The sequence below is a fragment of the Sitophilus oryzae genome, unplaced genomic scaffold (genome assembly GCF_002938485.1).
Source record: "Sitophilus oryzae breed Bouriz unplaced genomic scaffold, Soryzae_2.0 scaffold_1931_pilon_pilon, whole genome shotgun sequence".
In the NCBI taxonomy this organism is placed as follows: Eukaryota; Metazoa; Arthropoda; class Insecta; order Coleoptera; family Curculionidae; genus Sitophilus; species Sitophilus oryzae.
In genome coordinates this window covers 807,071-879,159 of record NW_022146648.1, presented here as the reverse complement: position 1 = coordinate 879,159, position 72,089 = coordinate 807,071, and the positions used below count along the sequence as shown (strand labels likewise).

Sequence of the window (72,089 nt, the reverse complement as noted above, 5' to 3'; positions counted from 1 at the left end):
TCCTGACGACAAGTATGGCCGCCTAGACAAGGACAGCAATGTTTCTCTCTAACTATTGTCTAACTTCACAGTTTAGAATTGACAGATTTCAGAGACAACTTCAGATTTGTTCTAGAACAAATTTCGACGCCATTTTAATTCTCTCCGTTTAGTTTTGTTTTGTAAATTCAATTTGATATTTCGGCAGAAACTTATAAAAATAAAGGTAATAAAGCATATAAAATATATATTACATGAAAAATCCTGGAGAAAAAGACGTTTCTGCAGTACTAGGTATGTCCCATGTATATTAAAAATAGGTAGTAAATTTCTGTATTTTTTAGATGCAAGAAAATTTTGTTATGTTTATGATCGGCGATTTTTTTGAAAATGGAAACAATTTACAGCAAGGTAAGATCATTTTTAACTATAGCCAACATTAGTTATCTCCAGTATGTGCGATTTATTGTCAATAATGCAATAAATCTGACTGATACAATCCGATTGTTATCCGACTAAAATTCTCTTTTTGCTTCTTTTTGATTTATAAACCAGGTCTCTTTGGGAATAATGGACGCTTTTTTTAAACAGTATATTTGTATTTTATACCTACTGATATTTTTATTTGTTAATTTTAATATAAAAAAATTTGTTTTTCTGTTTTCAGGTTTTTGTATAAGGCTCCCGTTTTCATGTTCCTGCCCCCGTTTTCTGTCCCTGAAGGCTCTGAATACGTGTATTTATTTACAAATTACTGTAAGTCATGCTTATACCTTACTAATTTACGTTAAATTGCATATAATTAAGTAATTGCTGTTGAAATCATTCAATTCTTTATTTTTTATATATATTTAGTCACGTTGTCTCATATTTCAAATAAATATGTTTGAATAAAATTTTGTTTTGTTTTATTTATGATAAGAAAGAGTACAAAATACATTTAAACTGAAAGAGGGCCCGCCATTGAATAACCGGAAACGGAAATAAATACGAAGCCATCATGTCAACCTGTCAATTGGAAAATTAGTTCTCCAGACGACAACGAAGGCTTTCGGTGGCGTATCGTGTTTCCACGATTTAACACAGAGTTGACACTTCTTTCTAGTTAATTATTTTATGGCGCAAAATATTAAAACTGTCAATATTAACAATGCAAATGTCAATATCTGGCAATAATAAAATTTGATTTTTAACTGTCACTCAGAGACGCTTTTGTTGTGATTTTACGGTTTGATTTCGTTTTGATTTGTCGAATTATTGTAAAATTAAATTCCTTTAGATTTTTTGCCAGTATTCTGTTTTAGACAATGTTTTTTAAAAATGGTGGGACAATTTGTGTTTTGTAATAACTCTTAATTATTTTTTCATGGAGTTTAATTGTTGTACACCTGGTTTCCGAAGGATACAATGGTAAGTAAATTAAACATATCTACTTAACAGTTATAGATTTTTTAAATTAGTACTGCTAATAAATGCTACTTGCAGAGCAGTTATTTAATTTTTTTACGGTGCATGTAAGGAATTAAAGACGCGCGTTTTATATTAGCATGATCAGCAGATGATTACATCTAATTTAATTTGTTTTTATTATTTCAGGTCCCTAACGGAAACAAACTGGGAATCTTGCCTACACCAAAATTATATAGCCGTTTCCAATACACTTCAAAGGGAGGAAAATTATGTAAAACTGCCTGCTATTTGCTGAAAACCGCCAAAGATTAAATTATAACTGTAACAACTTAATATATACTATTTCTAGTCTTTTTAATATATTTTTTAATTAATATCCGACATATAAGAACACTTCGTATGCTTTTAATTCAGTTGATTTATCGTTTATAATATGTTCGACCTAATTAAATGCACACAAAGTGTTCTTACATGTATGTCTAAATTTATTTTAAATTAACTAAAACAACCCCCCTTCCCCGCACCCCTCTCTTCCATTAGTATTTCTTCCTCCGTCTACCAGAGGCGCCCTTGTATAATAAAATTGAAATGTATTATAAGTTGCCTATCTATTTAATAGTTAAGTCTTTTATCTATGATTCTGACTTTGACAAGAAAAAATTATTTCTGTTTTTATTTGCCGTTGTCCTTAGCGACCGCTATAGCAGCGCCAGATCGCGTATAACGGTCGCGACCCAAAATTTTTACGGACTTTCCAATTTAAACTTGTTGCATTTATCTATGGTTCCAACCCCAAGTATTAGAACGGTTAGGAGATTTGGAAAAGTATAAACGGGATTAACCATTTTAGAACAAGCAAAAATATTTATCATTTAAAGTATCACATTTTTCGATAACTTATCGCCCTTTCCGTTGTATTGAACTAAATACATTTTGTGCTTCTTTGACATTTTAAAACAGCAAAAAAATATGTCTTTAATGAAAATTCTATCAATAACAATCTATCAAAGGATGAAAACGAAGTATATTATCATAGAAACGCGTTTTGATTCTTAGGGCTTCAATAGAATATAAAATTCAATAATATTTTCATGTTTGTCCAAATTTCCATAGCACCGTTTTTCTCTAAAACGGTATGGAAATTTGAAAAAGTATAAACGGGATTAACCATTTTAGAACAAGCAAAATTTTTTGCAAAGAATGCATTTTTCTCGAAATATTAAAAATAAAAAGTGTTTCCTCTTGTATAGGCAATCCGGGGACATACTGTAAATGCTAGCTCGATGAGAGGACCTAGGTAGGTAGGAATATTGCTACCCTTAAAAATAAAAATGGTTATAAGCCCTTAGGTTGCGCCCTAAACTATTATTTATAAGATAGTTGAACCCTATGGTAAGAAATATAAAAACTATACAGTCTATTGAGCCTATACCTGTAAGGGAGCGAAAGGGCCAAAGTCATAAAACAGCCGAAGAATAAATGTTGTCCTCTTTGCCTTGGATTCGTACTTTCTACATTGGTAGATATTCATAATTAAAATAGTCCCATAATATACCCACATAAATAAAAACTACGTTGCCAAGAGCTGAGGTATATTTTCTATTTAGACTATTAACATGATATATTTTAGGTATTCTTTCTTTACGAAATAATATGAACACTTACCCTATATATAATTTTGTTTTATTCAGCCAATTTAGGTAGTTCTACAGTATGTCTCCGGATTGTCTTTACAAGAGGAAAAACTTTTTGTGTGTTCTAAAATGGTTAATCCCGTTTATATTTTTCCAAATTTCCATACCGTTTTAGAGAAAATTAAAAAAACGTGAAAATATTATTGAATTTCCTAAAAATCAAAAGGCGTTTCTGTGGTAATATAATTTCGGTTTCATTCTTTGATAGATGGTGATTATTAATTTTGATTAATGTCATATTTTTTGCTGTTGTTAAAGTATCACATATTCCGATAACTATTATCTCTGCGCTATTATCATAAGGCTATTATCACCCTTTTCGTAGCATTGGACTAAATAAATTTTGTGCTTCATTAACATTTTGAAACCAGCAAAAATATTACGTTAATTAAAATTCTATCATTGACAATCTATTAAAGAATCAAATCGAAATGATATTACCATAGAAACACCTTTTGATTTTAGGACTATGTGTTTTAGGAAAAAATCAATAATATTTATTTACAACCATATAGGTAATGTTGACATTTCCGACTTTTTGAAGGTTGGAAAATGTCAGTTTCCTAACTTTTACTTCCCACCCGGGGGCGGGAAGTAAATACAGATTTATTTACAACCACATAATATGTAATACTGACATTACTGACTTTTAAAAAATTTGAAAGTGTCAAATTATCTACATTTCTTCCCTCTTCCATTTCCCTCACCCATTTCCCTCACTGGGTTTTTCTTATTTCTCGCGTCATTTAATTAATAAAAATATTCTTGTAATATCTTTATTAAATACTTATCTAACATCAACAAAAATAAACAAGAAAATTAACAATAATAATTGAAGATTTTACTACATTTATTTGTTGAAGGTAAAAATGCTAGACTTCTTTGGCTTAAAACCTCCATTCTGGCGTTTTAAAAAAGCGTCGAGTTTGAGATATTTTGATATGTATCAGTCTTTTCGCTTAATTCTAGCATTGTCCGTATCATGCTGTACGTAGCCCAAGGAGTAGATGGCTTTTTCTGCCTTGCCATGTCGCTAAAATATGTCATCAAGACTGTCTCCAAAGCAATATTCTTAGCATTTCTTGCGGCACACCATTATTTTTTCGTATATATACTTTCAATGCTATTTCATACCGCCCCCTACTTTTCTCTGGAAGTAAACTGGCTTCTGCTCTTTTTGTAGCTTCTGTAACTTCTGGTGGAGTACCAATATTAAACTAGTCTTCATTATCAGAACTTTCCGACAACATTCTGGCTTTCTATGTTATATAAATTCGAAAAATCGAACGAGAAATTCAAAACTGTCACTTGTTTGTTGTAACTATAGATATGGGAATGCCAAAACAGAAAACGACAAATTTTCGCATATTTATTTTTTTTCAAAAAAAATACTGTCCCTATTTTTTAATTAATGATGTGGTTGTAAATAAAATAGTATACAAACCTCGGAAAAAAGTGTTCGTTATGATCTCGAGATTTAGTTAATCTCTCGACAGTAATGAAACACTTCCCTCCTAGGTATGTAATATATTATTTCATGTTTTTTTTTAATTTTCTCTAAAACGGTATAGAAATTTGGAAAAGTATAAACGACATTAACCTTTTTAGAAACAAGCAAAATTTTTCATGAAGAATACATTTGTCTCAAAATTTCAATAATGAAAGTTTTTCCTCTTGTAAAGACAATCATATAAAAAAGTACAGACAGAATATATTTTTGTCTTTATTTAGAGGTTGCTTATAGAAATCACATGCATATAGTGACCGATATGAGAATGCACATTACAAGAACCTCGCAAAAAAGAAGAGGTACAAAGATATTGTTAAAAGTTGCGCCATGTGGAATGCTATAGCGTCACGTTTTGAAATCTAAAAAAATCGATTACTTTCAAAGATGTTTGGGAAAAACGATTTTTTCCAATTTCGTTTATATGCAACTTTTATTTTGTTTTTTTAAAAGTATATGACCTATTTAAAAAATGCTGTTATACAGGGTGGTCGAAATTATATTCCGGAAATTTCGGTAGCATATTCTGCATATAAAAATAAGTAAAAAAGTTCGTATAAAGTTATGTCTTAAAATGCTTTGTTTCGGAGATACAGGGTGTAGAAGTTTCATTTTATTTAGATTTTTTCCAAATAATTTCTTAGCTAATGGCTTATATTATTTGGATAAAAATTGGTATCTGGGTGTTTTTTGACATGAGAATTCGATTTTGATGTCAGTATGACTCCCACTTTTAGGGGGCGCCACTTACATATTGTTTATATGCTTTGAAGAGTAATAACTTTTCATTGCAGGTACGGCAAATATACATTTTCGTCATTTTCTACGTAAAAAAGGTCTCTTGGTAAAAATATCTCAGATTAATGGTTTTCAAGATATTTGGAATCGAAAAGCCATATTAACATCGAAATCAAATTTCTCATGTTAAAAAAAACAGATAATAATTTTTATCCAATTAAGTATAAGTAATTTGTATCATACATTAGAATAATTATTTACTGTGTATACAAATATTTTTCTTGAAATTTTAGAATTATTGGAAATGCGTGGCAGCAGCGCTTTTAAATTACTTCTCAAATCCCGGATCCGAAAGGATCCAACACTTGCCGATCGTAGCGTTCGGCCCAGTCTATTTCTGTCTTTCTCCGTTGCTTCAACTGTCTCTCTCTCGTCAACATGGCTGATATATCCAAGGAAGATCTTCGCAAGGAAATTGCCGGTAAGTAGTGTTTTTTTCTCAATATAATATCCTAGGACCAGCGAAAAATACAAAACTAGACTTGTAATTTTTTTCTATTCAATTTTTGTTAATGGATTTTTGCCGGTTATCGATTGAAATCGGGCACTTTACTCTTGTACAATATATGTTATGCGGTCGGTCCGTATACAATGGCTGAACGACGCTATGGCAGTAATGAGAAATTTTTGCGTACTTTGAATCGAAAATTTCGTTGAAAGTACACGACGTAGACGAAAATGCCTGGAACAAAATCGGTGTATAAAATTATTTCTGATTTTCGTAGGTGTTTATCTCCCCGGTTTTCATATTATTTTTCAAAGTTTTCTTGAAAATGATATCACAACTTGAATAAAGAAGCCTGTACCAGACATTTTGTTTGGCATGGCTAGGGTTGATAAATTTAGGTTTTCCTGGTATTTGGTGCATCGACACTGAAAATATTTGTATAAGAACTTAGAAATAAATGTCTAACATGTTATTTGCGTATACATATGAGACTGAATAATTCTGTATAAGCTTGTTGTTAAGCGATAAAAGTTGGTGTCTGGCACGACAATTTACACATCGGCTTTTTGATTTGTGTTGTCGTTTCGCGCGCACTGGTTTGGTTGGATGCGTTTACAAAACCAGAGTTAATAATTTAAGCTCTTGCTCTTTCGATCTCCTTGATTTTTTGTATAGATTTTTATAAAACCGTTTTATTTGAAATGAATCGTATGGAAGGTACCTTTTTACCTTTTATGGTAAGTTAGGCAACCACATAAAAATGGATTGCTCGGATAGCGGGTTGTTACCGCCAACTATTCTAACAATTTTTATAATACTTAATTATAATTTTGTAGATTTTCCATATTTGATGCTTCTCAGATATAGCCATCGAATTTGGTACTTCTTTTGTTTCTAATAGTTCTATATAATTGGTGGTGTATTCAAGTTTATAATTGTTTTCCCATAGCTATCCTTAAGGATGCAGATCTGGCGTCTACATCGGCGAAAAAAGTTCGCCAAGAACTGGAAGAAAAGTTGGATGTAAAACTGCAAGCTAGAAAGAAGGAAATTGATGATCTTGTTATGGAGTTTGTAAGCTCAAAGAAAGAAGACAAGAAGAAAAAGAAGAACGATTCTGAAGATGATGGTGGGGAAGATGAGGAAGAAGAAGAGGAGGAGGAAGAGGTAAAAATACGTAAAAAATAATTTTTACACTTAAAATTCAAATTGCATTATTAATAGATATTCATTATGTCAAACATATTTAAGTAGTCACACATCATGCCTTTATCGAATGGTTTATCAAATTTTTACTTATTTTTCAATCTTAAAATATAAAAAATCCTCTGGAAAATAATATACACTCAGATGCAAAAAAAAACGCTCACTTTTTTCGTCATGTTTAAAGTGTTATTATTTTTTTACTTTTAGTCCTATTTTCATGCATTTTTTAGCAAACTGTATATAAATCTATAATATCTAAAGGGCTAGAAATAAAAAATATAAACATTTTAAACTAGGCCAAAAAAATTTCTGTTGCTTTTTTTTGCATCTGGGTGTATTTTACAAATACTTTAATGCTGACTTAATAAGTGAAACTGTAGCATGTTATTTTTCACCTTAAAGTAAGTCTGGTTTTATTTGTGTTTCAGCACTACTTTTGTAAATACATTTATGAAATGATTTTATACCAATAGTTTACTGACATGATGCGTCCTAAAATCAAAAAGTTTTATGATCAAGCATGCTTTGTCTTTTACTGCGACAGTTAAAAAAGTTCTAACACAATTTCTTATAAGAATTGTTTAGTCAAAATCATAACACACCCGAGCATAAACTTTTTAGCATTGTACCGTAGATCGAAAAAAACAGCGTCCAGTTGGCTGGGAAATTACGATCGATGACATTTTCCATACAAAATGACAGCGATCTTCATTTCATAGCCATCGCTGACGCCATTTTTTTCGATCATACGGTAACTTCCTACTGCTAAGTTTGCTAGCTTATCTTTATACCGGGTGCGTCTCAAAAGTGGCTCACCCCTACAACTTTTTTATTTTTTCAGGTAAAAAAACGATATTTCGTGTTAATATATGACATAAATTAGGATTGATTAACGTATTCAATTGTTTTTGGTCACTTCCTGGTTCACCGGAAATGACTACAACTTTTGATTTTTAAATAGCACCCTCGATACTTTATTTTTTATTCGATAGAAAATGACATTCTCGCTTAAAACAAAATTGAATTTTAAAATTCAATCTAGAGTGCCATGGTTATGTTAAAAACGCTAATTCTTATCCAAGGAGCCTTGGAAAAACAGATTTGATTGTCTAATGTTTTTAATGTCTTGTCCTGGCCAGTTAGAAAATGCTCAAATCGTATTTTTAATCATACCTCAATTTTTTCAAATGGAACGAGGGTGGCTCGTTAGCATATTTGGAAAAAGCATTTTTTGCAAATAATTTGGTACCACACTCTTGGTATTTCGAGTCAAATTTTCGTTACGAACTGCAAGTTATAATTTCAAATAAACCATATGCAAAAGTGTCAAAAGTTATGAGTCATTCTATTCAGAATGTCATTTTCTATTGAATAAATTAAAAAGTACTGATGGTGCCATTTAAAAATCAAAAGTTGTAGTCATTTCCGGTGAAACAGGAAGTGACCGAAAACAATTGAATACATCAATCAATCCTAATTATGTCATATACTAACATACCAAATCTCGTTTTTTAACTGTAAAAATAAAAAAGTTACACGGGTGAGCCACTTTTGAGACGCACCCGGTATTTAAAAAAAAAGAGAAATGTCAAAATTGAGGGTTTACTTTTGTCTATTTAGGAGGAGGATTCTGAAAGTGATAAGAAAAAGAAACGTGGATCGACCAGCAAAAAGCCACCAGCAAAGAAAACCAAGAAAGACAGCGAGGAAGAATCAGGAAGTGAGCAAAGCGAGGGGGATTCAGAAGAGGAGTATTCTCCCAAAAAAGCGGCCAAACCAGCTAAAACTAGGAAACTTCCTCCTAAGAAGAAGAAGGGTTCAGAATCAGACTCTGATGAAGACTGGGGAAAGAAAAAAGGAGGCAAAAAAGGAGTAAGTTCTTTTATATAAACGGTAAAGGGAAAATATGTTTATTTTATCGAAATCTACCAGCCCTGAAAATATTTGCACTTATTTAAGACTCAGAAGAGGTTTAGATAGAAACAGAAACCAGAAGTTTTAGACATATATGATCATGATATAACGTCGAGAAGCTTTTTTATTTTTGTTTTGATTTTTTAAATAATATATACATAGGCTTGAATTTAAAATAACAATGATTTGGGCGATTCTACAACAAGCAGAAATATGTTTTTGATCCTGTTTAAATAATAATGCCTTTATTGTCAAAAATTTTTACAATTTGTAGACAAAGGTAAAGTAAACAAACAAACAAAAGAGAATACAAAACAAGTATACAAATTACATTGTCAGTCTTATTGTATGTCAAAGAATAAAACAATAAAAATAAGATTCAAAAATATTTAGTAAGTTTATAGTAAATATAGTAATGGAAAATATTAGACCAGTGTTTAGAAGATCAAATTCGATTATCAAAATATAAGTCATTTACGGCGTAGAAAGCCTTGTCTAGTAAATAAGATTTCAATGCTTTGCGAAATGAAGAAAATGATGTTATTGATTTGATTTCAAATGGCAGGTGATTGTGCATTTTTTTCGAGTTGTATAATATTGAACTTTTAACTAACTCTGAGCGTGTGGTAGGTAGATAAAGATCTTGCTCCGCGTATATTTTTAATATCCGTATGTTTGATTTAGACAGGTCGAATATGTCGACTTTCCTTAACCTGTAAAACAAATTTCAGCTTTCAATATGCTGAATTTATGATTTAACCAACGCTTTATTCAAGATCATGTTTTTGTCAACTTTACACACGTTTTATTTTTTATCTTGAAAACTGTTAGAGATAGGTAGAGGTTAATAAAATAGAAAAATGATGAGATATGAAAGTATTTTCGAAAAATGTAATACACCATTTAAAGTAAAATAGATGCTACCACTTTTAGTATGAATTACGGCAACACTAATGCTGGAAATAATTTAGACAGATGGAGCAGGTGCCTTTATACAAAAATTCAATTTTTTAAAAAAAATCTCGTGTTCTCCATAAACGTCTAACCTGCCGTCGCATCGCCGCGAATCACTCTGTATAACTACGAAATTTTAATACATATTTATCATTATTGAAAAAAAACACTTTACAAATTGGTAATATTACCATTTGATGAAAAACAGAGGTATCAAAATATAACAAAAAATGTTTTTAGATTAAGCAACATTTCTATGATGACGTTTGTCGTGATCGTAAACAACTAGTACTTACAAATAGTAGGGTTCAAATAGCGAGAATACGAAAAATGTATTTAGTTATTCTAAAAGCGTTAGGAAGTACCTATAATTTGTGAAAATTCTAAAAATAAAAATAAAAAAGTAAATATTTTGTTATCTTCAGAAGGTCTAACTTGTATTATAATTTATTATTCCAGTTAAAAAAAATTTAGATGAGTTCAACTACGGTAGCGAGCATAGATTTAATTACCGGTTTTGCTAGTGAGGCATAATTGGGGCTACTTCGGCTATAACGAAAATTTTTAAATGTACATAATAATTATAATTTTAGAAGATTCATAAAACATTATTTAATCACTAATAGTTGATTAAAAAAGTATAGGATTAATATTGCAAATTATATTTTATCCTCTCATAGTATATGTCTATTTAGTTTTTTTGATTATGTAACGAGCACTTTGTTTACTCACTTGTTTCGTCGAACTGCTTCAATCCATTTTTGCTTTTGACCAAATCGGTGTGAGAAGCTGTGAAGCTATAAAATGTTGTTTCGGGAGAGTTGAATATCCAGGAATGGTTGAATTATTGAATGTTATTGCACCCAACAACGCCCTAATTACGCTCTCCTTTACGCGTTAACATTTTTTCGGCAATTTTATTAACATTTGAAATTGTCACAACACAACACGATGCGCGACGTCCTAGTCCGAATTCTTTTTCGCTTATTTTTTACTACCAGAAACAGCGTTACATCACACAAACCTCGTACCTGAGTGTTTTATAGTCTCAATAACTGCACTAGCAAAAAACTAAAATATTTGAATATTATGACAAAACCACGATTTCAATATTATTTTAATACGATCCACATGACGGCAGCGTGAAATAGGTACTGATAATTTCTGATTTTAGCCGTTGAAGCGCTGCGGTCGGAATTTGTTGAAATGGACTGAAATGCACCAAGCCTATTAAGCAGCGTCAGAAGTGACGATCGATGGCTTTCTGTAAAATTCTAGTCAACTTGGCACTAAATTTGTTTTCAATCAGGAGGAATTTTGACACTCAGAAAAAAATAATAAGATTTTTTTATACTAATTCCCGATTTCTTTCAGGGTGGCGGAGCCAAGAAAGGTAGCGGTTACACCAAACAGTTACAACTTTCACCCGAACTGGCTGCTTTGGTAGGAGCAGAGGCGATGGCTCGGCACGAAGTTGTTAAGAAGATGTGGTCCATAATAAAGGAGAAAAATCTTTACGACCCAAAGAATAAGCAGTACGCCATATGCGACGATGCATTGCTGAAAGTAATCGGTACCAAACGTTTCCGAACGTTCGGTATGATGAAATATTTGAAAAATCATTTTATCAGTTAAGTTATTTTACCTATTAGTAGGAGTAAGTTTTAAATTAGCTCTTTGGCACAAGCAGTACCGTGTTCTTAATCTTGGAGTAATTTGAAACCTATACAGTTGTGTGAAAAAATAAACTCTTTGGCATTTTAAAATATACAGGTTTCAAATTTGCCATTCACTTTACTCCTACTTCTTTGTCCTGGGATTTTTTAAATGTTTATGTTTTACATTTTATATATTTTCTTTATACTAATTATCATTAATAAAACATTAGCCAATAGAAAACGTTGCCTGATAGAGAGATGTTAGACCACGCAAAATATCAGTTTTGCATGTTTTTTATGATAAAAGAAAATTATTAATTATATTTCTTGATAAATTCTAGTCTCAAAAATTTTACATTTTTCTGAAAATGCTTGTGCACAAAATAATTAGAACTACAGGATACAACTAGCTTCTACGTCCCACTAGTCAACTCGCATACCAAACAATGTTGCCGTTTGCTGTCGCTTTATTTTATGAATGGTTTACATATACAAGACATATACTGTATGATCTTGGAAATGAACATCGATGACATTCCCCATACAATTTATTTGGTTAATAGGTGAAATGAATACCAGTATTTCTAATAGCAGTATTTGCTGCGAATGTAATCGCAGTTTTGTGTGCTTCGGAAACACGTTAAAAAATTTCATCAAAATCAGAGGAATTATTACCGCCTTTAAAAACTAAAGTATATACATTTACCTGCGAATTTTGTTTGATTTAAAAAATTAGTGAAATATTACGTAATTTAACCCGACATTTGTGTGAAAAATGTCTATTTGGAAATAAAACAGGGTTTAAAATACGCGCCAAATAAAGCACTTCTATCTCCGCCATATTGGAAAAGGTTGAATAGCCTTAAGTGGAGGGGGTGGTGGTTTAGCTGACAATAAAAAAAGTCATGAAATTAAGGGACAACAAACGGCAACATTGTTGGGTATGCGAGTTGACTAGTGGGACGTAAAAGCTAGTCATGAAAGCAGTATAGAGGTCCAAAATCTCTCTATAGGCAGAATAGTTTTTATATGTTCATTAGTGTAACTTAAGTTTTTTGTGACTGATTATAACTATAGAGAGTTGATGTAGAAATCTTAATTGGAATTCAATTACCAATTTGAAATTTGCTCTTATCTATTTAAGACAGTACATGTCTTATTTTAAATTCATGTATAACTGCTACATATTCTTGTGTAATGAAAAATAAAGTATGTATGTAAAAAGAATATTTTTTTTATTAAGTAATTAAAGCAGCTATTTACTGTAGAATCTACTGGAATCTGCTGACTGCTGCTCTATGTGGATATGACATTATGACAACCTAGTCTGTACCCCTTGGTTCTTAGTTTCTACTCCTAACATAAAATAATGAATGGGTAGACTTAAATCCTGCAGAATAAATGCAATGCTTATTTACAACACTTGCATACAAAATGCATTTATTTGGTTACTTTGCCAATATATATCATAAAACATTCCCCTTTAGAACTTTTTCTTTAATGGCCATAAACGGGAGAACCAACCGCCCGAACAAACACTAGAGGCGCCACCGGTCATCAAATGGTGTAAAAATTGCGAAAATTTAATCATCTAATTTTGACACAAGGGGTCGCGCTTAACTTTTTCAATTTTAATTCAATATTCATTGTTTTCAAACTATATTATTAGACTTAATTGTTGTATTTTGTGAATGTATAAATGTTTTCTTAGTATAAAGTTGCATTAGTAATTTAAATTATATTACATACATATTGTTACGGATTCCGTGGGTCCACTAATTTAAACTCACGATAAAATACTTAACGAATTTATTTTCTCACTTTATACACAATTACTAACTTATAACCCACAACAAACTAACTATTTATAAGATTCCTTCACCAAATTGTCCGATTTTCAATTTCCACGCGGTATATTCAAATTTCAAAAACTGTTTTATATTTTAGTATTAAAATTTCTGTTCAATTGAATATTGCTTTGAACTACGAGGCATTAAAGGTGTGCCAGCTGCCAGTCAGATAAGGATGAGGCAACTGCCCCACCCAGGGCCTATTTTACCATAAGGCCCGGGCTTTGGGCCCTGTGGTCTGGGGGCCCGTTAAAGGTTGTAAAATATGCATAATTTCTTGAATTTTTGAATTTTAATGGAAAAGAGGGCCCATTTTTTGCTTGGGCCTTAGGGCCCGACCAGATGAAAATAGGCCCTGGCTCCACCCCGGCTACTACTCCCATGCACATGCCCCCTGCGTCCTTTTACGTTTGTTCTTCTCTGTTTAAAACCAGTCGCCACTGAAAGTATTAATTCTATGCGATTTATAATATTCTCAGTCTATTAGTGTACAGGGTGTCCCATTTCCGTATGTTTTACAGGATTTCCTGTTTATGAGTAGAGAAAACGTGTGGAAACGATACAAAGAAAGAGAAGTCTGTGTAGAAACTCTTCTAAAGAATATACATTTTATTATTTTTAATTTCATATTATTCTTTTTTGTATTCGTATGGTTTCATTGACACTAAAATCCAGTGTTAAAAGGTTGACGTTTCATGTAGTTTTTAAAATAAATATATACAAGGCGTACCAAAAAATTCACAACAATGGGGATCATTTGTTATTCACTCGGTTATTCTGTTATTGAAAAAAGTTTTTGCGGATTTTGTACTGCATGTCTAATAACAAAAAAAAAACATTTTGATATAATGACGATATAATAATTGCAAAAATCTCTACCTATTAGATTTGCAAAATGCAAAAAGTAAGGTTAGGTGACAAAGTATCAAAAAAAGCCAAAGAAAAAACTTGGGCAAAATACGTGTCTTTCAAGTTTGATAAATGTACAGGAACTTCAAAACACATTTTCAAATTTTTGAAAAAAAATGTAACAAAATTTTGAGGTTTGAGGTATACAAATTTTGACAATATGTGTCCTTTTATATGGTGAGAATTAGAGATGGGCAAAAGTAACCGGTTTTTTGAATAACCGGTATTTTCCTCTAAAATAACCTGTTATTTAAAGGTAGTTTTTTTTTCACCAGTTAACCTAATACCCTTGCATTAAGTTCAATAACCTATAGCCGGTTATTTTTTAAAAAATCGTACTTGTTTAAAACAAGTAACAATTAAATATTAGCTGTTTGAATCGTAAATTTCGAAGGAGCGAACGGCACGGATCTTCCAGATATTACGACGATAACGGGAGATCCCGCTCCCGCTCCCAAAACGAAAATATATGACATCAAACATCAAATGTCAAAATTAAATCAGGCATCAGGCGAACCCTGATGATAATAATCAAAACAACGGCCAAATGGCCCTGACAGGTCAGGCCGTAAAACAAAGTACTAATGGCATAGACTACTACTAGCCACCAGCTAGCCAAGTGATACGAACCTAACTTCAAATAGATTCTCTAAATTCTATATTTAAATTTTAACCGACTTTAACGGATTTTCAACGGTTCTTCAAAAGTTTTCCATGGTTTCGCCCAGTTTCACCCACGTTTCACCGTAAATATATTTTATTTGTAGTTTGAAGTCTCTCTTGAAGCTTAGACTAAGAATACAAAATTGAAGTTCAAGTAATGAATGAAGATAATCTTTCATTATTTATTCATTTTAATCTCTTTATTTTTCTTTGGTATTTGATTAAAATAAATTGGTTGTAGATTGTAGAACTTGTGAGTTGTGTGGTTTATTTGAACGTTAAGTAATTACTAGTTTTAATATCATATCCATGTCTAGTCAAAAAAGTGAGGTTAGCATTTTTATTTAAACTCATTTTGTACATATACATACTTACATTGCTACAATCTCTATTTAATCATGCGATTTAACTAAGTTTATTATCTAAATTTGAAGTAGACCTATGGTGTGTAGAGGTAAGTAAACCTATAGGAAAACTAAATATTTAGTTTTGCTAGGTTAGGTTATTTGAATAACCGGTTAATTTGTGTCGGTTAATTTTGTCAAGTTATTATTTTTGAAAGATAATTCCGGTTAACCTATAACCGGTTTTTTACCAATAACCGCCCATCTCTAGTGAGAATACAATATTATACCATCTTCTATCTCCTGTAATAGTTGTAATTCGTAAAGCTTTAGGAATCGCTCCTTACTTTATGAAAGGAGATATTTGCAAATTTTCTTCAGTGATAAGCTTACCTGTTTTAGAATTCTGTTAGAGTATTTTTGAATTATACCATCCATATTCTATTATTATTCTTTGCCGCAGAATACATTTCTGCCATTTCTGCTTTTAATGAGAACGGACCATCCTATATGGAAAAGCAAAACCGACACTCTAGGGTGAAGCTTAACCCATTTTAGGGACACAACATATTTGAAGCAGATGTCTACAATTCATAGGCAATTTTCTACACAGAATACCAAGATTGAAAATTCAAGAATTAGCAACAACTTATTAAGAACACCACAATGCTCACTAATCAAATCCACTAAATGAAGCAAGTTGGACGCCCGGTTTTTACCGAGATTTATAGCACAGTGTTGCCAGGTCCACAGCTTTATTACCCAAAATGAGAAAAAATATTTTTGTAAGTAGGATTTTACTAATTTTTCTTTAAAATGTCTATCAAAACGAAATATTGTATATTCTTTTCAATAATATAGAGTTAATTTATAGATACTGTGATATCGTCATTGCACCGACGGCAAATCATAAAACATAAACTCCTGCTAGTATAAGCTAAAAACAATTAAGGCCCGACCGGGATCTCGGTCTCGGTTACAACCATTCTCGAAAATCAGGCCGAGTTCTTGTCTTGTTCTCGGTATAAAAATGTCGAGACTATATTATATTTATTATAATTCTTTCCAAGTACTTTTAGTGATTGAAATTTGAAACTTGAGGGTAAAATAAGCTATTATAAGTGCTACATATTTTAATGCTAAAAAGTGTCGATCCATTTATCAGAGACGTGCGTATGGCCGGGTTATCACTGGAATAATTTTCAAAAAAAGCATGTGCCCTACTGATTTACTTTCTACCTTGTAGTCAAAATTTATATTTAATAAACTGTAAAATATATATATTCTTATGTTTTATTAAAGTTACTCTGATATATTAATATATCAGTGTAACTTTAAAACTAAATCCTTTGAAATCAAATATAAACATAAAAAATATTTACAGCAGAAAAGGCAAAGGCGCTGGGTTAAACGTAGTCTCTACTAAGAACACGGAGGGGCACTTTGACCCAAAATTTTACTATTAAGTTTCATATCTATCTTAATAGAAGATTATTTTCTTTTATCTATGACGGACACTGCTTGTCAGAAGAACGTCAACGGTTTCTTGTAGACGTATTTTGGACGTATTTGTTTTAAAAAATAAAGTGTTCTCGAATAAATGAATTTAAATATTTTAAATAGTTTTTTTCTTTATTCTTTGTAGTTTTTTTGCTTCCGACGACGGAAAGATAAACTTTCCGAAACGTTAAGCATTTTTTTCTTTGTTAGGCAAATTTGTATAACTGTAAACATAACTTCTGACGAGCAGTGTCTGTTTAGGTTTAACGCAGAAGTGTTTACAAAAAATAACTATTTTATTTTGTAGATTTTCTTGCAGTGCAGTGGCGAAATACCCATAAAGGATTTTTTTGGAGAGATGAATCCGCCACATAGGTATAGACATTTTTTATATCTAATATTCTCTTTACCTAAACTCAATAACTATATGCCCAATTCCACTCAATCTTAATATTATCCTATTGTATCGATAATGATAGTCATAAAAATTATTTTATATTTTAGTATTAAAATTTCTGTTCAATTGAATATTGCTTTGAACTACGAGACATTAAAGGTGTGCCAGCTGCCAGTCAGATAAGGATGAGGCAACTGCCCCACCCAGGGCCTATTTTACCATAAGGCCCGGGCCTTGGGCCCGGTGGTCTGGGGGGCCCGTTAAAGGTTGTAAAATATGCATAATTTCTTGAATTTTTGAATTTTAATGGAAAAGAGGGCCCAAATTTTTGCTTGGGCCTTAGGGCCCGACCAGATGAAAAGTAGGCCCTGGCTCCACCCTGGCTACTCCCATGCACATGCCCCTGCGTCCTTTTACGTTTGTTCTTCTCTGTTTAAAACCAGTCGCCACTGAAAGTATTAATTCTATGCGATTTATAATATTCTCACTCTATTAGTGTACAGGGTGTCCCATTTCCGTATGTTTTACAGGATTTCCTGTTTATGAGTAGAGAAAACGTGTGGAAACGATACAAAGAAGGAGAAGTCTGTGTAGAAACTCTTCTAAAGAATATACATTTTATTATTTTTAATTTCACATTATTCTTTTTTGTATTCGTATGGTTTTATTGACACTAAAATCCAGTGTTAAACGGTTGACGTTTCATGTAGTTTTTAAAATAAATATATACAAGGCGTACCAAAAAATTCACAACAATGGGGATCATTTGTTATTCACTCGGTTATTCTGTTATTGAAAAAAGTTTTTGCGGATTTTGTACTGCATGTCTAATAACAAAAAAAAACATTTTGATATAATGACGATATAATAATTGCAAAAATCTATACCTATTAGATTTGCAAAAATGCAAAAAGTAAGGTTAGGTGACAAAGTATCAAAAAAAGCCAAAAAAAAACTTGGGCAAAAATACGTGTCTTTCAAGTTTGATAAATGTACAGGAACTTCAAAACACATTTTCAAATTTTTGAAAAAAAAATGTCACAAAATTTTGAGGTTTGAGGTATACAACTTTTGACAATATGTGGCCTTTTATATGGTGAGAATACAATATTATACCATCTTCTATCTCCTGTAATAGTTGTAATTCGTAAAGCTTTAGGAATAGCTCCTTACTTTATGAAAGGAGATATTTGCAAATTTTCTTCAGTGATAAGCTTACCTGTTTTAGAATTCTGTTAGAGTATTTTTTGAATTATACCATCCATATTCTATTATTATTCTTTTTGCCGCAGAATACAGTTCTGCCATTTCTGCTTTAATGAGAACGGACCATCCTATATGGAAAAGCAAAAACCGACACTCTAGGTGAAGCTTAACCCATTTTAGGGACACAACATATTTGAAGCAGATGTCTACACCATAGGCAATTTTCTACACAGAATAACACTAAGACACTGAAAATTCAAGAATTAGCAACAACTTATTAAGAACACCACAATGCTTCACTAATCAAATCCACTAAATGAAGCAAGTTGGACGCCCGGTTTTTTACCGAGATTTATAGCACAGTGTTGCCAGGTCCACAGCTTTATTACCCAAAATGAGAAAATATTTTTGTAAGTAGGATTACTAATTTTTCTTTTTAAAATGTCTATCAAAAACGAAATATTTGTATACTTTTCAATAATATAGAGTTAATTTATAGATACTGTGATATCGTCATTGCACCGACGGCAAATCATAAAAATATAAACTCCTGCTAGTGTAAGCTAAAACAATTAAGGCCCGACCGGGATCTCGGTCTCGGTTACAACCATTCTCGGCGAAAAATCAGGCCGAGTTCTCAGTCTTGTTCTCGGCATAAAAATGTCGAGACTATATTATATTTATTATAATTTTCTTCCAAGTACTTTTAGTGATTAGAATGAAACTTTGAGGGTAAAATAAGTTATTATAAGTGCTACATATTTTAATGCTAAAAATGTGTCGATCCATTTATCAGAGACGTGCGTATGGGCAAGTATGGGTTATCACTGGAATAATTTTCAAAAAAAAACATGTGCCCTACTGACTTTTTTTCTTTTGATATCAAAATTGTGAAGGCCGTTTAATGTCTATTAAAAGTTATCTCTTGATATTTTGTCGAATTTTGCCTCCTTGATGAGATAAACGCATTTTTATTAATCACAATTAATAAAATTAAAATAAAATTAACAAATTGTATATTTTACCTAATTTGTAATTAAATATTATTACTATTAGAAGGCTATTAGTTATTATTACTATTAGTCCAACCTACAGAGCACTTTCAAATAAAAAATGGCATTTAAGATAATTACAAAAACTCTGATTTTAAAAAGTTTAACATCCTGTAACTCATATGACTAACTATGTTTATAGGATTTTTTTTTTCATATTTTTGATGAGGAATCAATGAGTACTTATTTAAAACTTTCGCAAGTTAATGATATTAAAATTTTTTAAAGGTTGCTATTATTAGACTTGGATCAAGGCAAATTAATAAAATTGCGTTCATCTCATCAATAAGGAGGCTGAAATCGACAAATATCAAGAGACAACTTATAATCGGCATTAATAAATTGCTTATACTATTTCGCTAACATGAGAAAAAAGTCATTGGCGTACATGCTTTATTTTTAGAAAGATGTTCATCAGTGATAACCCATATGTACGTCCCTGGTGAATATGTCAACACTTTTTTATCTTTAAAATATGTCGTATTTATAGTAACTTTTACCCTCAAAATGTCATTCGAAACGCTAAAAGTACTTGGAAGAAAATTATAATAAATCGAAAAAATATTAGAGATATATTAATTATAAAAAAGAAATAAATAGTGAGGGAAATGTAAAAAAAAGGAGAAAAAAGATTAAACGGCTCAGCCCTCAACAACTCGTAACCGTATACACCAGTGTACACCAGTGCAGACACGCACACTCACACTCACACAACCACACCTACACTGGTGCACACTGATGTAACTGCCTTCAGGCTTCATCAGTACGGTAAGGAATCAGGAAGCGAAGAAACCGATCCCAAAACACAAAAAAAACAGGAAACAAACGATGCAACGAGGCACCGTGTGCAACCCAGGAGATGGAAAAACAAAATTGATGAAGAAACGAAAATAAAAGATGGAAAATAAAAGGAGCAAACGGGAGCCTAAAGCCCCAATTTGCAGCCAAGAACCAGAGTCATCCAGGATTGTGGGCTTCGTCCCGAATAGCCGCGGAGGTAGCCAACAGCAACCCGCCGCAATACCCTTAGCCGTGGTACCAATATGAAAAAGAAATAAATAGTGAGGGAAATGTAAAAAAAAGGAGAAAAAAGATTAAACGGCTCAGCCCTCAACAACTCGTAACCGTATACACCAGTGTACACCAGTGCAGACACGCACACTCACACTCACACAACCACACCTACTCTGGTGCACACTGATATAAATCTATAATTATAGAAATAAATCTCATTTTTACGTGAGAAATCTCCCCACGAGAGATGGCACATGTTATTTCAAACTGTATAATCTATGGAGTGTAGAGGTAAGGAGAAATAAATATCTTCGTGCATTAAAAAATGGTCATAAAAAGGGAAGACTTAAGATGGCGCTGTTATAGCAAAAACATAAAATTTAAAATATGCGCCAAAATGTTTACAACAGGAAATTATCATATATAGAAATTATTCAAAAGAGATAAATATTTGCCGTGAAGGCGCGGGTTTCAAAAAAATACAAATTTTATTTTCATGTCACATGAAATAAATTATCCATTTTTACTCGGCAGCAATAGACTGGGCCTATAGCTAATATATAAAAATAATTGTTTTATATTCTAAAAAATAAAACCAAAGCTTTTTTTGGGTAATGTTTGGTTATGTTACTTTTATTCTCTTATCTATGGTTACTTTTAATTTTTTAGATTTATGCGTTATTAGCGCTACTGTGGTTACTTGGTGAATCCTTATTCTTCCCATTTTTGGTGGCCACCGTGGCCACTTTTTCAAATAAAGTCCCATAAGAGATATTTCTCCTCATCTCTACACTCTACACTCTAATATAATCTAATCGAACTCGAATCACGAAGGGGATTTCCCGGGCGTATAAAGCATCGCCTTCGTATTTCAATGCGTAGTGTCGTTAGTGTCTTATTATTTTAATAAAATTGTGATTTTATATGAATTACTCATATAACCTACTAATAAGTGAAACTATTTTGTGTGTAATTATTCATCTCCATCACGGTAGCAGGTAGATACCTCTCTGCAGTCCCAGTGGGGAGTAGATCTACTTCAGGGCCTTAGCAACCCTGCCGATGCGAGCTCTTAATTTTCTCTTACTTCCCATTTCCTTGAGAGAAATCATGACCCATCCCATCGTCCTATCCATCCTCCTATTATATCCTACCTATATCCTTTTCATGCAGTAGGGCAGGGGAATCCACTGCATTATCTTCCCATGACAGTCAGTATGATGTGTAATGAAGCAAGACGATAGGCCTCGGACAACGTCATGCAATCCGATTGACAACCGGCGCTACCTTGATTCCGGGTCAAGTAGTGGTAAATCAGCTACCGGCCGCAAGAATATCAAAGGCCAGGATTCTTGCGGACATAAGGAAGCTACTGGCCTTACAAACAACAAACTATATATACAAATGAGGAATACCCTGAGCGTGGCTACGTGGAATGTACAAGGACTTAAAACTCATACCGGGAAACTAGCAATTATAGAAAAGGAACTGTCCAGATATAAAATCGATATTGCAGGATTATCGGAGACACATTGGATAGGTCAAGGATTCTTCAAAACTAGTCTTAATAACTATGTCTACTTTTCAAGCGCCGATCAACAAAATTATACTGGTGTTGCAGTCATTGTATCCGAAAAATTACAGAAATATGTTTTGGACTTTAAAGCTATAAGCGACAGAATCATGGCCTTAAAATTAAACGCCAGGCCAAACCCAATAAATATTGTTCAGGTGTATGCTCCGACTGCTGCTTCGAGCGATGTCGACATCGACCATTTCTACCATGACGTAAGAAGTTCTCTCCAAAACATTCTGAACAAAGAGCTAACCATAGTAACCGGCGACTTCAATGCTAAAATTGGAGATACAACTGATAACGAACATATTAAAACTATTGTTGGCAAATATGGTATCGGTGTAAGAAATGAACGGGGTGAACGCTTACTTGACTTTGCAATCGAAAACAATCTAACTATAATGAACACAACATTTCAATATCATATCCGAAGGCTCTACACATGGAATAGTCCAGGGGCGCTATTCTGTACAATCGTCGGAATCGGTGAGTTACCGATAGCTATCGGTACGTATTTGCATATAGTAAATATGTGTTAATTGTTGTTGTCATAGTTACCGATCGGCCCTATGACAGATGTCGTAAATTTGTACCGACGACTCTCGGTATCTCTACCGTGAGGTTGACAAGGGCACGGTAGAGATACCGATTTTCGTCGGTACAAATTTGCGATATCTGCCATAGGACCGATCGGTAACTATGGCAACAACAATTAACACATTTTTACTATATACAAATACGTATCGAGAGCTGTCGTAACTTACCGATACCCACGATTTTACAGAATAGCGCCCCTGGGGCGCTATTCTGTACAATCATCGGTATCGGCAAGTTACCGACAGCTATCGGTACGTACGGCCAATGAGTGTCGTGTTGATTGTTGTTGTCATAGTTTTAGCTGTCATTAATAGGACATATAGCAAATTTGTACCGACGACTCTCTGTATCTCTACCGTGAGGTTAACAAGGGCACGGTAGAGATACCGATGTTCGTCGGTACAAATTTGCGATATCTGTCATAGGACCGATCGGTAACTATGACAACAACAATTAACACATTTTTACTGTATACAAATATGTATCGAGAGCTGTCGGTAACTTACTGATACCGACGATTGTACAGAATAGCGCCCCAGGAGACAGAGTACGCAACCAGATAGATTATATTCTCTCTAACTCGAGATGGAGAACCTCGTTCAGGACAGTACGGACTTACCCCGGAGCAATATGTGGCTCGGATCATAAGTTACTGGCAGCAAAGATTCGTATAAAGTTAAAAAATGTTGTAAGAAAACCAAGATCAAATCAGATGGAGATCCCCGACGTAACACATTTCCATCAAGAACTACTGAAAACATCGTGGAACATTAACGAGAACACCCAACCCCAACAGATTTGGATAGACTTTAAAAATTGTCTGAGTAATGCCACTTCTCGACAACTAAACAAAAGACAAAAAAACAAAAAAAATTGAACAAAGACGAACATTAGTGCAAAGTGGTATAAAAACACAAGATGAAAAAGATAAATATAGAAAAATAAATACAGAGATCAAACACAATTGCACCATCGACAAGAACAACTACTATGAAAAAATATGCCAGGAAATAGAATTTCACGCTTTCACAAATCAACCAGGGGACCTATTTAAAAAGATAAAATACCTCACAAGAGAATTCAAGCCAAAAACATGGGCAATAGAAGACGATCGAGGACAACTTAAAACCGAAATTAACGAAATAGTGGAACGATGGCGAACATACTGCGGAACACTGTATAAAGAAAAAGATCCTCAGCCTAGTTCCTCTTTCCACAGTGATATAATTAATGAAGAACCAGACATACTGAGATCGGAAATTGAAGCAGCAATAAAAAACCTAAAACATCATAAAGCCCCGGGACCAGATTACATCACGGCCGAAATGCTCCAAGCGTCGGGAGATTTTGGTGTGGACATCTTGCACAAGTTATGTAATATGATATGGCATACTCACCACTGGCCATCAGATTGGACCGATTGTTCCATAATAACCATCCACAAAAAGGGATCTCCAGCCAAATGCGACAACTTTCGTACCATTGCGCTAATTTCACATGCCAGTAAGATTCTTCTTCATATCATTAACGAAAGGTTAAAACCGTATATTCAACCATAAATCCCTCCAGAGCAAGCAGGATTCACAAGAGGTCGAGGAACACGTGAACAAATTTTGAGTATCCGTCAGATTATCGAAAAGGCCCGAGAATTTAACAATCCGCTCTATATTTCTTTCATAGACTATCGAAAAGCTTTTGACCAAGTCAGATGGTCAAAACTATGGATGGTTCTAAAGAAATGGGTGTGCCTCTTCATTTGATTTCATTGATCCAGAATCTCTATGTAAATACCAAAAGTAGAATTACCATCAATGGCGTTACTTCGGAAGACTTCCAGCCTACCTGTGGTGTCAGGCAGGGGTGCATACTATCTCCTCAGTTATTCAATATATATACTGAATATATCATGAGAAGGGCATTGGAACATTGGCAAGGGGGGATAAAACAATTAATTGTCACAAAATTACCAACCTCAGATTTGCAGACGATACGGTCCTTCTAGCGGGAAACGAGGAAGAGTTACTAAGACGAAAGCGAGAAACTTGGACTTGAAATTAATCCCTCTAAAACAAAAATTATGATTATCGACAGGCAAAACAACAACAAACCTGATGTAGTGAGCATTGGTCGTTTTGAGGTTTAAGTCAATATATATATATATATATATATATATATATATATATATATATATATATATATATATATATATATATATATATATATATATATATATATATATATATGTATATATATATATATATATATATATATATATATATATATATATATATATATATATATATATATATATATATATCTTGGGTCACTTATAAACAACACGGGATCGTTAGAAGGCGAAATAAGAAGATGTGAAATGACAAGAGTGGCAGTGCGAAAACTCTCAAAGATATGGCGAGACAAAAACATATCTAAACACTTAAAAAAAGGCTTGTTCACTGCCTAATATTTCCTATATTAATGTATGGCTCCGAGTCCTGGACGATGAGACAGTCAGAAATGAAAAAAATTGACGCAACTGAGATGTACTGTTGGCGACGAATGCTCAGAATTCCCTGGACTGCCCGGCGAACCAATGAATCCATAATCCAAGAACTGAACATCACAGAACGCCTCTCAACTTCTATACAGTCACGTATACTTAAATATTTCGGTCACGTTATGAGGAGGGATGCTGACTGTATGGAAAAACTCATTATACAGGGCAAGATTCCGGGAAGAAGACCAAGAGGCCGCTCGCCCGCTGGTGAGTATGCCATATCATATTACATAACTTGTGCAAGATGTCCACACCAAAATCTCCCGACGCTTGGAGCATTTCGGCCGTGATATGATCTGGATCCGGGGCTTTATGATGTTTTAGGTTTTTTATTGCTGCTTCAATTTCCGATTTCAGTATGTCTGTTCCCGAATAGTTGCCTTTAAATATTTTAAATATTTTTTTTTCTTTATTCTTTGTATTTTTTTGGGGTTCCGACGACGGAAAGAGATAAACTTTCCGAAACGTTATGTATTTTTTTGTTCGTTAGGTAAATTTGCTTATCAGTAAACCTAACTGCTGACAAGTAGTTTCCGTTGGTTTAACGCAGAAGTGTTTACAAAAAAACTATTTTATTTTGTAGATTTTCTTGCAGTGGCGAAATACCCATATAGCATTCCTTGGAGGTCTGGATATTTGTTCGCTTTTGCTCAGTTATTCTCGTCATTCTCGTTAATTCTCGGAGAATGTTCTTCGAAAATAAGTTCTAGTCTTTAGAACACTAGTGATGGCATCACATCACCACGAATCATAAGAACTTTGCCTTTAATCTTCTGTTGATGTTAATATCTGTAAAAAAATGTCTATACCTATGTGGCAGATTCATCTCTCTAAAAAATCCTTTATGGGTATTTCGCCACTGCACTGCAAGAAAAATCTACATAATAAAACAGTTATTTTTTGTAAACACTTCTGCGTTAAACCTAAACGGACACTGCTTGTCAGAAGTAATGTTTATAGTAATAAAAATTTGCCTAACAAAGAAAAAATGCTTAACGTTTCCGTCGTCAAAAACAAAAAAATACAAAGAATAAAGAAAAAAAAACTATTTAAAATATTTAAATTCAACTATTCGAGAACACTTTACTTTTTTTAAAACAGATACGTCTACAAGAAACCGTTGACGTTCTGTTAAAATGACGTCATTAATCTGTTTTAAAAAAAGTATAGTGTTCTCAAATAGCTGAATTTAAATATTTTAAATAATTTTTTTTTTCTTTATTCTTTGTATTTTTTTGCTTCCGACGACGGAAAGAGATAAACTTTCCGAAACTTTAAGCATTTTTTTCTTTGTTAGGCAAATTTTTATTACTATAAACATAACTTCTGACAAGCAGTGTCTGTTTAGGTTTAACGCAGAAGTGTTTACAAAAAATAATTATTTTATTTTGTAGATTTTTCTTGCAGTGCAGTGGCGAAATACCCATAAAGGATTTTTATGTTAATATCTGTATTGAGTCGTGGTGCTGTAGAAGATAAAATATAGACTAATTTCAGCCTTTGGCGTGTAATTTTGAAACTATAGTTATAATTCGTGGTTTACATAATAAAAATATACTTATGAATTGTCTATAGGTAATGTTAAGTCAGCAATAAATTGTTGGTCATCTTTTCTGCCTCTCAGTCCATAAATATAATTGGATGGCGTAGGTACATTGGTATGTTCATCTTTCATCGTACTCATACCTCTTCCTATTTTGAAATAAGTCTGATTCCTCACGGATAGTTTACTTATTACTTTATCAGTTTGAGCTGTTACGGTTTTACAACTTAATAGATTTGCCTAGAAGTACAATTGAGGCTATTAATATGGTCCAAGAAAATACGCCTTCATTCGAATATTTGGGAAGAATTTGAAATGTTGATATAAGTTACTTTGACAGATCTAAAAACAAACTGTAAAAGATTTTTTAAAACTCACCCCTGAGAAGGGGTGAATTAACATAAATAATAAATTATTTTTTCGCAATTTCGGAGAAACGGTAAGGACTAGTAGTCCAATCAGTGGGGGGCTATTATAAGCCTCTGCCATACAAAAGGTGGTGTAGTAAACTCTATTTTTTTTCTCAGGTAAGATTTCGACAGACGATGACAGAAGAAAAGCAGATGACGTCCCATACCAATCTATTTATTTCACTAAAAAAAGTTTCTAATAATTTTTAAGTTAACTATGGATGGGTTTAAATATAAATTCGTCATTTGTCGTTTTTAACCAATTTTATTGGTTTATTTCAAAAATGACAGATCGTATTTCAATTTTATTGGTTTGACGGAACGATGAACGAAAAACGGACGCCGATGCGTATGAACTCGCCTTTAGATTTTTGACGTTTGTCAAACTCTTGCCAAATTATAGGTTATAATTTTGTGACAACTTTTGACAAATACCCTGCGTTTTGGAAGATGATGCATTTTGATTCGTGTTATTACGTGTGTTTTGTGTCTTTTGAAGTCAAGTGGAGGAAAAATCGAGGGAAAATTAACTGTAGAACCCCGAGCACTGTTTATGGTTAATACTCGCTGCCCAGGCAGAAAGTCTTATACAGATACACCAATAAAGTTACTATCAATAAAGTTCGTATACAATCTCGTAGATAAGTGCATCTCGAATATGGTAGAAGAACCATACTAAAAACTAAAGTAGCTGTAAAATATCGACATCACACGATAGGTAAATAATGGATTTTAGTACTACAGAAAAATAATGTCAAAAGGTACTGGTTTAAAAAAATTACGATTAAAGTTAATTAATCAACCTGTGAGGTATAAAATTTGGTAAGTGTTATTATTAATAAAATAGTTTGTTTTATTTATGTTGTTTTATTTATTCTTGCGGAATATTACAAATTTGTATTTGTACATAAGTTATATTGATAAATATAATGATAAATGCGGGAAGTTTCATAAAGCTTGAAAGTAAGAAATAGTTCTTTTTATTTATTTTTTGGTATGTGGTGTCTTGTTTTTGTTTGTTTTATATTAAGACATACCGTTTTTTATTAAATAAAATAACTCGATTACATTTTTTCAGTTTTATACAGTTTTTTCACAATATTTTGAAGTTACTTGTCAGTCAAATTTTAAATACATATATTAATTTCCTGCTATGCGTTCCAGTTGTACCAACTTTTTTCTTTGTAAATTGTACAAAGTGTACATTGAAATTAAAATGACAGACACATCTATCACTGTCAAGGATATTCTCGTTGGACAGACTATAGTAATTTTTTAATAGGTTGTTAAGGTTTAGGTCTTGATGAAAAATCCAAGTTTTCGACCTTGGGGTGCGACCGCTCGAGCCGCCATCTTGAATTAAAGATACAAAAAACTGTATTTTTCAAAATATATCCGCAGCGGTTAATCTTACGTTCAAAATGTTGGAATAAAATTAGATATCGATATTTTTTCGATGTATCAAGTATAACGGGACATCGTAAAAAGGGCGGAACAATTTGGGTGGAGTAATAATTTGGGCGGAGGCAAAAAGGGCGAAGAATATTTTTCAGATAACGAAATTTCCGCCCAAATTTTTCCATCGCAGATGCTGGAGCATGCTTTCTCGTTGCTTTGTATGGTGGCAACTTGAAAGAAGACACCTTAGAAGAAATCCGATACCAACGTTTTGCTAGATCAACCACAAAAGTAAATCCAATCTTGCTTCATTGCCACCAACGAAGGTTGCTGCGCGGTATCATTCTTTCACGACATATCATCAAGTCCAGAAATGGTATGTAATCGAGAAAAAACCTGAAGACTGGGGCTGGAAACTGGACAACAATGGGCTTGTTCCACTCACCATGACAAAACAAGCAGCACCCGACAATTGAAATTCATTTCATGCACTTGTAGAAAAGGATGCGGCGCAGCATGTGGTTGCAGGAAAGCTGGGTTGAAGTGTTCCGTTTTATGTGGCTTCTGCAGTGGTCAGTCATGCGAAAATGTCCCAGAGGTTCACATCGAAGACGAGATGAAGATGACCAAGATTTAACAATTTAAGAGCAATATATTCCCATAAGACCGAAGACAATACCTTTATTTCTGTTTTTGTTTGCGGTTGTTCTTAGCAACCGCTATAGGCTTGGTGCATTTCAGTTGATTTCAATAAATTCCGACCGCAGCGCACTCTACGGCAGAAATCAGAAATTATCAATATATAGTTCACGCCGCCGCACTATGGTTTCTAGAAGCTACTTTTTTGACCAAAATTAAACAACTTACATTTAATGGAAAATATTGACTGTAAATTTGTATTTTTAATAAAATAATAAAAGGCTAATAATATATGAAGTTATTTTTAATCTTCTCGTTCAACGTGTGATTAACTTTTACCTATGAAGCATCTTCTGTATCTAGTTCCAAAAAAGAAAGTTGATCAATAATCGAATTACTGCTGTCCAAAAAACAATCTTCTTCTTCTTCCTTGCTCTTCCTCCTCGTATTCCTCTTCTTTTCCATGCTTCTCTTCAAATTGTTCTTCATTTAACTTCTGTTCGATAAAGTCAGGCACACGAAGTAGGTTAAGTACATCGGCAGGATAACTAAATTTACAAAGCAGCCTGCACAAGTAAAGTATTCTGCAGCCTGCACAAGTAAAGCCCAATCCTGCTTATGTTCCTCGGAAACTTTTGAGGTCGTTCTTCTCTGGGTTTTAGAAGATTGCTCCGAAAAAGGTGATCGTGGGCGGCCTGCAGATGATGTGGATGGAAGGGGTTCATTTAACTCAAGGATAAAATCCTCCTTTAACCAGTCTTCATTTTGTTTTAAAAATAAATCTTTAAGCCGCCTGCCATCTTCTTTCAAAATTTATACAAAGGCGATTTATCTTTTTTCCTATTGTGCCTGATAGTTCTTGTTCATTATTCTGAAATTTCTGTCTTACAAAATTTGAAACATACCCGTTTTTTCTCACTTGTAGCCATTTTTCCAAAATTTTTTTTTTAATCGATACATAGCTGAAAAAAAATTCTCTTAAAAAAAGTTGCAGCTAGTAGCAGCCAATTTTTTCTTTGATATGTTCAGAAAGGATTGTTTCAAATTTTACAATAACATCTAGCATGGAGAAACATGGAGAATTTTTAAACGAGAAGTCAAACTAAACTTTTAACTTTTTATTTATGTTCTGTCTTAAACTCATTATTTTTAATTAATTAAAAAATAATGGACGCTGATTCTTATGTGCAATTGTTAGTGATTTCTTAAAAAAACATACCATAAAGTGTAAAAATAACATTAATCCGTTTTTATATCCCACTGAAATATATCACTTAATATTCACCAAAACTCTTCTGAAAATCGACAACAACTGAATAGGCACAAATACTTCACTAGAACGTCTGAATATAAATGCTGATAAGGAATAAAAATGAAAACTAAACAAAAATATATGCATGTGGTCTTCTTCATTTGTATATCTGCTTGCATTCCACTTACAAAAAAAGGATATACAGTGAGTCTAAAATAGGTATTTTGGCCAAAAATTAGCTTCTAGAATCCATAGTGCGCCGTCATGTCGATCGCATTAAAATAATATTGAAATCGGGGTTTTGTCATTATATTTAAGTATTTTAGTTTTTTGCTAGTGCAGTTATTGAGACTATAAAACACTCAGGTACGAGATTTGTGTGATGTAACGCTGTTTCAGGTAGTAAAAAATAAGTGAAAAAGAATTCGAACTAGGCGTCTTGTGTTGTGACCAAAGATATTTAAACTCAAGAGATACAATTGTTTACCTTTTTCCTTCATCGGCCATTATTCTATCCTTATTTTCGCATCTCTCTTACACCGAAAACCTTTGCCAGATTTACCTGTATATTGGTTATTAGTATTCGATTAAATACCACAACCAATTATTAAGTAATAAATAATTTTGTTATATTTCTATAATATATCAAGTACATTAATTTGCTAACGGCAATTTTTTCATTTAATGCTTAACTGCTTAACTATTTAAATTTTATAATGGAATAAAAATATCATGATCGTGTTTCTTTTAATAATAAAAAGCAGTTTGGCAACGTCAGTTTTAGAAATATGCCGGCGTAGTACAACGGATTTCGAGGATGAATGAAAATTCCTAGATTCTCCTGTTGCGATGTTGCTATGCCGCCGAGTTTAAATATCTTTGGTTGTGACAATTTCAAATGTTAATAAAATTGCCTAAAAAATGTTAACGCGTAAAGGAGAGCGTAATTAGGGCGTTGTTGGGTGCAATAACATTCAATAACTCAATAAGAATCTGAATTGAAGTATATAATTTTCGAGCAAATTGAAGAAATATCTGAATTTTTTAGCAACTTATGATTTATTTTTTAAATATCATCCCCTAGCTTCTAGCCACCCTATCTCGGTTAATTTTGAGTTGATCAAGAAAGTATAGATATTTTCTGAACAACTTTTATTTGAACTTTTTCGTGCTAATCCTGGTTACTTTCCCAAAATTAAAAAAAAACACTAAAATTTTTCACCTCTTCCCGGGAATGAATTTAAAAGAATCTGAATCGAAGTTTATAATGCTCGAGCAAATTGAAAGAAAATTATAAATATCTGAATTTTTCAACAACTTATGATTTTTTTAAATTTCTACTATCATCCCCTAGCTTCTAGCCACCCTATCTCGGTTAATTTTGAGTTAAAAAATGTATAGACATTTTTTCTCAACAACTTTTATTTCAACCGAGGGGTCATTTGTCATCATTTGGGTAAAAAATGTACGTGTACTGCCAAAATATTATTTTATTGCCAAGCGACTGCCAATGACTGCGAAGAAGACTGCCTATGACCGCCGTGTAATTATTATTAACGACTGCCACAAGACTTCCAATGACTGCCAGCGACTGCCAAAGAAATGTACATGTAATTCCAATAGTGAGACACCCCTCGATTTGAACATTTTCTTGCTAATCCTGGTTACTTTCCCAAAATTTGAAAAAAAGCACTTTATAATTTTTCACCCTTTCCCGGGTTTTAATAGTTTATAATTTGAAAGAAAATGTTAAATATATGAATTTTCAGCGGTGTGCAGTCAAATTACATAACATCATCTTCTAAAATGTAATCTAATTTTTGAAATATGGAACAATTAATTTGGTTTATATTAAAAATGCTAAAACATTATCTTAATTATGAAGCCCATAACAAATCCGGTCTTGACTCCGACCGAGCAACAGTAGGAAATCCTATAGAATCTAGCCAGGCGCTAGCTTCTCTGCAGCAGTGTCTGCAGCCTATAATACTGTTCTATACTAGTTTTTTCCAATTTAAACAATTTCCATAAAGCTGTAAAAAGGTCACATTTGCAGGCAGTCATAAAAAAAGTCTTTGGCAAAACCAGAATTGAAAAGGCCCTTAATAAGCAGCTGGAAATTAGTCACCGCCAACACAATGAACTAGTCGTTAAAAATAGGCAAATATTAAACAGAATTATCGATGTCGTTTGTTTGTTGACTTTGTTTTTGACAGATATTCAGCAACAAATAAACTGTAAATTTAACGGTTTAAATGATTTTAAATTCCTCGAGCTCTGCAATTTTGATGCATATAAAGGAAAAACCTTTCCAGAAGATCCGTTTAAATCTATTCTTTTTCATTATATGGCCAGTTCTTCAACCGAGTGTTACTGCGATCTGAACTAAAAGTGATTTACGAAACTGATGACATTATCGCAAAAATAACGCTAGAGAACTAATGCAATTTTTAAAAGACAAGGAGCTAGAAGGTGCCTAGGGTCAAGTTTCGTTTAGCCGAAATCTGTTAAAAAAGAAAAAGACTTTTTTTTGCCATTTAGGTACCTCAGGGAGTATATTACTGAAAAAATTTTGCCGCCGAAATGCGTCACCATTTTTTGAATGCGGTTTAAAAGTAATGAAATGACATACATGAAAAATTAATATTATTTCATATTTTAGACGTCTTTGTAAATACTAATACGAAAATAAAATTCCGCGGAAATGCTCTGTTGCCTTTTTTTTGAATACGGTTTAGAAGTAACGAAATGAGATAAATAAAAAAATTATATTATTTTATATTGTAGACTTATTTTTAAGCACCGATACAAAAATGAAAATCCGCGGAAATACCTTGTTTCGCCACTATGCAGTGTTCATCTTCCCGACCTTTGACACAGGTCAATGAATAATATCTATTCTTATCAACTTAATATCGCTATGGTCAATAAATGCAAAAATTAAACAAAAAATTGTCAATAAAGCATAAAAACGACAACTAAACCAAACCAAACCCTAAAAAACAACCAAATCAAACCAAAACAAATAAACCCACTACAACAAAACCAACTACAACCAAACAAAACCAAACCGAAAGTATGCAAAAAAATTGAGAATACTATGAAAAACTTCATGAGAATACTATAGAATACTATGGAAAATATTAAAGATTTTCTATTACACCGCCCTTATGATAAATTTCCGCGGAAATAGTTATATAGAAAAGTTATAGCAAATTATTAATCAAACAAAAATATGTAATTTTTAACTTCCTATCACATTTAGGCACTTCTAAACCCGGAAAAATCAATGAAAATTATTGTGATAAAAATATATTTTCGAATAAAAATTAGTTCACGTCTTTATATTAAATGTTTTTACGTCATTCTATAATGAAAAAAACTATTAAAAGCACCGTAAAGTTTTAAATTTTGGTTAATAATAGAAAAATAAAAAATTCGAGTTTTCTCAAAAACAAAGAATTTCCGCGGCAAAAATCAAATTATGTAGTGCTAGTTTTCTTGTATAGAATCATCCTATAAACCGATATTCTATGTAACTGATTTCGGCTAAACGAAACTTGAGCCGGTGCCTACACCAAAGTGTCGAAATTGTGTAAATTAGTATTGACAATACCTGCCACAAGTTCATCAGTAGAAGGCAATTTTTCAACACTTAAACGTATAAATAATTTCGTGAGAAATTTAGCCGGTTAGGACTTTCCACGTTTTTATGATAACGTAATTGACGAATTTGCAAAAAGTGATCGAAGAATAGAATTATATAGGTAAGTTTCTAAAAATTGCTTCCTTAACTTAAAATTTCACCGCATGCGCCTGAATTTTTCAGCAACTTATAATTTTTATTAAATTTCTACCATAGTATAAGAAAACTAGTAGCTTTACTCCTTGTCAAATCCTTTGTTCTTTTTCTGCCACTTTATATGACCTTGTTCTCGCCTCCCGTGACCACTGACGTAGCTGTATAGTCGTGGCACTCGCCATAGTTTCACAGATATGTATTTAGGAAAATATGAGTTCACAATAAAATAAAAAAAATTGATCATCGAGTAAAAACTTGTTTGAAAACAGAATATTTTCACATTTCGTGTAGGTAACAATTCTTCTGTATCTGAAACTCTTCTGATGGGAAGAAATGCGGAAAAAATTATATAATGACATATTTTTATATTCTATTTCAGAGATTTTCTACAATTTTTTTTTATATAAAACAAGTTTAATTTTCTGTAGATAATTATATTATAAAATTCGGCATAAAATTCTGCATATAGTACACTGGCCTTTATTTAAAGCACACTGCGGTGTTGCCATTCTATTTTTTATTTACTAAAACTTTGGTTAAAAATATTATACAGGGTGTCCCAGAAATAAGTGCAAATATTTTAAGGGGTGGTAGATCTCGATAAAAGAAACATATTTTCTCTTTATCGTTTTTCAAGTCCAAAATTAGGGAGTTATTTTACTTTGAAAATTTCCAAAAAAAAATATTATTTGCTAAAATTTTGAGAACCACTGGATCTTTTCTGGATTTTCTTACTTGCAAATTTAATCTAATATCTATATTTGCACATGAGAAACATGTATCAAGAAATTATGTTTTTTAACTAAAAACTCTAAAAAAATTTCCAAAAAATTTCGAATTTTCAAAATTTCGCAAAAAAAAACCTCATAGGCGTGTTTCTGGGGTTGAACTATACTACCAGTTAAAATATTTGCACTTATTTCTGGGACACCCTGTATACGAAAAGTGGTAAAAAACTAGAGTGAATATAACTTTATTAATACTTAGCTATGTTTTCTTAAACATGAAGGATACCAGAATAAATTCGTGTAGAAAAATTTACTTTATCCTATACAGGGTATTTTTTTTGGCGTCACCAAAATCGTAATATTTAAAATGTTGTATCTCATTTTTTTTAAATGCAACACCTTGTATATTATTTTTCCTTCAGATGTAGAATTATTAAAAGGTGAACATTTTTTGTATTTAAAGTGTTAGCTTAAATTTTGAGCCGTTTTGCAAATATTTTCTGTATTTTATTACATATGGGATTTTCAACCATAAAATATCAGACAAAGATCATATTAGGGTGGCTTTGATAAAAATTTACTGTTGAAAGAGCCGTAATATGTAATATAATACAGCCAATATCTGCGAAACCGTTAAAAATTTAGAAACACTTTAAATAAAAAAATGTTCACTTTTTAATTCTGCATCTGGCAGAAAAATAATATGTATACAGAATGTTGCATTTAAAAAAATTGAGATATACCATTTTAAATATTCCGATTTTGGTGACGCCATAAAAAATACCCTATATGGAATAATGTATATAGAATGATGTAAAATAATTAAAAAAAATAAAACTAACTTTACCATAACTTTTTTGTGACACCCTCTATATAACCAAAAATATATTAGGAGACGCTCCTTTATAAACCTTGAAACATATGAATAAAACTTTTTTCACATCTTCGACAACAACGACGATATTGGACTTCCTCGCACTAATGGGCAACCCTGTATATTTACGGTGTTTTAAAGCTAGGTGTGGCACTTTTCTTCCCTCAAATGTAAACTCAATATTTTGTCTATAATATTTTGAATATAGTTATATTACGACAACTTATAATAAAAAATAAATAAAATAAAAAAAAACAAAAAAAACAGTCCACTAAATTTATAAGAGATTATGCTATTACAAAATTCTTTCAATTAAAAAATATGAATAATTTGCGGAGACTTTAGATGTACAAAATATTTACTCTAAAATTGTTTCAAAAACCAATCTATATAAATTATATCTCGTAAGTTATTAAAACGGAAGGAAAATTTTATGGCAAATCCCCTGACCAAAAAATATTTTCATGCGCATATTTGAGGATACAACCTGTATATCTAAAAAACTATTTTTAAAATCTACCCACATGCTAAAAAAATAATAACATTTAATTAATTACATAATATCTCAGCTTCTAAAATAAACAAATATAATAAAATGTTTATTGATAATTACTATCAGCTTGCCGATTTACATCCGAAGGAAATCTAAAAAAAACTCAAAGAACAATTTATTGAATTATTACTACAATTAATAGCAGCACACAGAGTAAGGCACTCATTTTTTGTCAATCCGTCTCTGTGCTGGGACACAACGCTCGAACCTCGCAGCTCGACGGACGGAATTCAACTGAAACGCTTTGCAATCTGCCGATATTCGACAGATTGCAAAAACTGGCAGAAAATATTTGCGAGAGTGCAACTACTCTATTCCTTAAACTATGTTTCTACTATCATCCCCTAGTTAATAGCAATATATAATAATAGTTCTAGCACCCCTTTCTCGGTTAATTTTGATTTGAGCAAAAAAAGTATATAGACCATTTTTATGTAAAATTTGACGCTCTACAACTTTTATTTTGACTTTTTTTTCTAGTCCTTGTCGTTTCTCCGAAATTGCGAAAAAATACTTTATTTACGTATTTCACCCTTTCTCGGGGGTGAATTTAAAAAAATATTTTTTGCGAAAGCGTTTCGAAATTGGCAGTTTTTGATATTTATTTTCTGTTCAGGTAAATCATTGTGCGGAGCATCGAATATTTACTCCACAGAGTTGACGGCTTTAAGGTAGTGGATTACTTCTAATCTAAGGAGCTGGCTACATAAAAAACTTTATCACCGTTACATGGCTAATTTTTTGTGTGAAGTATCCTTTTGTGTAGCCATTATGAAATAGTCATGTCTGCCAGCGCGATCCCGGGGCTTAAAGCGGGGGCGGCCAATCGAAAGGGTGAAATTTTGACACTAAAAATATTATAAGGTACACAAGTTATAATTGCGAAAATAGCTTTTATTTATTATTAAGAAACGTAAAAAATCCTTGGCAGACATTTTTCTGGCCGTTAAAATGCCGACAGACAACGCGAGGGGGCATGAAATTTTAAAAATAATCTCGAAAATTATTAAAAAATGAAATTTTAAGAATGAAAAAAAATTATGGCATACATGCATGCCGATTGGTGGAATGTCAGATTTATTTATTGCAAAAACCGTATTCAAAAGGGCAGACAAAAAGATCGTTGCTGAATCAGCTGCAGACAGTTACCAAAAGCGCGATATTACTCTGGCGCTTTCAGGGAACGCTCGCCGCCTCATCCATTTAAGTATAGATAAATCATGTATACGATTATATTATAAATATATTTTTTTATTATTTCAAAACAGATATCATACATTTACTATTCTGTCTCACTATTTGTATCTGACTCATCGTACTGTAGATCCCCGCTCTCGCAAACGAGTCTTCCTCTAAGTCGATATCTGCACCATAAAATTTTTGTAGACTTACAGGTATTATGTTTCGATTGGTAACGCGGCCAGCGTTTCCTAAAAACGCTTATACAGGGTGAGTGTTAAATAAGTGAAAATACTTTTTGGAAAAAAAAGATGTAAAAAATCGTGCATTTTTTTTAAATTTTCCTGTATATTTTAGAAAACTTTTTAGAACTGCCTGTTCACCGCAAATTTACCAACGGTATAATTATTTCTTAACCTACCATATGCTTACAGCTCTATGACTACGACACTAAAATAATGGATGCAAGTACGTGTCTCACAAAATTATTTAAAAAAAATCAATTTCTTTTTAAATTTAAAAAAATCAATTTCTTTTTAAATCAAACTTGAATAACTCGGTTATTTTGTACTTATTTGGAAAACCGCAATAAGAAAATATGTTTCTTTTATCAAGATCTACCAGCTCAGAAAATATTTGCACTTATTCAAGATTCACCCTGTAGTGTAATATCGCGTTTTTTATAACTGTCTACCGTCGATTGAGCCACGATTTTTTTGTCTGTCCTTTTGTATACGGTTTTTTAAATAAATCAATATGACATTCCACCAATTGACATGCATGTAGGCGATGATTTTTTGTCAAATTCCATGCCTCTTTCGGGTTGTCTGCCGGCATCTTAACCACGAGAAAAATGTGTCAACAGTTTTACACGTTTCTTAATAATAAATAAAAGCTATTTTCGCAATTATAACACGTGTACCTTATAATATTTTTAGTGTCAAAATTTCACCCTTTCGATTGGCCGCCCCCGCTTTAAGCCCCGGGATCGCGCTGGCAGACATGACTCTTTCATAATGGCTACACAAAAGGATAGTTCACACAAAAAATTAGCCATGTAACGATGATAAGGTTTTCCATGTAGCCAGCCCTCTCGGTCTATTCAAGAAATAGGCTAGCAATACCTTTTCTGCGAAATTCTCAACATGTTTTTCTTTGACTCAGGTTTCAAAGTTGTTGTAGGTGGTCTCGTATAAGTTTTTCGACTTCTCGGGCACTAACGTGGATAGTGCAGTTTCAGCAGCTTGTTGAATATCCAAAGACTCGTCATTATCACTCATTTTTTCACAAAACTTTGTAGGAAATACGGCGATGTTTGAACCTGGCAGAACTTTGTCATTAAACAATGCATAAACAATGCCTTAGGAACCGATTACCAGAACATTTTAAAAAATGTTTAAAAATAAATAATAATAATAATGGCATGAAAATCTCAAATTATCCGCTTTCTCAAAAAATCTTGTATGAAATTCGTTGCGAAAAAAATGTTTTAAGCACTCGACGCATTGTGGCAATTTGGCGTCCCGTGCTTAAAACACATTCATTTCGCAACTTGTTACTTAAATAGCATAATACAAAGAATACAAGCTGATACAAGGTATGATATTGCGCAGGTCGCAGGTTGATCACTACGCCACAGGTGATAAACGGCACCATTGGTCGGCAAGCTCCGCGCGTCAATTTCAAATTGTCAAACATATGACACAATAAATGTGAAAATAATTTTTCAAATGTCAAGCTAGATGATTTGACATAACTTTTGGGGTTATGTCCTAATTCTTCCCTATTTTAGGCTTTTTTTTAGTGGCAATTCTTCTATTACAGTTCGTTTTTAGATCTGTCGAATAACTCAAATCAAAAATTTAAGTTTTTCCCAAACATTCGTATTTGAAGGCCTATTTTCTTGAACTAATACTTTAAAATGAATTTGCAAACATACCAATCTAAGCACTTCTCTTTTATAATCCCAAATGTTCCATTTATATGAAGGATCTATATATTTCTCGAGTTGCTCTTCGGTCTCTACAGCTTTATCTTCGCACATTCTTAGATTAGTTTTACTTTGAACTAGACTAAAATACATCATAATGAGATTAATGATGATAAGATAAAAAGATAATTCTTACTGGTCAATTGAGTACACCCTTTCCAATTCTTCTTTGAGCTGTAAAAAGTCGATCAACTCAGGTTTTTCTCTAGCTAAATCCAAGACATAGTTTATGTACCTGGAATAAAAGTTATTAGTTCAAAACAACAACTTCTTTGAGAATACTTACAATTGAGGATCTTTACAAAATTCCTCCGATGCTTCTATCGTAGAAAAGACAAAATTCTTTCCTTTGTATCTAGCAATGCCCATACTTGGATTTCCCGGTATCAAAGCTCCTTTTGTTTTAATTAGTTTCCAGCAACAAAATCCCAAATACTGGAAATAGAACAAAAGTGAATATTTGCATAAAACATCCATACAAGTAGAGATAAGTAATTTCGATTTTTCTCATATGGTACTCTAGTTCTATAATTGCCTCTAGTTTGAGACGTGTTTGATTAATTTTAAATGATTAACATCTATAGAGCAACACAAGATTTATCTGCCCTATACTATATTTTATTTGAATCATATGTTCTTTAAATCTGCACTCACCGGCACGATAAACGGGCACCTTAAAATTTTCATTGGTTTTAAAGTTTAATATACAATAGTGTTCTAGTGGACCGATTTTTACGATATTTTTAAGCAATTTGTAGCTAAATTATTTGACTTTTTAGTGCCTCTAAATTAAAAACGATAGTTGCCATCTGTCAATTATACGAGGGAAAACACAATGCTGTAAGGTATTTTGGTGAAAGTTTGAGATACCTGGTGGGGTAGGTTAATAAAGCAAGAAATTTAAAAATCATTTTATAGTCTAGTTGTATCTTTTCTTGAGTTTATTTTTTTAGTTTGTTTTTTGGTTCATCTCAATAGTTTTATTTTTTTTGGAGATATTCGCTTTTGAACAAGACACTAACATTTTTTCGTATTTTTTATATTAAACCCATGATATAAGGAGGGTTAGATAAAATATTACGCATCTAATGGGTGGAGCTTAACAGAAAATTACTATCCGGGTGACGTCATGCGCGCGGAGAACCGATTTGCCACCGCCAGGGATCTTTTGAGAGAAGATCTTGCGCATGTAGTTGGCGGAGCTTAACAGAAAATTACTACCCTAGTGACGTCATGCGCGCGGAGAACAGATTTGCGACCGCGAAGGATCTTATCTAACAATCTAACCTTCTTGTATCATGCATTAAACCCTTACCTCTTAATAGAAGATTATTTTCTTTTATCTATGACCCTTACCTTTGCTTTTGGTCCTAGTCAACAGACCTATAAAATAGTATTTATGATTTTGTAGCGTTTTTTTAGAACTACCACTGCGAAGAGCGGCTTTTCATCGGAGAGCAGTCGTGGGTAAGGTATTTCACTAGAGAGAAAACTAATCAATAACAATAAACAAAAAAATACAGATATTGGGCGCCAGGCATGTGAGAAAGAAAACACAGTTGTATATTACTTAAAACTAATGACTATATTTATTCATGATGTTCGTTGCTGATACATGACATTGTAGAGTTCTAGTGAATATGTAGTGGTTATATGTCAAAAAAAGTGGTGGTAAGAGTTGTACTAAATATCTATGAAAACAACTATGATAAAATACAAGACATGTAAAGTTTAAGAGAATATATGAAATGTAGCATTACTTTAATTAATTTGATATATTTTATATGATGTTAGTGCAATAATAATATCTATAAAAAAGTAATACTATTACAAGACATAATGCAATGAAACCTAAGATCTAAATTATATTTTAACTACTAAATCGACATGAATGTTCTTAACAATCTAACCACTCAACATAGTCTATACCATATTATTTAAGATGTACGTTATTGTTTAAGACTGTAAATGTTTTGAATGTTAAATGCAAAACTATAACTTAAATCTACACTTAGCTGTTCTTTATGCAATCCTGCTTTAAACAGTAACAGCGTGAGGTGGTCTCGCATCTCTGTACTCAGCCATCCAACACAACCAAAGGGGCCAGAATGAGGACACCATGAATTTATACAGCCATAACTAACTAGCTTATAGCTGGGAACGAAGCAGCATGGGACTCAAGCTACATCCACGCTGTGGCACTTATATGTAAGAAAAAATCATTCTTACTGGGGACACTCGTCCACAGGACATCCGTACATAAGATAATGTCCGTACATAAGACACTACCCGTACCTTGGACACAGTCCGTTACCTTGGACACAGTCCGTACCTTAGACCCTAAAAATATGAAACTCTTGTTTAAAACCAAACAAGGTCTAATAAACAAAATAAACCTACCTCGAAATACTTCCGAGGGCTCAATAAATAATAAACAACCTGTCCTTTCTTCCATGTGACATTCTGGAGGACAAAAGAAAAGGGACGCCAATGTGCCAGCAAAATACAAATACAAGTTGGGACATCCGTAACTCTACCCTAAAAATATTCAATAATAATATCGAATCTATAAAAGGTAATAACTCATCTTTACCTGTAGCCTCGAAATAGCAGCTGATTCAGATTATACAGCAAGATTTAAATAATCACCATTTCTAAAAGCTGGGATACAACAGAGCGTCAAAACAAAGTGAGGTTAAGCACGGAGAGAGTTGACAGAAGCGATGTTGACAGCGCCTCCTCAGGGTGCAGCCACACTATCCTAAAAACAGCGTATCGGCGTAACGGCGTAATGACCTTGAATAGATTTCCAGTAATTCTATTGGCTGAAATTTTTGACAGATGAATTTGACAGATAAAATTTCTGACAGATGAATGTTTCAGCCAATAGAATTACTGGAAATCTATTCAAGGTCATTACGCCGTTACGCCGATACGCTGTTTTTAGGATAGTGTGGCTGCACCCTCAGAGCGATAACAGGGTTGTGTCGAACGATAACAGGGTTGGCGACTAGGGAACGTAAAAATTACGCGTCAAATAAACTATCCGGCCTGAACGAGAGGGAATCCGGTGATGATAGGCCAGACATCATATATTATATATAAAAAAGACATGTAACGAACTAAAAACGTTACAATTTATATGTCACTGTCTTTGAAAAATCATATTATTATTGTCTGTTCGATAGTTACTCTAATAGATATGGTTTTAAGTGCAAAAGTTGATTTTTACCATGATCAATTAAAGCAGCAATAGCCGATACTTCAGGCCTTAAAACCCCTTTATTAGAATAAACGTAAATAAACAATAATAATAAGATTTTTCAATGACAGTGACATTACAAAAACAATAAACACTATTTTATAAGTATGCTGATGAGGACCTAAAATCAATGCTAAAATTGCTGTAAATCGTTACTGTCTTATTCAAAAGCGAATATCTCCAATAGTCCGGCAGCAGAACCCGGATTTTTCCCTGAAGTGCCAATTGTGGGATTAAGTTTTTTTTATGACGGATTATTATAGATCTATATGTCTATTTTCCATATCCGGCTGATGACAAGCTATCACCCTTGGGGAAATCCAGATATACTGGGTGAATAGATGGAAATAAATTATTGTCTGACAGTTTGACACTTGTCAAAGAAAGCTAGATCCAATCAAGAAAAATATACGTTTTCAAACTAAATCTTAAATAACTTAAAAACGATTTATTTTAGGTATAGGAACATGTATAGTTAAAAAGTAACGAATTGAAAAACTTTTTTTTCACTAGTGAAATAAAAAAAGTGGGTTTCCGTTTGATAAAAATGATCTATGATAATTTTTAATCGCTCAATTCCATTACAGCTACCGCCATTATTATATGACATTTGAACAATTTAATTTTTGAAATAGATAGCTACATAAATATCTTCTCTTTATGTCACAGTAGCTGTGGTATCACTAAATTTGACTTTTAGGCTATACAAACTTCTGTGACAGGTATTTTTTTTCGTCGAAAAATGTTAAATATTTTTTTTTTCAAAAACGGTTAATGTTAGGTATAGAGTGTTTACATCAATACTCATAGAATTTTACAGAGAATCTAAATATTTAATAGAAAATGGGGGCACTTATTTAAAATAAGAAAGTTTCTGTCAACTTTCGGTATTTCCGGAAGCGCCGCCATTTTGAAAATATTTTTAATCGATAGATCTCGTTGTAAAACAATGATATGCAAAAAAATCTCCGATCTAGATATTGTGTGGTTCTCTAGAAACTTCTAATGCACGCTCAGCCTGGGACACCCTGTATAATATGTGGATTTTTATTATTGTCAATCAATTTTTAAAACTCTACAGAGAAAAGTTATATTACAGTAAATGTTTTACCTCTAATTTTAATATGTCCATATTTCTAAAACTCTCTGCCGAATAAATAGTTACTTCGGGGTTGTTCGATGTAATTCTTTGATGAGCAGTTAATTTTAACCTCTCTGCATCTGTTAATGACACGCTTTCTTCAAAAAGACTCTCAGGCGAATCTTCATCATGAACCTGACTAGCGTACATTTCCAGGTTTGTCATTATATGACCGAAACGGGCTAGTAAAACGACTTGATCTTGTATTCTTGTCCATATGTCTGATAGTTCTTTAAAGAGCGGCTACTCAAAACAATAGATGTAAGGAAATAGCACTTAAAAATACATAGATACTGGTTGTTTCTCAAAAGTGGCACGCCCTTATAACTTTTTTATTTTTTCAGATAAAAAAAAACGAAATTTGGTACGTTAGTATATTATGACATAAACGGGATCGATTGACGCCTTTGAATAAGAAGACTAAGGAAGGAGCATATCAAAAATCTTAAGTACACCGCGATGGGCCTCAAATATGGCCGACTTAAATTCCGGTTTATCAGTGTCGTTCTAATTTTATTTAAAAAATGTAAAACTATGATGTCCCTACATCATAGTTTTTCTACCCTTAGACGTGGGGTAGACTCAATAATTTGTTGTTTTATTTTACGTTATGAATAAATGTTGGTAGTTATTAAAATTGTTATAAAAATATATAATTCTAATAAAAATAGATAAGTTATAATAAGTATTTATTAACACAAACATCCGATACGCTACTGAAGCAGGTAAGTCAAATTAACGTATCTAAATCATATCTAAATTCTTTGACATCTAATCAAAATTCGTTAATTTGAGTGAATTTCATAAATGATCGGTTTACTACACGTATGTATATTATATAGTCACTTACTAGCGAAAAGTTGTTCCATTATTTCACTCAATTTTTGCCGAGATCTACCGCACGCTACACAACCAACTATTTTAGAGTCTTTTCGATAAATCGCGATAGTGTCACTGTTAATTTAAGTTCTGCCACAATTTCCATCTAGATTTACTACCTTTATAGAACTATCAGTAGTAGAATAAATAATAAATAACATAAAATAAGCTCCGTAAAGACTGACAAATCCACAAAATTTCAAATCAAATTCAAATGTGTCAAATGAATCGTCAAACAGAACTGTCAAGGATCCCCACCCTAAAGTGCTTTTTCCGCCCACCATGCATGAATACATGGATAGCATTATGCTCCTTCCTTAGTCTTCTTATTCAAAGATTGACGCTAATTACTTACGGTAGAATGTAGAATGAGTGAGAGGGGGGTTAATCACTGCGACCTTAAAGCTCTATTGTGCCCCCTTCCTTGAATCATTACACTGTCTATAACCCATCAAACCTCTGTTGTAGAGGAGACAGGGTATTTCCCATCCTCCTCTGACAACAGATGTTCTTTCTCCGAGGGTACACACGCTTCCAAGGTTGGAGTTTGGCCCTCCGTGCCCTTCACAGTCGAGGAGCTTGCCTCCGGCTGAGGTACCCGTGAGGTGGAGGCTGGAGGATCTGTCTCCATTTTCCCCACCTCTCTAACTGGGTCTTTCCTTAGACCTGATACCGGTGTTGTCCCGTATCTATAATAGAGTATATGTCCCTCTTTCTCTATCGCCTCCTTGGATTTGAGGTCAATTTCTATTGTGAAGACCTGACCATGACCCTCCTCCCTCGAGTTGATGACTCGCCAACTCGATGTCCTTACATTGAAGTTCTGACCCTGGATAAGGCTCAGCAGGTAGGTGGTGTCTTTTTCCTTGCTCCTCGGCAAAAAGACCGTGATGGTCGCCCCTTTAGGGATGTTTTCTCCCTTCGCTGCAACCAGTTCCGGCCCCTGCCAATTTTTAAGCATAGGTGCGATTTTCATCAACCAATTCGCCGATTCTTGAGATACACAATCTATGAGGATCATGCCCACCCGAAAGTGTATCCCCGCAAAACGCAACTGGCCCAAATTTTGTAGATCGTTGTGTTGCGATCCGATCGCCACTACTTCGTCCAGTATAGCTTCTTCTAGAGACGTTTGCTGGTCGGTGGTCAGAGCAACCTCTTGGAAATCCTTTGGCAGCACCGCCATTTTCACTTGTCCAGCAATAGCAGCAAAGCTGGTGATACGTCCCTGCTTGCATTCCGGTGTTAGACGGCTTTCTATCCTGGTTTTTTTCTCTCCCTGTCGGAGAAGAGGTCGGTTGGTGGAGATTCTCGCTCCCTCTCTTGCCCTTTAAAGGAGATGAGTCAGGTTGTTTCTTGGTTTCATTACTCTCTCCTTTTCGGAGGAGTGTTTTCGCTTTTGCTTCCTCTGGAACAAGTCCTTCGTGGAGCAGTCGGAGGTATCTCTGTGCTTCTGCTTCGCTAAGACCTACTCTCAGAGAGTCGTCTAGCCCGCCTGGTTGACCCAGGCCGGGTAAACGAAACGGCAGCTTGTGTCGCTTATTGGGTCTAGAGCGGTGGTCTAGAGGTAGACTCCCGACCCTTAGAACCCTGGTTCCTTGGAACTTTCATTCATAAATGTTCCTAGTGTTACTAGGGGGTTTCCCCACAGCTTCACCGGTGGTGTTTTTATCATTGTTTGATTTTATAGTGTTCCCACGAGTAGCTAGGAATACTGACGGTAACTTCGTGTTTCACCGGAAATGACTACAATTTTTGATTTTTAACCTTCGGTATTTTTTAACCTTATTTGGTAAAATATACATTCAGAATAAAATGACAACTTTTGATATTTTCAATTAAAAAAATGCATTTTACATTTTAATCTACAGTATGTATGTCCCCGAATTGTCTTTAAAAGAGAAAAAACCTTTTTATTGTTGACATTTTGAGAAAAATACATTCTTCATAAAAAAATTGCTTGTTCTAAAATGGTTAATCCCGTTTATACTTCTCCAAATTTCCATATTGTTTCAAAGAAAATTAAGAAAAACATGAAAATATGGTTGAATTTTTAAGTCCTAAAAATCAAAACGCGTTTCTATGGTAATATAACTTCGTTTTCATTCTTTGATAGATTGTTAATCATAGAATTTTAATTAATGTAATATTTTTTGTTATTTCAGAATGTTAAAGAAGTACAAAATTTATTTAGTTCAATGCTACAGAAAGGGCGATGATAATTATCGGAAAATGTGATACTTTAACAATAGCAAAGAATATGATATTAATCAAAATTAATTATAACTATTATCTATTAAAGAATGAAATCAAATTGATATTACCATAGAAACGCGTTTTGATTTTTAGGACATAGGAAAAAATGCAACACTATTTTCATGTTTTTCTTAATTTTCTCTGGAACGGTATGGAACTTTCGATGAGCCACATTCGTTCCATTTGAAAAAATTGAGTTATGATTTTAAAAATACGATTGGGCACGTTTTAATCGCCCAGAAAAAGACACGAAGAACATTAGACGATCGAACCTATTTTTCCAAAGCTACTTGATTAAAAATTAATGATTTTAACACAGCCATGGCACTCTAGACTGAAATTTAAAATGTTATTTTTTTTCTAATTGAAAATGCCAAAAGTTGACATATGATATGTCTTTCTATTCAGAATGTAATTTTCTATCACATAAAGTAAGAAATACCGAGGGTGCCAAAAATCAGAAATTGTAGTAATTTCCAGTGAAACAGGAAGTGACAAAAAAATTTTTCAGATAAAAAAACATAGGGGTCATAGGGCTGAGCAACTTTTGAGAAACACGGTATATCAGATATCGGAATATCGGACTTACGAACACAACTACCACTGGTATGGCAAGTCTCATATACACCGTATCGTGAATCTTTTCTAATAATTTTTCCATACTTTTTACTATGGATTCCATTCTTGAAACTATCTGGTCTATTTCTTCAATTAATTTTCTGAAATGGAAGTATATTATATATTTATTAGTATAATATATGTATTAAGTATACAGGGTGTCCCAGAAATAAGTGCAAGTATTTTAACTAGTAGTATAGTTCAACCCTACAAACACGCCTATGAGTTTTTTTTTCGCGAAAATTTTTTTTGAAAATTCGATTTTTTTTGGAAATTTTTTTAGTTTTTAGGTAAAAAACATAATTTCTTGATAATATGGCAACATAGGTATTAGATTAAATTTACCAGAAAGAAAATCCAGAAAAGATCCAGTGGTTCTCAAAATTTTAGCAAAAAAAATTTTTTTTGGAAGTTTTCAAAGTAAAATAACTCCGTTATTTTGGACTTATTTCAAAAACGAGAAAAATAGACAAAATATGTTTCTTTTATCCAGATACACCCCTTAAAATACTTGCACTTATTTCTGGGACACCCTGTATATACAGAGTCGCTTTTATGTATGAAAACGGTCGATATTGGGTGAAATATACAAGGTACCGCAAAAATTTAAATACAAAAAATATAGGGTTTTTAAATATCTATTGACGAGTAATAAATTTAAGTATACAGTGTCGGTCATAAAGTTGTGGCACATCAAACTTTATTTTTTTTAAATGAAACCCCCAAATATTATATGCAATTATATTATAATTAATTTATTTTTGTTGCCTAAAATATTTTGATTAAAAGAAAATATGTAAAAGTGGGCAACGCTGTGCCGGTCAAGCTTAATCACGTGATTAAAAGTTTATTTGATATGAACAAAGATATTATAAACTATACAATTTACTCGTGGCCACTGTTCCAGGACCCTGTTTGTATGATCATTTATACTCACCTTATTATAAGTTCATACTGTCTCAAGAAGATCAACAAGTCTTTAAAATATATTATATTAAATGTGGACTGCCATTCTTTGGGTGGTACAAATTCTAACTGGATACCTTTAACGTTCGTTGATTTCATCTCGTAACATTGATCTACGAGGGTGGTCAGTATATTTACTTTTTCCATTACTTGTAACAAAGTGAATTCACTCTTTTGTTTTATAACCGATAGTGCCCGTTTTAGAAGACGGGGTACTGAAATTATAAAACCAATGTCAAATATTTTTTAGTATTAAAGCTTCATTCAGAACCTCCAAATTAGTGGAATAAATTAGTAGTTTCAATTAGCGTAGAAGTGTTCCTTTAATTTCAAAGTAAAGCTTCATTCAGAACCTCGCAATTAGTGAAATAAATTAGGGGTTTAAATTACACTTTATACTTTTTAGTTTACGATCATTAACAATGTTTAAAAAACACAATTAAAATTAATAGAATATCCTAGCAACAGCTTGCGATAGTCAGTTGTATCCATAGAGAAAGCCTAATATTTAGCTTATAATATAAAACAATTAACTTTTGATTTCTAACCACAATTTCTCTTGACGGATGATAATCAAAGACCAAAATGACATTCTTCGCAAGTATATGGGAAAGTCAAAAGTTTGTTAACTTTTTCTACTAATTGAAAATGACTACCACTAATTTTGACGTTCTGAATAGGCATGTTCGGTCTTCCGGTATATCGGTACCAGGACCGGCACTTTTGAAATATTCCGGTATCGGTATCGTCGGTATATCGGTTTAGGTACCGGTACCAGAAGACTGAATTTGGTACCGATACCGGAAGACCGATTTGGGGACCGATACCGGAAGACCGGTTTCAATCGATACCGAGAGACCGGTTTCAATAGGTACAGAAAAATAGATTCATGATAATATGAAAATCAAAAAACATGTACTATAAAAATCTATTATATATAATATTTCTATAATAAAACGATTTTGGTACCGGTTTTTGTGTAAAACTGATTGTGTTCTCCAACTCTAGGCACCGTATGATCGAAAAAAAAACTGCGTCAGCAGTGGCTATGAAACGAAGATCGCTGTCATTTTATATGTAAAATTATATGGGAAATGTAATCGATGTTCATTTCCAAGCCAACTGGACGCCGGTTTTTTTATCATTCGGTATAATACGGTCAGGAACATGCAATGTAATTGATTTTGATGTATGTTTAAGGCATTGCTAGTCTAGTTTGGTCTAGTAATCTAGTTTTCTTTTTTAGTACATCTAAAATTCAAGTAGGTATATCATCTTACTAATGGATCATTCATATGTATATTATATAAATTAAAATGTCCGTAAAACTCAGGCCGATATTCAATAGCGTCTACTCTAGTATTTAAAATATGTAAAATAGCATCTTGTTTCCGCTCCATTTATATCTCCAAGAACAGCAGCTTCCAGCAGTACTTTTTCCATTTTTCATAAGTAAAGAGAATGTTGACAAAAAATCAAGAATACGCCGAAAATGTGAACAAAAACAATGAGAATCTTAAGTTAGATCAACAACGTTATAATTATCCTTCAAAATACCGTATTTATTACGTAACCGTATTTACTTAACGTTACAGGCATGAGCACTTTCTATTTACATTCTTTTTACATTTTTTAATACGGTATTATGCTCACTGGCACAACAACCAAAACTGTTATTTCGGTCTTTCCGATATTGCGGTTCATCTGGTCCAACCGATCTTTCGGTACATCCGGTTTTCCGGTCCAACCGTAACCACCGTAATAACAAGGCCGGCCAGCTGTGACGTAAAAATCTCGTGACGTCACCAACTGGAGGCCTAACTCTATTTAGCAGCGTTGATAATTACCCGATAAAAGTTCAAATTGTGGATCTTTTTTCACTCAGCAGATATATTTCGAAGTTTTAAAATGTCTTTTTCCGAGTTTTTAAAAATATTATAGTATATAAAAATAGTTTTAATAGAATACGGAAAAAATCATACCAGTCAATAAATGTTTATCTCTCACTTTTTGTCAATCAAATTTAATAAAGGAATATTTTAGAGAAAAAACAATAAAAATATATATTTTTATAGTATATATTATGTACTTCATCGATATTTTACGCCCCCTACTCAGGGGCAACCACCACTGGTATTGCCGCAGTTGACAGTCATCGATTTATCGGTAGGTGTGTGGACGTGGTAATTATAATCAATAATAGAAGGGTGAAAAAAGTTCTATTCAGAAAAAGTAGCTGGAGGTTAGTACAGTATTTGTGTTCGACATTTATATGAAGGCGAAAAGAAACTTAGGATTCAGTCATTAATGTCCCTAAAATCTACATGTTTTGTGGTTCTATAAAAATCGATACTTTTTATGATTTTACGATGACAATACCTTGTCTAAAGAAATACCACGCGATACAAGTACCATATCGAATCAGATTGGTTTAACATCGACATTACTATTTCTGAACAAGATATCGAAAGTGTGAAGGAAGAAAGGCCTGTTATTGCTTATTTAGAAGGATATTGCTGTTATATTGTTTTAAAGAAATTAAATGCGATACATGTAAGAATAATTTAACATTTTCAGACAATACTGATATTGAACAAAATTCACTTACTAAAGGCAGTCTTGGGTTTCCAAAAGATGAAATAACTTATATAGTTTTATTTGAATATATAATTTTTAACAAAGTTTTGCAAAGCCATGAGGAGTTTCCCAAAATTCATAATAAAAAAATATTTTTATCAAAAATATTTTTGGATTACATTAGAAGTAATAACACCATTATTAAAATTTCCGCAATGTACTATTTATAATGCTAAGTTATTGTAAAAATTTTCATAAATTCTATTAGAAATACACGTCTGAAAAACTACTGTTGTAAAAACATGATAGACTTGGAAAAGGAAATAAAAAAACTTAGACAAACTTACAGCATAAATAAATACAATGACGATGGATAATGTGAGATGGGATATCAATATGATGTTTTTTAAATTTTATGTTTAATTATTATTTATTAAAAATTCGGTGCAATTAAAGTTTATATCCATTATATACGTATAAAGTGTATCAAATGCAATCAAAGTTTAGGCCTCCAGTTGATGACGTCATGAATAAGCTGTCCGGCCTTGTTATTGCGGTGGTTACGGTCCAACCGGTCTTCCGGTCCTGCCGGTATACTAGTTCAGTATCTGTCCCACCGATCACTGATCTAATAATGTTGGGATCGGTATATCGGTTGTAGAACCGGTACTTTGTGATACCGGATACCGATACTGAAATCTTAAGACCAAACATCCCTAGTTCTAAATGCTTACATTGATATGGGAGGAACAAACTTCTACGCTAATTGAAACCACTAATTGCGAGGTTCTGAATGAAGCTTTAGCATTCAGAACGTCAAAATTAGTAGTAGACATATTCAATTAGTAGAAAAAGTTATAAAACTGTTAACTTTTCCACTAATTATACTTCAACATTTGCGAGAAATGTCATTTTGACATTTGATTATCTTCGGTCAAGAGAAATTGTGGTTAGAAATCAAAAGTTGATTGTTTTATAAGCTAAATATTAGGCTTTCTCTATGGATACAACTGACTAACACAAGACGTTGCTAGGATATTCTATTAATTCTAATTCTGTTTTTTTAAACATTGTGAATGATCGTAAACTAAAAAGTATTAAATGTAATTGAAACCACTAATTTATTCCACTAATTGCGAGGTTCTGAATGAAACTGAAAATGTAACAATAAATAATTACGATTTTCTATTCCTTCTCCTCCCTTCTCGCAGTGTTTATTAAATAGTCTAATTCCAGACACGATTTTAACATAATTCTCCAAAGAAGCAACCTTGAACGAGTTTGAAGAAGCTACGAATTCTTTTAATTCGTTTTCATTTAAAATGCTTTTTAACGCCACCAGACCTTCTTCATATACCTAAAATATAAATTTAAAATTTCTATTTAATTTTATTTAAGCCAATAAAAAAATAATTCTTAATACTGTGTAAGTATACTGATTTTTTTGTATTTCACCCTATAAGTAAAAGCAAGGTGCCCGGTGGCGTAGAGGTACAGGCTCTCGTCTACCAATCTCAAGGTAGTGGGTTCGAATCCTACACCCGGCATTTCATCAGCCGACTATTTTTATTAAAATAAAAATAGTTTGGCTACCTAGGGCGACTCAGCCTTAAAAAATGAGTACTTGGGATTCACAATCCTGAGGTAATAATAGGCGGTTGAAGCGTAGTGCTAGCCTTAGGTGCTAGCCACATTACCTTCCTTGTATACCGAACGGCTCTAGCACGTCAAGCTGTATAACTTGCTACTCCCAAGACGTTAAACGCTATGTACGGGAGCTATTATTATTATTATTATTATTATTATATAAGTAAAAGCAAAGAGCAAATGAAGGATACATAAGAAACGAGATGAGAGTCATAAAAAGTACCGTATGATCGAATAAAAACGGCGTCAACGATGGCTATGAAATGAAGATCGCTGTCATTTTATATGTAAAATTATATGGGAAATGTCATCGATCGTCATTTCCAAGCCAACTGGACGCCGTTTTTTTTCGATCATACGGTAGTTTTTACAGAATAGGCTAAGTTGGTGTAAAAATAAGACACGTACTGAAAATGTATTATTTAGTCAGTTTCTTTGTTAAGAACATTTAACAGTAAGTGTTAAGAGACTATCCCCATAGTTTGTTTAATCTTTGTGTTATGAATCATGAAAAAATTAGAATTACAAATCGGTTTCTCAGTGCCGCGTTAAGGTAAATTGGTACTCTAGGCACTATTCTCTTGCCGCCCCCTCTCACTAATAAAAATTCAAGTAAATTTTTAATATCTAATAAAGGCAACAAATGGAATCCCTCCCGCCCCCAAAAAAAAGGAATACAAACATTTTCAAAAATGGAAGCAATTAAAAAACGTGCGAGAAGAAATAAAGTTTTTAACCTATCCTCGCTGTTAAAGTATCATTTAAATCTACCCTTGCGGTTAAAGTACTATTTCATCTACTATTTTTGATAGATATAAGGCAATTTTAACAGTTGCTATGGAAAAAAACTAAATAATAAAATAATATACAGGGTGATTCCTGTAAGTTGGTCATGCTTTCGGGGAATGATGGGGGACGTCGAAATACTAATTTTTATATAGCACACTATGGGTCCGAAATGCCTTTTAGGGTACGAACATGGTACGAACATAGTGGAGGCAGGTTTCTGCTTTCCGGCAGCCAGCGCCGTCTCTGGGTACCTATTCTTGATCATTCGCATCTTCAAATATCGCTCACATCTCGCACCTCCGAAAAAGCCATATAACATTATAACAATACACGTGATGCGTAACTTTGCGTATATGCATCACGTGTATTGTTATATGGCTTTTTCGGAGATGCGAACAGGGTTCGGAAGTAGTTAATTAAGAGGAAATTTACCTGATTAACTAACATAACCTAACCTAACCATATTCAAACGCCGCGCCCGCCGCGCCGGCGCCGCACATAGGGGTATTTGGTCTATAAACCTGGCCAAAAGTAATATTTTTTATTTTCATTTTTTATCTTAACTGAATACAAATCTATAAATAGGGAGTTTTCGTTGCTTTAAAAAAATTTATCGGTACGGTTAACGGATACGTAACCATAACCGCTATTTTGACAGATAAAAAGACAGTTTTCGGACTTTCGGTTCATCGGTTCGGAACCGACATACGATACGATACGATAACCGATAACTGACAGCTGACTGAGCGTAGTGTTTTGATTTGCTTTTTGTATTGTTGTTAGATTTGAAAGTGCTATATATGACTTTATTGGGTATCGCTATATAGGATGGACAATTTAATTTTATTGGACTCTAGTGATGAATCGGATTTGGAGGATGTTATGCTGTTGGAAGGGTTTGAAAACAACATCCAATATCGAGCAGAACTTTATGGGGAGTTCAACCTAGAAATATTATCTGACCAAGAGTGCAAAGCTAATTTCCGCTTTGAAAAAAAAGACATTCCTCGATTAGTTGAAGCACTAAGAATTCCCAACGAGTTTAACACAGATAGTCAACATAAAGTTTCCGGGCAAGATGGACTGTGTATCTTACTCAAAAGGCTAAGCTACCCCAACAGGCTTGTTGATTTAGAAACTTTCTTTGGACGATCAATGACCGCCTTATCAAAAATAGTTGATTTTATGATCAATCATGTATATGAGAACTTCGGGAATCTTCTCTCAAATTTGCAGAATGTGCCATGGTTAAATTTGGAAAGATTTAGGATGTATGCCAATGCAGTACAGCAGAAGGGTTCACCCTTTCCTAACTGTTGGGCCTTTATTGATGGCACTACTAGAGGAATATGCAGACCTTCACAGAACCAGGAAGCATATTATTCAGGCCATAAGAGACACCACTGTGTAAAATACCAAGCCTTAACATGTCCTGATGGCATCATAGTAAGCTTGAAAGGGGGTTATGAGGGGCGAAAACATGATGCTGGAATATTACGGGAATCCCAGTTATACAATCAATTAGAGGAATGTGCAAGGTTTCCAAATGGTGAAAACTTCATTGCTTATGGTGACAAAGCCTTTGGAATTAGAGAATTATTAATGTGTCCATATCCAAATCGACATGGGATTACTCCAGAACAACAAGAGTTCAATGAAAGAATGAGTCGGGTGAAAATAGTTGTAGAGTGGTGTTTTGGAAAAGTTATTAGTGAATTTGCTTTTTTAGATTTAAAAAAAAAAACAAAAACTGTTATTGCAGGAGGTTGCCAAAATGTATATGGTGGCAATTATCTTGACAAATTGTCACTCTTGTCTATATGGCAACCAGACTGCACAATCATTCAACTGTAATCCTGTGCAGTTGGAAAAATATTTGCAGTAAAAATAATACCCGTTTTTTAAAGCTATATACAGTGAATTTTTAGTTGGTAATTAATACTTTCATTGATATTAAGTGTAAGTGGACCTTTGCCATTGATATTAAGTTTATATCCTAATGCATATAGTAAAATCAGTGTAGTTTCCCTTTAACATAAATCTGTGATTAAAATTACAGATATTTGAATTTTTAAATGTATTTACGATGTAAATAAAACTGTATTATTTCAAATGGCTTTATTTTTATTAACTTGGACATGAACATCATAATGATTAACTATAAATACAAAAGATATCAACAAACTTACAGTCCTTAAGATTATACCTACCTATATCAAAACATGCTATGCCTAAAAATATGTAGGTAGGTATACAAAATTTACAAAACTTGAAACAAAAAAGGAACACTTATGTAGTTAGACAAATCTACCTGGATATTAACTATAAAAAATAAAACAGTACAACAAAAAAAACAACATAAAATCAGTTCTTATAAAATCATAGGAACTAAAATCACACTCAAACAAATAGGAACTTACTCTGGATAAAACCAAGTGAATTGTAATGATTTCCAACTTTTCAGAGAGGCCTGGAACTGAGGTTTCATTTTAAGTTTGAAAAGGGAGACGGGACATAGAATAATATTAGAATTTAAAAAGTTTAGCTGTTATTAAACAAATATTAAAAAATAGTTATGTAGGTGGCGCAAACAAATTTACAATATGTGTTTTTCTATGAGGGAATTTAATAATATCTGCTGCTTTTCCAACAATTGCATTAAGGCTTTTCTTTCTTCTTTCTCTTGGAGGAACTTTTCTTTTTGAAAAGCAAGCTTCTCCGATTCCAGTTTTTGTCTGTTGCTCTCCAGTTCCAACTCCTTTTGTCTTATTGCTAGTTTAGCACCATTTTTTTTCCTCTAAATATTGGATAGTGTTTTTTTTTAAATTAGTTTTTGCCACCCTACATTTTCTTTTCCTACTAGGCCCTAAAAAAATAAAATTAACTTACTAAATGTACCTATATAAATACTAAAAACTAAAACTGTAACTAACACTATTATTATTTACCTGCGATGTTTGCCTGAGCTTCTTGTTTTTTACTTTGAATCAGGTTTTGTTGTGGAGGTTGCTGTACTTCCTGTTCAAAACATTGAAGTATTTGATTTTCAGCATCATCACCTAATAAGAATGTTTATAGAGTATACGTTACTTAAGTATTAAATATCAAATATTTGCATGTCTATTCTATGACTTTATCATGATTAATATACAAGTTTACTGACAATCTTCATTGGTATTGAGAATTTATAACATGTATGACACAATAGCCAATCGATAACATTAAGTGGCATAGCATGCAGGTCATACAAACACCAAAGTGGTCGACTTTAAATTCAAGTTGGAAGCCCTCTGCCTACTAAATCATCCAGTAAATCTTTATATTCTGATATGTATATATGTACCTACCATCCATAACCTCATATACATAATATGTTCTTCACCTTTTCCAACAGCGTCTGGACTGTCTGGCAAGACCTCTTCATCAATTGTTGATTCCAGAAGGTTTTCGGCAAAATCATCCCGCATCAATTTTGCATTTTCAGCAGATTTTTGTTGAAGTTTGACCTTCTCCTTCCTAGCCAAAATACTATTTATAAGGTCTAATATTTCTTGCAGCAAGTGATCTAACTGGTTATATGGTTCTTCAATACCCGAACTAAAAAAGTTTCTTAAATAGAACTTCAAGCATGTCTGAACAAAACCAACTAATATATAGATATTTTTTGACAAAACTAAAGAGACTCACCCAAACAAATAAATATTAACAATTAACCCATTCTCAGTCTCAGTAATTGTTAGCAAATAGATGAATAAAATAAATATGCAACAGTAACTTACCGATACATATTTTCCCTCTCCTTTTCCTCAAATTTTTTTATAATATATTGAATATGTTCCCTTACTCCTCTAACTGAAACCTCTTTTCCAGTAGCTTCTGAAAAATTGGAAACCACCACATTCTATTTGGAAGTATGTTCATAAGGATTGTTAGCCAATATTTCAGTCAGTAAAATCTTATCGTCTTCTTCTGTAAACCGAACTCTATTTCTTTTAAAGTTTTTTAGCACTGAACCCATTTTTACATTAACTAATCAAAACCACAGAAAATACTCTGTGATACTAACGATCAAAACATAAACAAAATAGAATGAGGTTAGGTTAGATCTGTATTTTTCAATTTTGTGTTCTACTGCGCTAGTGCGCATGCGTACCACTACGTTAACGGCTTTGGCTAACGTCCGTAAAATATCGGCAGTTAGCGGTTACGATATACGATAATCGAAATTGAAATGTCAAAGTTGTCAATTAGCGTTAACCGGAATGGCAATTTCTAAGCAACGAAAACTCCCTAATACTAAATGTAAGCACGTTTATTAGCTTTTTTTTAAGTCGGAAGTTGACTATCAAATAAATAATATATTTCAATTATAAGTATGAATTATCTTGAGTGTATTCTGAATATTTCTAAGATTATAAAATAGTGGAATTGTTTGTAGTGCTTTTTTTGCAAATTGTTTATAATAACTGTCATGATGGATACAGAGCCAGCTGGCAAGTCCTGTTTTATGCCATATTTTCATTTTGAAACGTTTCATTATTCTATATCTTTATATATTTAAAAAATCAGAGGCATTTTTATAAGGTGTAAGACTATTCGGCAATATTCCGCATGGAAATTAGTATCCGTTCAATGCTTAAAGTCTCCATTGGAATATCCGCTTTGGAATATGTACAAAAATCTTGCGAATATTTGCCAATGCCAAAAAAAACATTGATTTAAATAGATTCTTAAAGGAAATAATCGTTACCCTATAACACCCATCCTGGCTCCAATATCGTCTACAATATACAAATTACTTTCTTGTTCTAGCATCCTCATCCAATTGCTTGGTTTTGCACAGAATGGCCCTATTTGATCGGTGGAAAGGGTTTCAGAGTTGAGGAAAAAATATTCTGTAGGAAAAACAACAAAATGGGGTTCCATATTAGCACCCTCTCCTCTAATAATTAATATTACTAGCAAAAAAATCATAAAACATAATTTTGGCCAACTTTTAGTTCTTAATACACCCTGTGCGCCGTCGGCACGTGCAAAAGCAGAAATAAATAAATTTTCGTTCCGGTAAAAGCGAGAACGCCGATGAACGCTGATTGAAGGCGCCTACCTGTTTTCACTGTGAACTAGCCGATTTGATAACACGCTTTAATTTTTCAAGGTTATAAGCGCGAGGCGGCGCGGCGCTACTATGTACCCATATAGAGGATGTCCCAGAAATACGTGCAAGTATTTTAACTTGTAGTATAGTCCAACCCCAGAAACACGCCTATGAGGTTTTTTTCTAAATAATTTTTTTTTGAAAATTCGGAACTTTTGAAAATATTTTTGGAATTTTTTTGCATTTTTTTTAGTTTTTATTCAAAAAAAATAATTTCTTGATAATATGGCAACATAGGTAGTAGATTAAATTTACAAGAAAGAAAATCCAGAAAAGATCCAGTGGTTCTCAAACAAATCTCGAAGTATTGGAAAGAATGTGTAAGGACCAAGAACTATTGACTACAATAAAACGACGGAAAGCAGCATATTTTGGTCATATTTTTCGAAATAACAAATATAGTTTCCTACAGCTGATCGTTGAGGGAAAGATTGAATGAGAAACGAGGCATCGGGCGTAAACGGTTTTCCTGGTTGCGGAATTTGCGCCAGTGATTTAATATAGGAGAGGCCAGTGCAATTATCCGTTTGGCTCAAGACAGGGAGAAATTCCAATTGATTGTCGCCAACCTCCGATGAGGAGAAGGCACATGAAGAAGAAGGTTCTCAAAATTTTAGCAAAAAATCATTTGTTTTTTGGAAATTTTCAAAGTAAAATAACTCCGTTATTTTGGACTTATTTGAAAAATGATAAAGAGAAAATATGTTTCTTTTATCGAGATCTACGACCCTTTAAAATACTTGCACTTATTTCTGGGATACCCTGTTTATAACAATACACGTGATGCGTATACGCAAAGTTGCGAACGATGTCAAGAATAGGTGCCCAGATTGGCGCTGACTACCTGTAAGCGGCAAACCTGCTTGCACTGTGTTCGCACACTTACGCAAGATACGGGGAGTTAAAATTTTTGAAAAATTAAAGATATTCTTTAATAGTTTTTTAACAGTTGAAGGTATAGTAATAACATTTTATTATAGGCATCTACCTAGCGGAGACACTTTAAATGTAAAAAGTAGAGGTTTTAGTTTCAACCAGTAGCGTAGATGTGACACCCCAATTTTTTCAAAAAAAAAATAGTACGCCACTGGTAAAAATAAAAATTTCGAAGTTTTTTATTTACTTGGTCTATTTCCAAGAAAAAATGTCTCTTGCAACTTTCTCCTATCTAACACCATTTTGTCACAATTTAAAAATAAATAATTTTTTTAAAGCGAACCTTAAATATGCGAATTATTATAACTACCTTAAAACTAAGAATTTTATTATCTACATATATAAAATGCTAATGTTTATCTGCGTCGTCTCTACTGAAGTAATGACTTGCTCTAGAAAGTTGTTTTTTTTTTAATAAAAAGTTTTTCTTTCCTGATGTGGCGGATGCGCCAGGCTTCAACTAGTTAACAATAAAAAATTTCTAGTTTAAATTTATAATTTTTTTAAAAATTTACTTAAGGGCCTATTTAAATTCACATGTAAGTGATGAAGGGAGCTGACGATGCACATGTATTTTCTGCCCTCTAGTTATAAGAATTCGCTGTATTTAAGATTCTCATTAAAAAATGTATTTATTTTTAAATTGTGACAAAATGGTGTTAGATAGGAGAAAGTTGCAAGAGATATTTTTGCTTAGAAATAAACCGAGTAAATAAAAAAACTCTAAAAATTTTATTTTTTATCAGTGGCGTACTATTTTATTTGTAAAAATTACCCGATGCGTATCACATCTACGCCACTGGTTGAAACTAAAACCTCTTCTTTTTACATTTAAAGTGTCTCTGTTAGGTAGACTCCTATAATAAAATTTTATAACGATACCTTCAACTGTTATAACTATTAAAGAATATCTTTAATTTTAACACCCTGTATCTTGCGTAAGAGGCATTTCCGACCCATAGTGTGCTATATCAAAATTAATATTTCGACGTCCTCTATCATTCCCCGAAAGCATGACCGACTTAGAGGAATCACCCTGTATTTAAACTTCAATAATTGCTAATAAACATTATAGGAACTTCAAAAGAGAAAAAAAAATTGGCGCCGGGAGGCACGTATAGCCGCCCATTCTTGGTATTTTTTTTATCTCAAAAACTGTGACTGACTGATTTTGATATTATTACAAACTTTGTTGCAAATATTATTCCTAATCTTAAATTGAAAACCGCGTTTCGCTAGCTACTGTAATTTTGGAGTTACGTTTTTTTTACTTTTTTAAACCCCTCCCTTACCCCCTTACCAACCCCCCACCAAATCAAAAACTAATGGCCAGATTTTCAGATGCCACAGTATTTTTGTGCCAAATTTGGTTAAAATCGGTGTAGCGGTTTTTGAGTAATCGTGTTACAGACGGACAGACAGACAGACAGACACCATGAAAATATTTTGTATTTAGGTCATTTATGACCCAAATAACTCATTTTGAGTGAAATTAAAAAAACTTTTTTTTTGCCAATCTTAATAGCCTATCATACCTGTTGGTATGGTCGGCTAAAAAGCAAGAACGGACCGCAACAACAAACCAAACCAAATCAAAAAGATCCGGGACTTCCAGTACTCCCATACATTCCGGAAAATTTCCGGTACTTTTAAAACCCGGTTTTGAACCCTAATTGGGTGTATTAAATATAATTTCTAGAACCGGAGCTGTTTTTCGGAACCGGGAATTTCGGTATCATGCTTCTAAGTACCCAGGATTTCACGGTTTTGTCGGTACTAGTAATGTTTTATTGAATGCTTGTGCAGTTCGTCAATCAAGCAAAGGATGGTTTTCAAAATTAAAACCGATAAAATTGAGTTTTAAACGAAAGTAATATAAAATTTTTAAGTAATCAGTCATGAAGAAATTAACGTTAACACAAATGAACACAAGCGAAGAAAAAAACGAAAAAAATATACAGGGTGGCGCCTCTCATACGCCGCGGAAGCTCCAAGGAGAACGGTAGTTTATATCGAAATGAAATTTTGGCAGCATATGTAGGTTAACTGAAAGCATTTTATAAAAATATATAGAATTATACACGGTGTCCCCAAAAAAAGTTACATATCAAAGTTGTGTTTTTTCTAATGGAACACCCTATATATTAATTGATTTTCGGATTCTAGAAAAAAAATAAAGGTGATTTTTATTAAAGAAGCATATACCTAAAATTTAAGGAATTTGACTTATTTGACATTTTGTGAAAATGAAGAGTAAATTTTAAATTTCGATAACAGCTACGTAAATTTAATTGACCTTCTATAGCCTGATATTTAGTTACAATAACCATTGTATGTTAAACCAAACTAAAATTTTACCCGAAATGTTATACAGGGTGAGACAAAATTAATATGGAGCATTAGTCACTTTTAAAAGCAAATTACTCCTTTATTTTAAATGGAACACCCATTATATTTTTCCGGTGTTCAATGGGAAATTTATATATCTTCAAAATATTTTTAAGGGCCTACCCCTCAGACAAAGATTTTCCTAGATATTTTAATTTTTATGATTTTGCGTCAGTAGATCTTTATTATTTGAAAAGATCTAGTAGGTGGCTGTGATATACTTTTTGTTAATTTAACAAAAATTAAAGATTGTAGAGTAAAATACTCAACGGTAATAAAAAAAAACACGTTTAAAACATATTTTAATTATTACAGAATTAAAACTAGATCTAAACCTATAATTGTGACAAAAATTAGCTAGATGAAATCAAATTCTCCAAATGCAATTTTTTTTTCTGTTAACTGCATAAAATGATTCTTTTCCAAAAGGAGTTCTACCTCGAAAAGCAGTTACAATAATTTCTCTCATATTGTCGACAATAGTTGGTCGAGTTTTGTAAACACTGTCTTTAACATATCCCCATAAAAAAACAGACTACATAGAATCAGGAGCACTAATAAAACCAAACTAATGGAATCATATCAATAGGCTCTTTCACAAAAATAAAATACCCAATTCAAGGACAAAATATGAAATAGAAGACTATTTTCAGTATATTTATCCAAAAAAAATAGTTCCATGACATTGAATAATTTTTTTATAGGCCCTCAAAATTGCTTTAATTTGAAATAATTTTAAAGTGCCAATTGATGACGTATGAGAAATACGCCCAATCACATTGCAGAACCGTGCTCGTGCGCCAGCCAACAACTGGCAACATTGCGATTTGATTTGACCAGCACCACCTCAACTCAAGGCCAATCAACATGATATGGGCAAGGCAAATATGGCGGCAAAGGCAGCGCATTATTAAATTGTTTACCTTTAACCTGAAAAAGCCGGTAGTGGTTTCTCGTTCCGATTGCATACCAGAAATAATTAATTATCTCTAGTTTGTTGTGCTTCTGCAACACGTTTGTTTAGTTCTTAGTGTTCAGTGCATGGTGTGATCAGAAAATTGTGATAAAATAACAGTGTAAAAAATCCAAAACCAGACATTCCACAAAGGGAACTTCAAACTTTTGTGCTTGTCGTACTCCTCTATTATTAATTATTTTAAGGTAAGAACTAGAAGTATTTATCAAGATATTACACCTAAATGAGTAAAAAGCCTTCGCCGCCAGTCTGCATAGTACTTTATAATGGTTACTTACAATAATCAAAAGATAGGTATTAAAGGGTAGGTATTAACATTTTATTGTAGCATGCCTTTTACATGCTCTGTTTCAAATTGTCACGGGAATTATAGAGGGGGTCCCAAGGTTTCTGCTTTTATATTCCCCAAAAATGACAAGCTTCGTAAAAAATGGTTGACAGCTATTAAAAGAGATAATTTCACTCCTACTAGTAGTTCTCGGGTAAGAAGTGCATTAAATATGCCTCAAAAAGGCCAAAGGCCAAAGGCCAAAGCCTCTGTTACCCTAGCGAGGATGTAGTTATGGCTACTGCTTACATTTACCTCACTATAAGTAAAATATTGGAAGAAGAATCAAGCTTTTTATATCAAAAAGATCACAGAAAGATATTGACAACATTGACATTTGAAAATATAAATGGCCTGGATGTAAATCTTTTTTTTAGATCACAATTGCCCCTCACATACGTCAGAATTTATTATTAAATCCATCTTGTTCAGAATATCCAATATTTTATTGAAGAACTATGCAAAAAAAAGGAATGACGTCTTTACCACAGAGACAATGCCCTATGTAAAGAGAAAGAGTAAAGAAAACTAAGCTAAGCGTAAGTTTTACTTACGAATCCCCAAAAAGGTATTTAGTTTGTTCTTCTATATAAAATCTTGAAACACATATTATATTTTTTATTTATCCTCACCTATTATAGTTTAAATTTATTCCCATTTGTGTAATGCTGCAAAACATAGAAAAAATATGCCATATTTTTTGACCCAAGCCAGTGTAGTTTATAATTCCAAGAGCATTTACCAAGGCTTTTACTAAGACAAGTAACTTCCTATACTGTCCATAATAATATATATTTATCAAACGTTCAGTAAATTCTAAACTATGGTAGGTAAGTGTTTGCAATTGAATATTTAGTTTATATTGCTATTTTCTGTCATATATTTCTGGTTATCTCTTTTCCGATGATTTTGAACACCCTATATATTCTACCTCAAGTTTGAATATTTTAACACTACCTATTTTCTGAGAAAGCAGACCTTTTTATAAAAAGTAACTAACTTATCTTTTCATACAAGTAATAATACAAAAATTCCATACTTATGTGGAAAACTTTAGACTCCCTGTATATTAAAAAAGTAGTGAAATATTACGTAATCTAACCCGACATTTGTGTGAAAAATGTCTATTTGGAAATAAAATAGGTTTTAAAATACGCTTCAAATAAAGCACTTCTATCTCCGCCATATTGGAAAAGGTTGAATGGCCTTGTGTGGCGGCGGTGGTGGGTCAGCATGGTGGCCCGGCCGCAGCCGTGTTGCCGCTTTTCAACATGCCAGGTGTGACGTATTAAAAATAAAGTGCGGATTTTTATTCTGGGCTTTTTTGTTTTTATTTATTTTCTTAAGAACGACTTCAAATTTTTCGAAAGTGAGATAACAGAAAATTCTAGAATTAATTGCTTTATTCAAGTATGCTAATTCCAAAATATGGTGAAAGAGCCCATTCTCTCTGATGTAGGATAATTTTGCATTTTCGGCAAATTTCTGGGAATTTTTTTTATTTTAACTGACACAAAATGATAACTAGTTGCTAAAGTTGGACTAATTAAACAACTATGTTGAAGTAACTTCAGATATATCACAGCCACCTAGATTTTATCAAATAATAAAGATCTACTAGATCAAATCATGTAAATGAAAATATTTAGGAAAATCTTTGTTTGAGGGATATGCAACCTTAATAGTATTTTGAAGAGACATTAATTCTCCATTGAATATTGGAATAATATAGTGGGTATTCCATTTATAATAAAAGAAAAACATGCTTTTAAAGGTGACCTATGTTCAATATTAATTTAGCAGCTACGGTCCGTGTGGTACCGAACAAGTGGGCGACAAGCTTTAAACGGCAATAATTTGTTTAATTTAAATGGAACACCTTGTATATTTTAGGTGAATCAGATGCAAAATTTAATTGTCTATCAAATTGTATGAAACGATTTTTTACCTATCTCTTCAAGTTTTCGTAGAAAATTCATTTTCTTATAATTTAGACCTTATTTATCACTATACCCATGGAATATTGACATTTTATATTTTTTAAAGCTGTTACTTTAAAAAAAATGTACAAAATGTACAGGTGGTAAAAATAATAATATTGCAAGCCCATTTGTTTACAAAAAGAAAACTATTAAAATATGTGTAAAAGAGTATACCAATTAAATATACCACCATTATTTCCGCCCAAAAATTAGTTAATTACATTGGTACTTAATTGTTTTACTTAATAAATTATTTTAAGTAAATGTGGATTTGACTCAGAAATTGATTTGAACTCGGAGATGACTCGGAAATCAAATAAGCATTCGTCAAAAATTTAAATAATATAATTTATAAGGTGTTACTTTTTACCACACTGTCTAATACACATACAAAATTCAGCTTTTTTAGTATTTGGGGCAATTATTATTAATCAACGTAAACAGTCAATTAATTTAGTTTGAATACTGGGATCATTATTAATTGGTCCTCTTAACAAAAAATATGTTTTTTTTTATTTTTTAATGAATTAAGCGAACTATATCGACAATATTAGTATCTGTACTCTTTGAAAATTTGTTACATCTTTAAAAATATCTAAAATCTAAAATGTCAATATTCCATGGGTATAGTGATAAATGTGATCTAAACTATAAGAAAATGCATTTTCTAGGAAAACTTGAAGATATAGGTAAATAATGGTATAATATAATTTGATAGACAATTAAATTGTGCATCTGATTCTCGTAAAATATACAGAGTGTTCTATTTAAATTAAACAAGTTATTGCCGTTTAAAGCTAGTAATTATTTAATATAAATTTTTAGACACTCTGTATAAGGTAGCAATTTGGTTATTATTGCAATACAATATCTGATCAATAAATAAACTTCAGTAAATATTTAGTATTAAAAACTATGATACCCTTGGAGAAATAAAGTCTTAAAATTATTGCTGCAATTTCATAAAATTGAAAATATTTCAAAAACGGTAAGGTTTAAGTATGATAAAATCAAATTTACCTTTATTTCAACCGTAGAATCTGAAAATAGTACAGTGTGTTCCATTTAATTTATATACAGTGTGTTCCATTTAAAAAAATACATCTATAATATTTTTTAATTATTTGGTATACAATTGTAGCTCTAATAGTCCTTCAACGAACCCAAAACTTACAATTTGCAAAAATCTAATCGTTTAGCTACAATACTCCGTATCGTATGCGGTGAACAACCCTGTATAACGTCTAAAACCAGCACTAACGAACTTAACGCTGTTGTACCTGTTTACCTTTATATTCATAGGATTTCCAAGTCCCGAAAGGAGAATTATGTAGAACACAATTTTTCTATACAATTTATCAATTTCTTCCTTATCGGCCATCTTTCCCGTGGAACAAATATCATCTTTAAGTGTTGACAATTTCTTTCGTAGATTGTATCTATCCAATTCGACTACAAACTCCATATTATCCAAGTTGCACGAAAAGTAGAACTGTATCTTCAAAGTCACCATGTTGGGATGATGAGGATTTACTAATAGTTCATCAATAACATATCGGACAAAGATTTGAACATTTTGCCTTTGATTAAAAAAGTCATTGTCTATTCCCCAGTTTGGATTTATTAATAAAATTTTTGTCTAAAATTTTAATATAAATAGAATTATTTTTTATACAGAGTGAATCTTAAATAAGTGCAAATATTTTTAGGGGTAGTATATTTTGAACCCAGAAACACGACTGAGTTTTTTTAATAAAAAATTGAAAATTTGGAATTTTTCTAAAAAAATTGGATTTTTTAATTTTTAATAAAAAGATCATAATATATCTTGATAATATGGTGACATGTATGTATTGGATTAAATTTACAAAAAATAGAAACCCAAAAAAATCCTGTGTTTCTCAAAATTTAAGTAATGTTTTCTTTAATTTTGAGAGCAAAATAACTCGGTTATTTTGATCATACTGTCAAGGTATATGTGGAGCTAGACTGTATTACTGGTTGCCTACCTTACCGCAACGTGTCAAGAAAAATGGCGCATTCGCCAGAAAGTAAAAGAATATTACAGAATTCTTTAGAACGTTCCAGAAACACTCGCCAGAGAGTATATAAAACCCGCACTTGGCAGTTGGACCAGTTTGAAGTTTGATAATACCGTGTTTTAAATTGTGAATTAATTGGCGAAGGTGCCAGTACCGTTAGAGTAATAGTAGTCGCATAAATTGTGTTGTAAATTAGTATAAATTGTGTGTACAGAGTGAGAGAAAATAAATTCGTTAAGTATTTTATCGTGCGTATTAATTAGTGGACCCACGGAATCCGTCACAATTGGTGTTAGAAGTGGGATTTAAGTGGATTTTGAAGATTTTACACCGGATTGGAGAATTTTATGGTTGGGACGAGAGAGCAAGCGAAGAAAATGGAGGAAGTAAGCAAATTATTGGGCGATTTTATGCAGAAATTAGAAAGAGAAACGGAAGAGGAAAAATTACGACGTCAACAAAAACAGGACCGGCTTGAGAACATTTTCGAAGATTTGAAAATTCAACGACAAGATAAACAAGAAGAACAGGACCGGCTTGAGAAAATGTTGGGTAATTTGGAAATTCGTTTGGAGGAGCGACGTCAGAGAGAAAAGCAAGAACAGGACCGGCTTCAGAAAATCCTAGAAAATCAAGAAATTCGACTTTAGAAAAACTTCGGGGACATGGAAAAAAAGCAACAAGCAATGTTGGAAATGCGTTGCCAAAAACAGCAGAACCACTTCCAAGAAGCCGTAGAAGATCTGGAGGAACGCCTTCAGCAGAAAATGGAAAAATTAGAGATGGACCTACAGAAGACCAAGGAGTAAGGACACCTGGCGTTCATGGAACTGCGAACCTCAAGGCCCCGAACTACGATTGACAAACCACCTGGACGATGTACCACCGCCAGTTTGAAGCAGCGGCTGGTGCCAACGGATGGACTAATCAAGAGAAAGCAGCGGCCCTTGTCATCGCGCTGCGTGGCACTGCCTTGGAACTGCTGCAAACTATACCTGCAGCCCAACAGCAGGAATACGAAACTTTGGTTGCTGCACTAGACAGAAGATATGGCGACGAACATCGACGTCAACTTTACCAGGCCCAGATCAAGACACGCATGCAAAGGTCTGGAGGGAGTCTGGAATTCGAAACAGACTTACGTCGACTGCTACACTTGGCATATCCAGAAGCACCGGAAGGGTTTAGGGAGGAACTCGCCGCCCAGTGTTTTATCAGCGGACTGAAGGACCACGAGTTAAAGAGGGCGCTGCAAATATCGCGGTTTTCGACCAGCAGCGAAGTACTTGTCAGGGCGCTGGAAATAGAAGCTGTATTCAGCGCCATTCCTAAGCCGAAGATAGGCTCGATAACGGTTGAGGAACAGCCAAAGAGTTCTCACATACGTTTGGAGATGTTTAATAAACTACGTGAGTTACTAGTGAACAAGAGAGTCAACAACACCTAGACAGAGAACCAGAGAAGATCCATTAGGTGCTATAGATGTGGCAGGAATGGCCATATCCAACGGGATTGCCGCATCCAAATGCCATTCCGTTCATCAGCAAGAGAACATCGGCACATCGGAAGATCCCAGGACATAAGTTGCTATAGATGTGGCAGGAATGGCCACATCAAACGGGATTGCCGCGCCCAAATGCGATTCCGTTTACCAGCAAGAAAACATAGGCACCAGGAAATCAATACTAATGGGCGAGTATTGGCTGAGGAAAACAGAGCCTCCAGGATGTTTTCCATTAGGAGTCTATGAAAAACCGCTGATAGTTTGGTGATCAACGGGAAGGTCAATGGTAGAAGAATTCGAATGACTGTGGATACAGGCGCTATGGTATCGTTGGTGCGGACTAACTCAGTGCAAGGATTGAAGATGATGTCTCTTAGAAGAAGAGTGTATTTACGTACAGTTACGGGGGAAATGACCGTTGTACGGGGAGAGGCTTTCATGGAACTGGAGTTAGGGAATTTGAAGTTTCGGCATAGCGTTTTAGTGGCAGATATTGAAGATGATTTTATCATGGGTATGGATGTGATCAGTCAACATGGTTTTTCGTTCGATCACCATAGTAACATCCTGAAAATCGGAAATGCAGAATTTGCTGTATTTAAAGAGAAAAGTCCGGAAAATATGGAAGCAAGATCAGCAGAAATTGTGTGAAGAAGACTGTGTTCAGGAAAATGGAGAAAACCCTTGAGTGCCGTGTAGGACGGGTACAAATTATCGACAACGAGCCAGATCGACGACGAGCTACCTTGGACAAGAAAATGAAACATCGCGAAAGCACTATCAGAGTAAGGAATTTTAAACTGAGAACTGACGAACAATGGACGACGATACAATTGAGGAAAGATCAAATGGAAGATCCCGACATCGGAGCAATACTACGGCTCAAGGAAGGTAACGGCGAGAGACCATCGTGGCAGGTTATTGCGAACAGAGGGCTGATTTTCAAAGCTCTCTGGGCTCAGTAGGATTCACTGGTGATTGAGAATGGGTTGTTAAAGCGCACGTGCGAAAGTGCGGATGGCAGGACAGTAACAACTGAGTTACTGGTACCAAGGCAGAAGAATACCCAGGTATTAGAAGAAATTCACGGTGGTAACACTAGAGCACATCTGGGAGAATACAAGACCCTGAGCAAGCTGAGAGATCGTTTTTACTGGGTGGATTATTGCGAAGATGTCAAGAAGTGGTGTCAACATTGTAAGACTTGCGCAGCCACAGACAAGGACCAAGTACTCGATCTGGGGGAAACATGGAACAAGATAGCGTTGGACTGTCGTTTGAAAGAATCGCTAGGAAGGAAAGATTATTGGACATTTATAAGGCCGTTAGAAGGAAGATTGCGCTAGCCAGTGACCGGATGAAAGCTCGTTACGACCTCAGAGCTAATTCTACGGGATTTCAACAGGACGATACGGTATGGTTATATAACCCGCAGCGCAAGAAAGGAAGATCGCCAAAGTTAACTCCAGCATGGGAAGGTCCTTATACAGTCATCAAGAGGATAAATGATGTTGTGTACCGGTTCAACGCAGCCCTAGAAGTAAGATGAAAGTAGTTCATCTGGATCGATGGACCTAGGGATACCAGACAGGAAACCTTGATCGGGACGATCAAATTTGAGAAGGGGGCAATGTCAAGGTGTATGTGGCGCTAAACTGTATTACTGGTTGCCTACCTTACCGCAACGTGTCAATAAAAATGGCGCATTCGCCAGAAAGTAAAAGATATTACAGAATTCTTTAGAACGTTCCAGAAACACTCGCCAGAGAGTATATAAAGCCCGCGCTTGGCCAGTTGGACCAGTTTGAAGTTTGATAATACCGCGTTTTAAATTGTGAATTACATAATTGGCGAATGTGCCAGTACCGTTAGAGTAATAGTAGTTGCATAAATTGTGTTGTAAATTAGTATAAATTGTGTGTACAGAGTGAGAGAAAATAAATTCGTTAAGTATTTTATCGTGAGTTTAAATTAGTGGACCCACGGAATCCGTAACAATACTATATGGAAAACGGTAAAGAGAAAACATGTTCCTTTTATCGAGATCTGCCTCTAAAATATCTGCACTTATTTAAGACTCACCCTGTGTACACATGGTGTCTCCATATTCCTCAACCATACAGGGTGTTATGAAATTCGATACCAGTATTGGTATCTCGGAAACTTATTAGATTAGAATTAAGATTAAAAATTAGATTTCTAATTACTAATAATCTGTGCGCGATACAGGTTAACTTATTTTTTTTTTATTTTTTAAACGGTTTATATTTTGAAGTTTTGGTGCCCAACTCTGTCTCCTGAAAGTGCAATGAATTTAACACTTAATATTTTTTTTGTTTTGTATATTTTGGAACACAAATTTATTTAAATTAAAAAAAAAAAAAAACATTGTTTTTTTAATATTTAACTATTCATCGTTATAATATATTGATAAGCTTTCAAATTTAACAATGACGTGGGAACATTAATTGGAAAATTAACTGCAAATATCAAATAATATAAATAAGATATAATATAAACAATCAAATTTATTTCTCTCCGAAGATGGACGGAAAGCCTGGTGTGAGCAGTATAATGGCTTTCAAGAATCTGTTGCCAAGGGGGGGCATTACTTAACTTCATTTCAAAAGTGAAATGAATAAAATTTAAAGATGACTAAAAGCAAAAATGTATCTTTGAAAGTCAAGAAGAACATAATTATGTTTAAAGATCTGTAAAACAAGATTGAACGAAAAATAAATTTGTGCATTATGGAGGGTGGTAACACTTTCGAACATGTAGAGCATTAGAAAACTAGTTTGTAAAGTAATTTTAATAGATTAGACTTTGAGATTTCAAATCGCCATTAGAGTTAAAGAGAATATCTTTGGAAATTGCTGGCCATTATTTATGAATCTTTCAAATGGCTTGATTTTTCTCGATATTCAAAGTTAATTAGCGCCGATCAATATTGTTGCGATGAATATAATCCGATAAATTAATTTAAAAAAAATTTTTTTAAATATACATGAAAAAAAAAATGAATTATATATAAATTAT

At 33.2% G+C, this 72,089-nt stretch overlaps 3 protein-coding genes across 3 annotated transcripts; 2 read left to right on the top strand and 1 right to left on the bottom strand.

Annotated features, from left to right (window-relative positions):
* The first annotated feature begins 5,682 nt into the window (after positions 1–5,682).
* Positions 5,683–12,786, top strand: LOC115883503 (upstream activation factor subunit spp27). The gene is made up of 4 exons (XM_030901875.1): positions 5,683–5,809; positions 6,786–7,003; positions 8,663–8,914; positions 11,285–12,786. The coding sequence occupies exons 1-4, from the start codon at positions 5,767–5,769 to the stop codon at positions 11,543–11,545; spliced, it is 774 nt and encodes a 257-aa protein (XP_030757735.1). The 5' UTR covers positions 5,683–5,766; the 3' UTR covers positions 11,546–12,786.
* An 8,944-nt stretch (positions 12,787–21,730) lies between these two features.
* LOC115883527 (craniofacial development protein 2-like) lies at positions 21,731–24,235 on the top strand. Its single transcript, XM_030901897.1, has 2 exons — positions 21,731–22,565; positions 23,628–24,235. Exons 1-2 carry the CDS (start codon positions 21,731–21,733, stop codon positions 24,233–24,235), a joined length of 1,443 nt encoding a protein of 480 aa, XP_030757757.1.
* Positions 24,236–26,721: 2,486 nt separating this feature from the next.
* LOC115883526 (cilia- and flagella-associated protein 206) lies at positions 26,722–68,872 on the bottom strand. The gene is made up of 11 exons (XM_030901896.1): positions 68,689–68,872; positions 68,075–68,169; positions 66,793–67,143; positions 52,480–52,657; positions 48,695–48,938; positions 47,729–47,858; positions 43,975–44,247; positions 39,888–40,036; positions 39,738–39,836; positions 39,551–39,683; positions 26,722–27,016 (listed from the first exon to the last, which is right to left on the bottom strand). Exons 1-11 carry the CDS (start codon positions 68,870–68,872, stop codon positions 26,792–26,794), a joined length of 2,061 nt encoding a protein of 686 aa, XP_030757756.1. The 3' UTR covers positions 26,722–26,791.
* Between the last annotated feature and the right edge of the window lie 3,217 nt (positions 68,873–72,089).

Bases quoted from the DNA above. Each gene is read 5' to 3' on its own strand.
- LOC115883503 (XM_030901875.1), top strand. From the start codon at position 5,767: ATGGCTGATATATCCAAGGAAGATCTTCGCAAGGAAATTGCCG. The intron at 5,810-6,785 runs GTAAGTAGTGTT...GTTTTCCCATAG, and splicing joins TCTTCGCAAGGAAATTGCCG to CTATCCTTAAGGATGCAGAT. The intron at 7,004-8,662 runs GTAAAAATACGT...TTGTCTATTTAG, and splicing joins AAGAAGAGGAGGAGGAAGAG to GAGGAGGATTCTGAAAGTGA.
- LOC115883526 (XM_030901896.1), bottom strand. From the start codon at position 68,872: ATGGCGCTGAATACAGCTTCTATTTCCAGCGCCCTGACAAGTACTTCG. The intron at 39,684-39,737 runs GTAAGAATTATC...GATGTATTTTAG, and splicing joins AGGGTGTACTCAATTGACCA to TCTAGTTCAAAGTAAAACTA. The intron at 27,017-39,550 runs GTATGTTTGCAA...TTGTACTTCTAG, and splicing joins AAAGAGAAGTGCTTAGATTG to GCAAATCTATTAAGTTGTAA.
- LOC115883527 (XM_030901897.1), top strand. From the start codon at position 21,731: ATGAAGCAAGACGATAGGCCTCGGACAACGTCATGCAATCCGATTGAC. The intron at 22,566-23,627 runs GTGAGTTACCGA...AAATAAATACAG, and splicing joins CTGTACAATCGTCGGAATCG to AGATCAAACACAATTGCACC.